This window comes from Microtus pennsylvanicus, chromosome 1, assembly GCF_037038515.1.
Source record: "Microtus pennsylvanicus isolate mMicPen1 chromosome 1, mMicPen1.hap1, whole genome shotgun sequence".
Lineage (NCBI taxonomy): Eukaryota > Metazoa > Chordata > Mammalia > Rodentia > Cricetidae > Microtus > Microtus pennsylvanicus.
The window spans coordinates 80,821,502-80,882,449 of record NC_134579.1 but is presented as its reverse complement, the minus strand read 5'-3'; the positions used below and the strand labels follow the sequence as shown (position 1 = coordinate 80,882,449).

The window sequence follows — 60,948 nt, the reverse complement described above, 5'->3', positions numbered from 1 at the left end:
GGCGCCAATGCAAGAATTCCTCCAACAACCTGAAAGGCAACATGACATCACCAGAATCCAGGGATCCCAAAACAAGAAGAATTGAACACCCTACTCCAGAAGAAATAGAAGAAATCGACTTTAAACGGAACTATATGAAAATAATAAGAGGACCTTAAAAAGGAGGTGAAAAACTGCCATAAAGAAATAGCGATGACAAAAAGGTAGAGAAAATGAATAAATCTCTCAAAGATACCCAAGAAAAACAAGAAAAAGCAATCAAACAGGTAAGGGAAACGGTTCAAGACTTGAAAAGTGAAATGGAGGTAATGAAGAAAACACAAACCGAGGGAAGGCTGGATATGGAAAATCTGGGTAAATGAACAGGAACTATAGAGACAAGTATTACCAACAGAATACAAGAGATAGAAGAAAGAATCTCAGACACAGAAGATACTATAGAGGAAATAAACTCACTGATTAAAGAGCAAAACAAATCCAACAAATTCTTAACACAAAACATCCAGGAAATCTGGGACACCGTGAAAAGACCAAACCTAAGAATAAAAGGGGTAGCAGAAGGAGAAGAATTACAGCTCAAAGGCCCAGAAAATATATTCAACAAAATTATAGAAGAAAACTTTCCCAACCTAAAGAAGGATATTCCTATGAAGGTACAAGAAACATACAGAACACCAAATAGACTGGATCAAAAGAAAGCATCCCCATGCCATATAATAATCAAAACACAAAACATACAGAATAAAGAACAGATATTTAGAGCTGTAAAGGAAAAAAGGTCAAATAACATATAAAGGGAAACCTATCAGAATTACACCTGACTTCTCCATGGAAACCATGAAAGCCAGAAAATCTTGGATCGATATGCTACAGACACTAAGAGAACATGGATGCAAGCCCAGACTACTATACTCAGCAAAGCTGGCATTCACCATCAATGGAGAAAACAAGATATTCCAGGATAAAAACAGATTTAAACAATATGTTGCCACGAACCCAGCATTACAGAAAATACTAGGAGGAAAATCACAAACCAAGGAAGCCAATAATACCCATAATAACACAAGCATCTGACAACCCTCTACCAGCACAACTCAAAGAAAGGAAACACACAAACTCTACCACCAAAAACAATAATCGGAGTTAACAACCACTGGTCATTAATATCACTTAATATAAATGGACTCAATTCACCTATAAAAAGGCACAGGTTAAGAGAATGGATACGAAATTAGGATCCGACATTCTGCTGTTTATAAGAAACACACCTCAAACTCAAAGACAGACACTACCTCAGAGTAAAGGGTTGGGAAAAGATTTTCTAATCAAATGGACCAAAGAAACAAGCGGGTGTGGCTATACTAATATCTAACAAGATTGATTTCAAACTAAAATCAATCAGAAGAGATGGAGATGGACACTTGATACTCATAACAGGAACAATTCATCAGGAGAAAGTCTCTATCCTGAATATCTATGCCCCTAATATAAAAGCACCCACATACGTAAAAGAAACATTACTAGAACTCAAAGCACACAGCAAACCCCACACTCTAATAGTAGGAGATTTCACAATGGACAGATCAACCAGACAGAAAATTAACAGAAAAATAAGAGAATTATTGGATGTAATGAACCAAATGGACTTAACAGACATTTATAGAACATTCCACCCAAACAGAAAAGAATATACCTTCTTCTCAGCATCACATGGAACCTTCTCAAATATTGATCACATAATTAGTAACAAAGCATACATCCATAGATACAAAGAAATTGTAGTAACCACCTGTGTTCTATCGGATCACCATGTAATAAAGTTAGAATTCAACAACAAGTCTAATCCCAGAAAGCCTACAAAATCATGGAAATTGAACAGTCAACTACTGAACCACCCCTGGGTCAAGGAAGAAATAAGGAAATTAAAGTCTTCCTTGAATTCAATGAAAATAAAGACACATCATACCAAACCTATGGGACACTATGAAAGCAGTGCTAAGAGGAAAGTTTATAGCACTAAGTGCCCACATAAAGAAAACAGAGAAATCACACATTAGAGACTTAACAGACCACCTGAAATCTCTAGGAAAAAAAGAAGCAGATCACCCAGAAGGATTAGAAGACTGGAAATAATCAAACTGAGGGCTGAAATTAACAAAAATAGAATATCTTGCATATCACCTTAGAACCTTCATCTGGCGATGGATTGAGATAGAGACAGAGACCCAAATAGGGGCACCGGACTGAGCTCTTAAGATCCAAATGAGGAGCAGAAGGAGGGAGAACATGAGCAAGGAAGTCAGGACCACGAGGGGTGCAACTACCCACTGTGACAGTGGAAATGATCTATTGGGAGCTCACCAAGGCCAGCGGGACTGGGACTGAATAAGCATGGGATGAAACCGAACTTTCTAAACATGGCTGACAATGAAGGCTGATGAGAAGCCAAGGACAATGGCACTAGGTTTCGATCCTAATACATGAACTGGCTTTGTGGGAGCCTAGCCTGTTTGGATGCTTACCCTCCTGGGCCTGGATAGAAGTGGGAGGACCTTAGACTTCCCGCAGGGCAGGGAATCTGGACTGCTCTTCATTCTTGAGAGGGAGGGGGAATGGAATGGGGGGGAAGTGGGAGAAGGAAATGGGAGTGGGGGAGGGGACAATGTGTGGGAGGAGGGGGAGGAAAATGGGAAATGGGGAGGAGGCAGAATTTTTTTTCAACAACTAAAAAAAATAAAGAAAAGAATAAAAAAATAAAAAATAAAAATAAAAAAGAAGAGAAACATTTTAATTATATCCCACCCCCCCAAAAAAAGAAAATGGAGAAAGCACACATTAGAGATTTAACAGCACAGCTGAAAGCTCTAGAAAAAAAGAAGCAGATTCACCCAGGAGGAGTAGAAGACTGGAAATAATTAAACTGAGTGCTGAAATCAACAAAATAGAAACACAGAAAACAATCCAAAGAATCAATGAAACCAAAAGCTGGTTCCTGGAGAAAATCAACAAGATTGACAAACCCCTATCCAAACTAATCAAATGGCAGAGAGAGAACATGCAAATAAATAAGATCAGAAATGAAAAGGGGGACATAACCACAAACACAGAAGAAATTCAGAGAATCATTAGATCTTACTACAAAAGCCTGTATGCCACAAAATTGGAAAATGTGAAAGAAATGAACACTTTTTTAGATAAGTACCATATACCAAAATTAAATCAAGACCAGGTGAACAGTTTAAATAGACGTGTGAGTCATGAGGAATTAGAAGCTGTCATCAGAAACCTCCCTACCAAAAAAAGCCCTGGACCAGATGGTTTCAATGTAGAACTTCCAAGAAGACCTAATACCTATACTCCTTAAGGTGTTTCACAAAATAGAAAGAGAAGAGTCATTGCCAAACTCCTTTTATGAAGCTACAGTCACCCTGATACCAAAACCACACAAAGACTTAACCAAGAAAGAGAATTACATACCAATCTCACTAATGAACACTGATGCAAAAATTCTCAATAAAATACTGGCAAACCGAATCCAAGAACACATAAGAAAAATTATTCATTACAATCAAGTAGGCTTCATACCAGACAGGCAGGGCTGGCTCAACATATGAAAGTCTATCAATGTAATCTATCATATAAATAAACTGAAGGAAAAAACCATATGATCATTTCATTAGATGCAGAAAAAGCATTTGACAAAATTCAACCCAGCTTTATGATAAAGGTCTTGGAGAGATTAGGGATACAAGGTTCATTCCTAAATATAATAAAAAGCTATATACAGCAAGCTGACAGCTAACATTAAATAAAATGGAGAGAAACTCAAAGCCATCCACTAAAATAAAAAACAAGATGAGGTTGTTCACTCTCTCCACACCTCTTCAATATAGTCTTGAAGTTCTAGCAATAGCGATAAGACAGCATAAGGAGATCAATGGGATTTGAATTGGAAAGGAAGAAGTCAAACTTTCGTTATTTGCAGATGATATGATAGTGTACATAAGTGACCCCAAAAACTCTACCAAAGACCTCCTACAGCTAATAAACACCTTTAGTAACGAGGCAGGATAAAAGATCAACTTCAAAAGATCAGTTGCCCTCCTATACACAAAGGATAAAGAAGCAGAGAGGGAAATCAGAGAAGCATCACCTTTCACAATAGCCACAAATAGCATTAAGTATCTTGGTGTAACTCTAACCAAGGAAGTGAAAGATCTATTTGAGAAGAACTTCAAGTCTTTGAAGAAAGAAATTGAAGAGGATACCAGAAATGGAAGGATCTCCCTTGCTCTTGGATTGGGAGGATCAACATAGTAAAAATGGCAATTCTACCAAAAGCAATCTATAGATTCAATGCAATCCCCATCAAAATCCCAACAAAATTCTTCACAGACCTTGAGAGAACAATAATCAACTTTATATGAAAAAAAGAAAGACCCAGGATAGCCAAAACAAATCTGTACAATAAAGGTACTTCCGGTGGCATTACCATCCCTGACTTCAGACTCTATTACAGAGCTACAGTAATGAAAACAGCTTGGTATTGGCACAAAAGAGAGATGTTGACCAATGGAATAGAGTAGAAGACCCAGATTTTAGCCCACAAACCTATGAATACCTGATTTTCGACAAAGGAGCTAAAAGTATACAGTGAAAGAAAGAAAGCATCTTCAACAAATGGTGCTGACATATCTGGATGTCAACTTGTAGAAGAATGAAAATAGATCCATATCTATCACCATGCACAAAACTCAAGTCCAAATGGATTAAAGACCTCAATATCAATCTAAACACACTGAATCTGATAGAGGAGAAGCAGGAAGTAGTCTACAACACATGGGCAGAGGAGATCACTTCCTACGTATAACCCCAGTAGCACAGACATTAAGGGCAACGTTGAATAAATGGGACCTCCTGAGAATGAGAAGCTTCTGTAAAGCAAAGGATACTGTCATTAAGACAAAAAGACAACCTACTGACTGGGAAAAGATCTTCACTAACCCTGCAACAGACAAAGGTCTGATTTCCAAAATGTATAAAGAACTCAAGAAACTACACTTTAAAATGCTAATTATAACCCAATTAAAAATAGGGCACTGATCTGAACAGAAAATTCTCAACAGAATAAGTTCAAATGGCCAAAAGACACTAAGGTCATGCTCAACCTCCTTAGCAATCAGGGAAATGCAAATCAAAACAACTTTGAGATATCATCTTACACCTGTCTGAATGGCTAGAATCAAAAACATCAATGATAGCCTTTGCTGGAGAGGATGTGGAGTAAGAGGAACACTCATCCATTGTTGGTGGGAATGCAACTTGTGCAACCACTTTGGAAATCAGTGTGGCAGTTTCTCAGGAAATTTGGGATCAACCTACCCCAGGATCCAGCAATACCACTCTTGGGAATATACCCAAGAGATGCTCTATCATACTACAAAAGCATTTGTTCAACTATGTTCATAGCAGAAGCATTTGTAATACCCAGAACCTGGAAACAACCTAGATGCCCCTCAATGGAAGAATGGATAAAAAAGTGTGAAATATGTATGCATCAGAGTACTACTCAGCGGTAAAAAACAATGACATTTTGATTTTTGCATGCAAATGGAAAGAAATAGAAAACACTATCCTGAGTGAGGTAACCCAGACCCAAAAAGATGAATATGGCATATACTCACTCATAAGTGGATTCTAGCCATAAATAAAGGACATTGAGCCTACTATTCATGATTCTTGGAAACTAAATAAAAAGATAAACCCAAAGAAAAACATATAGTTATCCCCCTGGATATTGGAAGTAGACAAGATTGCCAGGCAAGAATTGGGAGCTTGGGGTGGGATGGGGGTAAGGGGAGATGGGGGGAGAGAAGTGAGAAGGGGAGGATGGGGAGAGCTTGGGGGAATGAGATGGTTGGGATGGAGGAGGGGTGGATATGGGAGCAGGGAAGTATATATCTTAATTAAGGGAGCCATTTTAGGGTTGGCAAGAGACTTGACTCTAAAGGGGTTCCCAGTGTCCAAGGAGATGTCCTCAGCTTGTTCCTTGCGCAGCTGAGGAAAGGACACCTGAACTGGCCCTATCCTATAGCCACACTGATAAATATCTTGCATATCACCATAGAACCTTCATCTGGTGATGGATGGCTATAGAGACAGAGACCCACATTGGAGCACTGGACTGAGCTCCCAAGGTCCAAATGAGGAGCAGAAGGAGGGAGAACATGAACAAGGAAGTCAGGACTGTGAAGGGTGTGCCCACCCACTGAGATAGTGGGGCTGATCTATTGGGAGCTCACCAAGGCCAGCTGGACTGGTACTGATGGAGCATGTGACCAAACTGGACTCTCTGAATGTGGCTGACAATGAGGGCTGATGAGAAGCCAAGGACAATGGCACTGGGTTTTGATTCTACTGTTTACTTAGGCAATATTATATCCTTCTGGAGTTTTTGATGGAGTTCAAGAATAGTTATTATTATAGTTTTCATTAATTATGATTAAATATTAAGTAGATATAAATATTGTAACTGTAATTCTTGCTTGATAACTGTTTTGTTACAGGAAGTACATTGTAAGCAACTTCCAAAACTCTAGAATTTGCAGAGACATCTTGCTACTTTAATAGTCACCCAAAGTTCTTCTGTACCATTGGGACATCCATCTTCAGCCTACAGGTGCATAGTATCCAACAGATTATCATGAGGTCGTGGCCTTCCAGCAAAATTCTGTTATGGTTGACTCTGGTGGTAGCTCCATAGCATCTTGATATGGGAGTGTCATATATCAATCTGTTGATTTCATTGGCTTAGCAATAAAGAAACTGCTAGGCACATTGGATAGGCCCACCCTTAGGTGGGTGGAGTAAACAGAACAGAATGCCGGGAGGAAGAGGAAGTGAGCTCAGACTCCGCAGCTCTCCTCTCCGGAGCAGACACTTCAGAGAGACGCCATGCTACCTGCTCCAGGGAAGATGCACGCTATGAAGCTCCGACCCAGGATGGACATAGGCTAGAATCTTCCCGGTAAGCGCACCTAGGGGCGCTACACAGATGATTAGAAATGGGCTAAATTAATATGTGAGAATTAGCCTAGAACAGGCTAGATAGAAATGGGCCAAAGCAGTGTTTAAATGAATACAGTTTGTGTGTAATTATTTCGGGTAAAGCTAGCCGGGCAGGTGGCTTGGGTTGTTGGGAACGCAGCCCCGCCGTCACCCTTATTACTACAAATGACGCCCAGACATGTGGCTAACTGAGTCCACAGAAAGCCTGAGAAAGCTTGGAAAAGAGTAGAGTAAAGCATGTTTCTTATGGCAATTTCTCGGGTCTACTCTGCTTGCCAGAGGCAAGCAAGCGCCTCATCTAAGAGAGGCTTCCTGACTCAGCTTTAGCTGCAAAGCCTGCAGCTCATTAAGAGGTCCTGCCACGAAACACTTAAATGGTGTTGACGAAAAGCTGAATGCATGCTTTTCGGTTTTAAGCCGTAACAGGAAAAAAAGCTGTGCCGTTTAAAAATGCTGGCTTTCTGGGCTGTCCTGCCAGGGCAAACTCTGACTGTTTGAGGCAGGAGGGCCGGCTACCGAGAGAGGATTTGCGTGTTGTCTGTTGTAGCTTGCTGGCTGGCAGGGACCTTGAAATGCCATAGAGGTGTGGCTATAAACATGGCTGCCTGTATATCCACCATGAGGCTGGAAAGCTAAGGAATGGACTGGATCTAGCTGGCAAAGCCACGCCTTTAGTCCTACTGATATTGCTTGGTAAATTAAAGGCTCTTGTGGTCAGAAAAAGAGAGATATACAGTAAAGAGAGATTCAAAGACAGAGAAAATTTCTGAATGGTTTAAAGTGTGTTAAAAATATATGCAGGCTAAAAGTTAAAATTCTTAAAGTAAACCTCTGTGACTTCAAGGTGTGGTAGCACACGCCTTTAATCCCAGTGCCTAGAAGGCAGAGACGAACAGATCTCTGTGAGTTCAAGGTGTAGTAGTAAACACCTTTAATCCCAATGCCTGGGAGGCAGAGACAGGCGGATTTCTGAGAGTTCAAAGACAGCCTGGTCAAAGATGTATGCTCAAAAAGCAAAAAGTTAACCTAGGAATGTCACATCTTAGATTCTTAAGTGCCTAGTGATTTAAAGGTGCAAATCAAAAGTGCTCCTGGATAGTAAAAAATTGCAGATTCACAATAGGACAGATTCAGACCACTAAATGAGTCACACTGTTGGATGAATGTACGTAGGCTTGGGAGAGAAAAGAAAAAGAATATAGAGAATAAAGTTAATGGTTTAAAAAAAAGAGTAAAGTCTTTAAAGAGACAGAGTACAGATAGTTATAGATATAAATAAAAATAAGCCGCGTAAAGATGAAAAATTCACAGAGAGTCTGGATTATGTACATTGTGTTTTCTTTAAAATTTTTGACTGTAAAGGAGCTAAGTACAGACAGACATTTCATTATATGAGCTGCCAAGTGGAACCAGAACGGATATCATGAGGGTATGATTTCAGAATTTGGGTCTAAGGATATGATGCTTTGGAGAGAGTCTTCTTTTGTTTTCACAGAGGATGAGACTCTATGGATTTCTTCTATTCCGATTTGGAATGATGGACCACGTCCTCCTGAAGGTTTGCTGTGAACTTCTTCAGAAAATTGCTTTGCTCGACTGCCAACTGAGATGAAACTAGCACACAGGTTATACCATGAAAGACCTAATCAACAACGCCCCCATTCAGCAGGAAGCAGTTTGGAGAGAAAAAACTGCACCCATGTTCCCAAATTATTATTTATAAATGTTCTTTTACATTTAAAGGGGGAAATGTTATAGGTATGAATAATTTGCATTGATAGAGATTTAAGGTCAATTTTGTTATATGTATAAATGTTTCTGATGTAACTTTTACTTGATAACTGTTTTGTTATATGTAATTTTGCTATGTTAAGGTTTGTTACGGGAGGTCCTCCCACTCCTCCAGCCTATAGCCACTGAGATACCAGCCCCTTGGGGCGTGATCTCTCTCCCTTTAAAAAAGCGGCCACTTCCCTCTCCTCTCTCTCTTCACTTCCTGCTCTGCCGGTGACTTGACTTCCTTCCTGGTTACGCAGAGGGCTGACAGTGATCTGTAAGTTTTTTCCCCTTTAAATAAATACCACCCTATTAATCATAATTCCAAACTGGTGTGGCATTGTTTATGACTTACGTCTTCAAAGGTTAAAGCCTTCCTTTTTTTGTTTAAACAGAAAAAGGGGAAGTGATGTGGGAGTGTCATATATCAATCTGTTGATTTCATTGGCTAAGCAATAAAGAAACTGCTAGGCCCATTGGATAGGCCCACCCTTAGGTGGGTGGAGTAAACAGAACAGAATGCCGGGAGGAAGAGGAAGTGAGCTCAGACTCCGCAGCTCTCCTCTCTGGAGCAGACACTTCAGAGAGACGCCATGCTACCTGCTCCAGGGAAGATGCACACTATGAAGCTCCGACCCAGGATGGACATAGGCTAGAATCTTCCCGGTAAGCGCACCTAGGGGCGCTACACAGATGATTAGAAATGGGCTAAATTAATATGTGAGAATTAGCCTAGAAGAGGCTAGATAGAAATGGGCCAAAGCAGTGTTTAAATGAATACAGTTTGTGTGTAATTATTTCGGGTAAAGCTAGCCGGGCAGGCGGCTTGGGGTGTTGGGAACGCAGCCCCGCCGTCGCCCCTATTACTACAGCGTCTCTCTCTGCCTTCCTCCTCCCAGCATTCCATTTAGTTTTCCCTTCCTAGCTCTGTTCCCATACACCTCTGCTATAGGCCTAAAGCAGTTCCTTTATTAACTAATGAAAGCAAAACATAGACAGAAGGACCCCCTACACCATTATAGAGATCTATTCCAGTTTGATAGGTACTCTTCAAGTCTCTAAAAAACCTCCAGAATATGGCATTTAAAATGTTTTAACAACACAGGAGTTTTCATGACAATGAAACACATCTGCTCCTGCCAACACAAAATTACTTGAAAAGGAAGATGGGCATTGAAGAGACTTCTTATGGAGCTTTTTAGCCATTTGGGCAAGAAACTAATCTTGTCTGGACTGCTTAATGAACTGGACATGTAGGACCTACAGAAAAATGACTGCTGAACTTGCCTAAAAGTGAGGTGATCCTTTGTGGTTCCTGCTTCATGAAAGAGTCTGCTAGACATTCTACAGGACACAGAAAAATGTCACTGACAAACTGCCAATATTAGTGGAACTGTCTTTGAAAGTTCCTGCTTCATGGAAAAATGTGCTGGATACTATGGGCCTGTAGGCTGAAGATGGATGCTCCAACAATACAGAAGACCTTTAGGTGACTGTCCAGGCAGTGAGATGTTAATTCTAGAATTTTGGAAATTTCTGACAAAGTTTTTGTTGAAGAGAGTGTGAAGTAAAGGAAGTGCTCCCCCATTGCTCTTTGGATTGCAAACTGGTACAACCACTTTGGAAATCAGTATGGTGGTTTCTCAGGAATTTGAGAAACAACATACCTAGTATCCAGCAATACCACCCTAGGGCATATGCCCATAGGATGTTCAATCATACTACAAGCACATTTCTCACCTATTTTCATAACAGTGTAATTTGTGATAGCCAGAACATGGAAACAACCTAGGTGCCCCTCATAGAAGAATGGATGAAGAAAATGTAGTACATTTAGACAATGAAGTACTTACTGCTCAGCAGTAAAAAACAATGACATCTTGAAATTTGCATCCTAACAAATGGAAGTAGAAAAACAATCCTGAGTGAGCTAATCCAGACCCATAAACATGAAGGTGGTATATACTTACATATAAGTTGATATTAGACAAAAAAACCAAAGGATAACCAGCATATAGTCCATGACTCAATAGAACCTAGGTAAAAATAACCCTAAGAGATGCATACATGAATCACCCTGTTATTCGAAGGGTGCTTGTTTTTTCCTGGCTGCCAAGACCATAAAAAAATCACACAGCAACTATATTATTTGCAATACTGTTTGGCTAATAGATTAAGTATAGCGTATTTCTAACTAGCTATTATATCTTAAACTAAAACATCTCCATTAATGTGTGTATTGCCAAGTGGTTGTGGCTTACTGGCAAGGTTCCAGTGTGTCTGTCTTCAGTGGCAGCTACATGGCTTCTCAATGACTCTGCCTTTTTTCTCCCAGAATTCAGTTTAGGTTTCCTGCCTAGCTCTACTCTGCCCTATCACAGGTCAAAGCTGTCTTTATTCATTAACCAATAAAAGCAACACATATACACTAATACCTCCACACCATTTCCCTTTTTCTGTTCAAATAAAAAGGAAGGTTTTAACTTTAACACAGTAAAATTACATATAACAAAACAGTTATCAAGCAAGAATTATAGTTACAATATTTATATCTACTTTATCTTTTATCATAACTAAGGAAACTATAACTATATATTCTTCAACTTTATCAAAGACTCCAGAAGAATATCTTACCTAAGTAAACAGGAAGTGCATTGTATGCTCCTTCCAAAACTCTAGACTTGACAGAGACATCTCCCTGCTCAGACAGTCACCCGAATTTCTTCTGTATCATTGAAGCATCCATCTTTAGCCTACAAGCCCATAGTATCTGGTAGACATTTTCATGAAGCAGAAAATTTCAAAGAGTGTTAAACCCATATTGGCAGTTTGACAGCCATTTTCTTCTCTGTTTTGTAGAATGCCTGGTATACTCTTATCTGAAGAACTGTTTCATTATGTTTTAGGCAACTTGCAAGTCCAGTTCATACAGCATAACAACAAGCAGTTCAGGCAAGACCAGTATATTGCCCAAATGGCTAACAATCTCCATAAGAAGCCTCTTCGATGCCCATTATCCTCTTGACATTGATTGGTGCTGCCAAGAGCAGATGTGTCTCATTGTCATGAAAAGTCCTAAGTTCTTAAACATTTTAAATGTCATATACTGAAAGTCTTTGAAAGATTTAAGAATCTGTATCTATCTGAAATATATTTCTGTACATCTAGGAATCTTAACTAACATGACTACAAGTTTGACTATTATAGATGACTATCTATTAACCTGTATCTCTGAGTAAAATATCAGAAGATTTTATAAAGAACAATCATTGACCATTCAGGTACAAGAACACTGCACAAAAACTGCCAATCTTCCAAAGACACCAACAAATCTGCATGATTTGCTCAATGGCCTTTAACAATAGAGACGCGGATAAGGCAAGATGTTGCTGGGGTTCTAAGATGGCTGGGGAGCCCCTGCTTCCCGGCCAAAGAAAAGATGTGGAGTGGGCTGTTACCTCCTGGGCTAAATGAAAGCGATATTGAGTCAGATTCTGAAGATGAAGCCACACTAGAGAATCCAGAACTTAGAGAATTTAATTTACAGGAAGATGGAAAGACTGACAGCAGTAGCAAGCCAAGGATGTCAGATTTCCCAGCAGGCAAGCCAAAACCGGAAACAGAGGCTGATGCAAATGCATATGAGAAGTGTCCTTCTGGAACTCCCTTGAACATGTGGAACAGATTTCACGAAAGACATTCTGAACAGAAAAATTCAACATCGCGTTTCAGACAGAAAAAAAGAAAACGCTCCAAAAAAGGCAAATCAAAGAATGAAAAAGAATCTCACAGTGAACAGTCCTCGAGTGAAACACAGTGGAAGGAGCTTACTCAGTACTTTGGAGCCAATGATAGATTTGAACCGCCGGTTAAACAGAAAAAAATCTAGAAATCAGGCCTTGAAAAGAGGATAGACCAGGCTGTGGAGGAATGGGATGTTGAGAAGGCTGAAGAGCTCAGCAACCAGCTAGCTACTCGAGAGCTGGTTGTAAAAATTGCCAAAGCAATTGCCTGCCACAAGTTTGTTAAAGCCAAAAAGGAGGCTGAAAACTCACAGGCTGCTCGAAAGAAGAAGAAACTGGCGTGGGGGTTTGAAGCAAAGAAGAGATGGAAAACTAAAAGCAACGTGGGATATATGTAGCCTCGCAGAGTTCTTTAGGACATTCATTGAGAGACTAACTGGCCTGCTTCATTTACCAAAAAAGATTTTCCTCCTTAGGTTTAAAATGTCAGAAAATTGATAAGGGTAGAAAAAGATAAGCCTAAAACTTGGGAGCTGATAATAAATTCTTTTCATTCTTTTTTCTAGAAATTTTGTAAAGGAAATGAGCATTTTTATATTTGTGTAAGAAATTTTAAGCATATGTACAAGATGGGAAGAGTTTTATTTATTTGTATAAACCCACAGTTTAAAATCAATTTTGTGTTTCTTCTGTTAGGTCTAGCATAGCCTCTGAGGTCCTTGTACTTCCATATCTATTCTTAACATGACTGTACTTTTTCTAGAATTGTGTTTTTCAGATTGGCCTTTGTTTATGATAGATTAGTCATAAATATAAAAATTATCAATTGTTACTGACTTTACCAGTGACTTTAATTATTTCAAGAATAATTATTGATTCTTTATGGAGGCAGTAGAATTCATATTTTCTAGTCACATAGTAAAAGCAATTGATTAATTTTTGTGTAATGTCAGTGGACATAATTACAGTAAAATGGTAAAAGTAACACATAGACAGAAGGACATCCTACTCCAGTAAAAAGTGGACATAACATCTCTGGAGAATGATTTCAGCTTTGCCTAGAAAATATCTTTCTAACTATTTCTCAACCATGTCATTCTTTAAATTGTGATTGTTGTTTGAAAAGGAAATGGTCCGATTGTGCTAGACAGATAGTTGTAACTCAGGATATCATAACTCTTGATATCTAACAGCTCATGTGTTGTTACCTCTTCCTCTGCCAATTGAAAGATGAAATGAGTTAATGAGGCTAAAGAGAGAACTAATACCTGGGAGTCATTGTCCTTAGGTATGTGTTTTACAGTCCTAATGGAAATCAGTCGTTTGATAACTGGCAACACTAAATGTGGACACTGTGAAAAATTAGTCATGATTTTAGTTATATTTTTAGATTTAAAGCAGTAACAGTTTCATTAACTTATGGTGATATGTAAGTTTTCTTTATGTAAAGAATTAGTGAATAATTTTTTTGCTCATTAAGAGGCCAGATGTTGCACACACTTAATCCCAGTAATCAGGAGGCAGAGGCAGGTGGATCTCTGTGAGTTTGAGGCCAGCCTGGTCTACAGAGTGAGTTCCAGGACTGCCAACGCTACACAAAGAAACCCTGTCTAAACAACAACAATAATAATAAAAAAACAAATGTCAAAAAAAAAAACCAATAGAGATGCTTCAGGCTTTAGAACAGCTCATAGAAGAGCAGCTAAATGCTCAGCATATTCAAGAATCAACCAGCCCTTGGAATTCTCCTGTGTTTGTTATTAAAAAAATCTGGAAAATGGTGAATGTTAGCAGATCTAAGAGCTGTTAATAAGCTAATGGTCTCTCTACAGTCTGGCATTCCTTTGCCTTCTCTATTGCCTAAAGGATTGTCTCTTATTATTGATTTAAAAGATTGTTTTATAAGACAAAGACAGAAAAATTTGCTTTCATGTTGTCTGCTTATAATAATTCTCAGCCTGTTAACAGATATCAATGGAAGATTCTCACACAGTTAATGTTAAATAGCCCTAACCTGTGCCTATGTTTTGTACATCATCCATTGGAAATGATACACAAACAATTTTGGCAATCTATAGTTTACCGCTATATGAATAACATTTTATTAACTCATTTAAATGTCAATATTTGAAGAATGTCAATGTTTGAAGAAATAAAGAAAGTTTTGCCTTGTTGGGGATTATAGTTTCTCCTAAAAAATACAAAGAGGAAATTATATGGATTATTTGGGCTATAAAATAGATGTACAAAAAAATTAGACCCCAGAAGGTGCAAATTATGAGAAATCAATTGCAGACTCTTAATGACTTTCAACTATTGTTAAAAGCCATTTCCTATGGCCCACTTTTGGGATAAAACCTGATTAATTGATTAATTTAAACAAAACCTTAGATGGTGGCAAGGACTTAAATAGTCCCAGGAAACTCTCAGCTAAAACTGATAGAGAATTGGCTTTGATAGAAGAGAAATTACAGAATGCACATGTGAATCATGTGAATCCAAATCTTAAGTGCCTTCTGGTCACATTCCCCTCCTAACATTTCCCTACAGAAATTTTAATGCAGAGGGAAGATATTATAATAGAAAGGATCCTTTTCACTTCATAAATTATGTAAAAAATTAAAACTTGTGTGGAAAAGTTTTTGAGTTTATTCTAAAAAGAAAATTGAAGCTTTACCAATTAATGGTAATAGAACAAAGAGAAAATGTAGTACCAATCACTAATATTGAAATTGACAAACTATGGGAAGAAAGTGAAGCCTGGCAAAAAACTTGTAGTAATTTTTTGAGAGAGATTAACAGCAGTTATCTGTCAATGTCTAGTGCGTTTGGGTCCCTGAGTAAGGGTCTCGTGCAAATCAGGACACAGGGGATACAGATTGTGAACAACTGCATTACATGCTTTATTTTGTATGGCTTTTTATACAGAATAAAAAACATTACTTCAACTCTTAAACCCCCCTTTACTCATGTACATGATCATGAGAAACTCTTGTCTCACCTTGTAAGAAAATTACCTCAATTAATAACAGTAATAAAAATGAAAAAAGTACATAGAAACAAGGCAAAAAGTATACAGAAGCAAAGCACTCCTTAGTAACTGGTAGAGCATAAAGAACTGAGCTCAAAGGCCACTTCCTCATCCAGGGTACAGATTTTGACAAAACATTTGAGAAGTGGGCAGAGAAAGTTTGCTTTCATCTATGCTTGGTTTGCCAAGCAACCATTTCCCAACTTCATCTCATCTGTCCCAGGAGGAGCCTGCACTCTAAGCCAGTTCTGTGTCTCCACCACTATTCTGAAAACAAGAGAATTCAACTTATAAAGAGAACTAGCTGGATTCATCTCAAGGTTGTGAAGGAAACACCAATAAATGGAGCCCCTGCATTCTATACTTATGGAAATAAATCAGTAAAGGCAGCTTGCAAATCATAAAATTTAAATAAAGTGGATCAAAGCTTTTATGATTCTGTCCAAAAGTCAGAATTATATGCTAGTCTCATGCTACTAGGGGATTTTAAAGAACCTCTCACCAAGGTTACCAGTTCACAGTATGCAGAAAGAGTTGTTTTGCACATTGAAATCACTGAATTTATTTCAGATGATACAGAATTGACTTTATTAATCATTCAGTTACATAATATAATCAGGAATAGGAATCATCCTATACAAAACACACATCCAATCTCATACAGGTTTGCCAAATCTTCTAGCACAAGGTAATGGGAAAATAGATCAATTATTGATTACAAATGTGCTGAAAGACTCAGAATTTCATAAAAACATCATGCCAATAGCAAAGGTTTTAAAAATAAAGACTTTTCTATCACGTGGTACCTAGTCAAGGAAACTATAAGGAAAAATGCTACTTGTTCTTTACACAAGCAAACACCACTAACTGCAGAAAGTAACCCAAAGAATATTCAAAGGAATAAAATCAGACAAATGGATGTGTTACATTTTGTAGAATTTGAAAAACTAAAATCTGTACAACACACCATTGATAGCTATTCAGGTTTTCAATGGACAAAAACTGCTTTGAGTTTGGAAAAGACTGATTCAGTAAACACACATTTACCAGAAGTTATGGGCTTCATGGGTATACCTGTACAATAATGACAGACAAAGCTCCAGCATATGTCTATAAAAAATGAAACGGGTTTTTTGCTTATTATAATAGAAAGCATATCACAGTTATATCACACAATCCTACATGGAAGGCAGTTATAGAAAGATCAAATTGAACCCTGAAGGATATGTTAAATAAATAGAAAGAGATAATAAAGGCCCAAAGAAATATATTGTATAATGCTTTATTAACTTTGAATTTTCTAAATGCAAAAGAGAAAGGAACAACAGCTCTGTAGAACCATTTGATAGTAGAAAAAACTATGGAATTAAATCAACCAATATACTTTTTATTTATTTATTTACTGTGTAATTTTATTTTATTTATTTTTTATTTATTTTTTAAATTTATTTATTATGTACACTGTGTTCAGTCTCTATGCCTGCAGGCCAGAAGAGGGCACCAGATCTCATTACAGATGGATGTGAGCCACCATGTGGTTGCTGGGAATTGAACTCAGGACCCCTGGAAGAGCAGTCAGTGCTCTTAACCTCTGAGCCATCTCTCCAGCCCCTATTTTTTATTTTTTTAAATTTATTTATTTATTAAAGATTTCTGTCTCTTCCCCCCCCACCGCCTCCCATTTCCCTCCTCTTCCCCCAATTAGGTCCCCCCCATCAGCCCGAAGAGCAATCAGGGTTCCCTGCCCTGTGGGAAGTCCAAGGAACCCCCACCTCCATCCAGGTCTAGTAAGTTGAGCATCCAAACTGCCTAGGCTCCCACAAACGCAGTACGTGCAGTAGGATCAGAAACCCATTGCCATTGTTCTTGAGTTCTCAGTAGTCCTCCTTGTCCGCTATATTCAGAGAGTCCAGTTTTTTCCCAGGCTTTTTCAGCCCCAGGCCAGCTGGCCTTGGTGAGTTCCCAATAGAACATCCCCATTGCCTCAGTGTGTGGGTGCACCACTTGCGGTCCTGAGTTCCTTGTTCATGCTCTCTCTCCTTCTGCTCCTGATTTGGACATTGAGATTTATGTCCGGTACTCCAATGTGGGTCTCTGTCTCCTTTCATCGCCTGATGAAGGTTAATATTCAGGAGGATGCCTATATGTTTGTCTTTGGATTCACCTTCTTATTTAGCTTCTCTAGGATAGCAAATTATAAGCTCAATGTCCTTTATTTATGGCTAAAAACCAAATATGAGTGAGTACATCCCATGTTCCTCTTTTTGGGTCTGGCTTACCTGACTCAGGATAGTGTTTTCTATTTCCATCCATTTGTATGCAAAATTCAAGAATTCCTTGTTTTTTACTGCTGAGTAATACTCTAATATGTATATATTCCATACTTTCTTCATCCATTCTTCCATTGAAGGGCATCTAGGTTGTTTCCAGGTTCTGGCTATTACAAACAATGCTGCTATGAACATAGTTGAGCATATACTTTTGTTGTATGATAAGGCCTCTCTTGGGTATATTCCCAAGTGTGGTATTGCTGGGTCCAGGGGTAAGTTGATCCCGAATTTCCTGAGAAACCGCCACACTGCTTTCCAAAGTGGTTGCACAAGTTTGCATTCCCACCAGCAATGGATGAGTGTACCCCTTTCTCCCCAACCTCTCCAGCAAAGGCTATCATTGGTGTTTTTTATTTTAGCCATTCTGACAGGTGTAAGATGGTATCTTAAAGTTGTCTTGATTTGCATTTCCCTGATCGCTAAGGAAGTTGAGCATGACCTTAAGTGTCTTTTGGCCATTTGAACTTCTTCTGTTGAGAAATCTCTGTTCAGCTCAGTGCCCCATTTTATAATTGGGTTGATTAGCCTTTTACGGTCTAGTTTCTTGAGATCTTTATATATTTTGGAGATCAGACCTTTGTCAGTTGCGGGGTTGGTGAAGATCTTCTCCCAGTCAGTGGGTTGCCTTTGTGTCTTAGTGACAGTGTCCTTTGCTTTACAGAAGCTTCTCATTCTCAGGAGGTCCCATTTATTCAATGAGGTCCTTAATGTCTGTGCTGCTGGGGTCATACGTAGGAAATGGTCTCCTGTGCCCATGTGTTGTAGAGTACTTCCCACTTTCTCTTCTATCAGGTTCAGTGTGTTCGGACTGATATTGAGTTCTTTAATCCATTTGGACTTGAGTTTTGTGCATGGTGATAGATATGGATCTATTTTCATTCTTCTACAGGTTGACATCCAGTTTTGCCAGCACATTTGTTGAAGATGCCCTCTTTTTTCCATTGTATACTTTTAGCTCCTTTATCGAAAATCAGGTGTTCATAGGTTTGTGGGTTAATGTCAGGGTTTTCTATTCGATTCTATTGTTCAACTTCTCTGTTTTTATGCCAATATCAAGCTGTTTTCAATACAGTAGCTCTGTAGTAGAGTTTGAAGTCAGGGATGGTAATGCATCCAGACAATCCTTTGTTGTATAAGATTGTTTTGGCTATCCTGGGTTTTTTGTTTTTCCATATAAAGTTGATTATTGTCTTCTCCAGATCTGTCAAGAATTTTGAAGGGATTTTGATGGAGATTGCATTGAATCTATAGATTGCTTTTGGTAAAATTGCCATTTTTACTATGTTGATCCTCCCAATCCAAGAGCAAGGGAGATCCTTCCATTTTCTGGTGTCCTCTTCAATTTCTCTCTTCAAAGACTTAAAGTTCTTGTCAAATAGATCTTTCACATCCTTGGTCAGAGTTACCCCAAGATATTTTATGTTATTTGTGGCTATCGTGAAAGGTGATGCTTCTCTGATTTCCCTCTCTGTTTCCTTATCCTTAGTGTATAGGAAGGCCATTGATTTTTTGGAGTTGATCTTGTATCCTGCCACATTACTAAAGGTGTTTATCAGTTGTAGGAGTTCTTTGGTAGAATTTTTGGGGTCACTTATGTATACTATCATATCATCTGCAAATAACGAAAGCTTAACTTCTTCCTTTCAAATACGAATCCCCTTGATCTCCTTATGTTGTCTTATTGCTATTGCTAGAACTTCAAGCACTATATTGAAGAGGTATGGAGAGAGTGGACATCCTTGTCGTGTTTCTGATTTTAGTGGGATGGCTTTGAGTTTTTCTCCGTTTAATCTAATGTTAGCTGTTGGCTTGCTGTAAATAGCTTTTATTATATTTAGGTAGGACCCTTGTATCCCTATTCTCTCCAGGACCTTTATCATAAAGGGGTGTTGAATTTTGTCGAATGCTTTTTCAGCATCTAATGAAATGATCATATGGTTTTTTTCTTTCAGTTTATTTATACGGTGGATTACATTGATAGATTTGCGTATGTTGAACCAGCCCTGCATCTCTGGGATGAAGCCTACTTGTTCATGATGGATAATTTTTCTAATGTGTTCTTGGATTCAGTTTGCCAGTATTTTGTTGAGGATTTTTTGGTTGATATTCATGAGTGAGATAGGTCTGTAATTCTCTTTCTTGGTTAAGTCTTTGTGTGGTTTTGGTATCAGGGTAACTGTAGCTTCATAAAAGGAATTTGGCAATGACTCTTCTGTTTCTATATTGTGAAATACATTAAGGAGTATAGGTATTAGTTCTTCTTGGAAGTTCTGTTAGAATTCTGCATTGAAACCATCTGGTCCTGGGCTTTTTTTGGTAGGGAGGTTTTTGATAACAGCTTCTAATTCTTCGCGACTAACAGGTATATTTAGATTGTCACCTGGTCCTGGTTTAACTTTGGTATATGGTATTTATCTAAAAAAGTGTCCATTTCTTTTACATTCTCCAATGTTGTGGCATACAGGCTTTTGTAGTAAGATCTAATGATTCTCTGAATTTCCTCTGTGTCTGTGGTATGTCCCCCTTTTCATTTCTGATCTTATTTATTTGTGTGTTCTCTCTCTGTCGTTTGATTAGTTTGGATAGGGGTTTATCAATCTTGTTGATTTTCTCCAGGAACCAGCTTTTGGTTTCATTGATTCTTTGTATTGTTTTCTGTGTTTCTATTTTGTTGATTTCAGCCCTCAGTTTGATTATTTCCAGTCTTCTACTCCTCCTAGGTGAGTCTGCTTCTTTTTTTTTCTAGAGCTTTCAGGTGGGCTGTTAAGTCTCCAATGTGTGCTTTCTCTGTTTTCTTTAGGTGGGCACTTAGTGCTATGAACTTTCCTCTTAGGACTGCTTCCATAGTGTCCCATAAGTTTGAGTATGTTGTTTCTTTATTTTCATTGAATTCAAGGAAGACTTTAATTTCTTTCTTTATTTCTACCTTGATCCAGGTGTGGTTCAGTAGTTGGCTGTTCAGTTTCCATGAGTTTGTAGGCTTTCTGGGGGTAGCATTGTTGTTGAATTCTAACTTTAATCCATGGTTATCTGATAAGACACAGGAGGTTACGAATATTTTTTTTGTAATTGTGGAAGTTTGCTTTGTTACCGAGTATGTGGTCAATTTTCGAGAAGGTTCCATGAGCTGCAGAAAGAAGGTATATTCTTTCCTATTTGGGTGGAATATTCTATAGATGTCTGTTCAGTCCAATTGATTCATTGCCTCCATTAATTCTCTCATTTCTCTATCAGACAGAAATCATGTTTCTGTCTGATTTACCTGTCTATTGGTGAGAGAGGAGTGTTGAAGTCTCTTACTATTAGTGTGTGCGGTTTGATAGCAGCCTTGAGTTTTAGTAATGTTTCTTTTATGTACGTGGGTGCTTTTATATTAGGGGCATAGATATTCAGGGTTGAGACTTCACCCTGATTAATTGTTTCTGTTATGAGTATAAAATGTCCCTCTCCATCTCTTCTGATTAATTTAAGTTTGAAGTCAACTTTGTTAGAAATTAGTATGGCCACACCTGCTTGTTTCTTAGGTCCATTTGCTTGATAAACCTTTTCCCATCCCTTTACTCTGAGTAGGTGCCCGTCTTTGTGGTTGAGGTGTGTTTCCTGTAAACAGCAGAATGTTGGATCCTGTTTTCGTATCCAATCTCTTAGCCTGTGCCTTTTTATAGGTGAGTTGAGTCCATTGACATTAAGTGATATTAATGACCAGTGGTTGTTAACTCCAGTCACTTTTTTAGTAGTAGAGTTTGTGTGTTTCCCTTCTTTGAGTTGTGTTGGTGAGGAGTCTCTATATGTATGAGTTATTGTGGTCATTGTTGGACTCCTTGGTTTGTGATTTTCTTTCTATTACTTTCTGTAAGGCTGGATTTGTGACTATGTATTGTTTCAATTTGTTTTTATCCTGGAAAATTTTATTTTCTCCATTTATAGTGAACGAAAGCTTGGCTGGGTATAGTAGTCTGGGCTTGCATTGATGGTGAGAGAGTGCTTTTTAGAGAGACTCCTACTTCATGGCTGCATTCAGGATCCTGTGCCGGGTTTCTGTGTTCTGTCTCTACACCGGCGCTTCTGCCACCTACTTGTTTTTTCAGAACTAGAGTTGGGAGTGGCCACTCACAAACACTGTTTTCAGCAGCTCTGTGCCTTGTAGACTTGTCTACAAGCTAATTCTATGGAGGCATTTTCTCGATTAAGATTTCTTTTTCCTGGATGATATTGACATAAAACCTTGCTGGTACAGATGGTTTCGCTAGTCTATTTAATAGGGATGCTTCCTGCTTTATCCTATGAATAATATGTATATTACATATACATACATATGCATCAGTGTGCACATATGCATATATATACATGTTAGGTTTAAATTAAATTTACACACATTTTATGGGAAATCCAGAATTAAGAAGGTTCAATTCATCTGCCTTACCCATCTCCTGAGAGTCGTGGTGTTTCATCCTGAGATCAGCAATCTTTGCTTGTTTCTTTCAACAGTAAATGCGAATTGGTGTGTCATATTTTGATTTACCTAGCATATTAAAAGATACTTAACTTTCTTTTCTTTATGACAAACCTATAGGTGACTTCTATGAAATTGCCTTTAACCCATTGCTCACAGGTCATGGCCATATTATTCTAAATTACAAGATGCTTCAGTGTTGAGAGCAGAACACAAAGTGAACTTTAAAATTCAGATACTCAGCACACAATGCCTTTAGATGAACGTGCATACTGTTTACAAGGATCAGTTATTAGACCCTGCAGGTGTAGATAAATTTCCAAGAGGAACCATAAGATGATTGCTTGGTAGCTGCTGCCTCTGCTCCATGGTAACCATCATCTTTTCTTGCCCAGTTTCAGCAACAACACAATGTGAACATTATAGACGATGTCATTTGAGGGTCCAGCGGTTCAAGCCTTTCCAACACCATTTACAGAAAGATGCATGGTTGAAAGAGGTGAGTGAAGATTTTGGAATGACAAAGAAACGTTATATTTGTTCTTTATGTAGTTATAATTATTTTATCTCAGCTTAGTGGAGGCTTGTAATGTGTTATCTGACTGTGCCTATGCATAATCATTTATAATTAGTTTTCCATTTTGTTTGCTCTAAAAATTAATCAGAATAATTTTAGAAAATAATTTGCCTTGAATCCTAGCAGCTGCCATTTTTTCAGCAACATTGTCCAAGGCACTTAGACATTTGAAAAATACTGCTAAAACATGAGGGGCATCATCTTTACTTACTGAGGCCTGAGGTGTTTCAAAGGCAATAGAAGGGATGGCTGTATTAAGTGGAACCTTAGGAAAGGCTTCTAGGAAATCATTTTGATATGTACTCATGACAGTCATAAATTGCACATATGACGATGAGTTTTGGATCTCAGCATAACACTTGATACACTTAATCTGACAGAAGAGAAAGTAGGTAATACAGTTGTTCTTTTGATGATGCAATTGTCTTTGAGTCATGACTACTCCTGCAAGCAACCCCTTACATGTATGCTTGTAAGTAAACACAATGAAATTTATTGGTTCACCATTTTGGATTTTGGAGTAATCAATCAGTTTATGGTTGGATTTAAAGCCCGATCTACAAAATAGAGTTGTTGTGTAACATTATTGCTAAGGAGACAGGAACAACTGTCTAATCACTCTAGATAATAAACCAATGACCCAAAGCATGGGTGACAACTCACAAAAGCTGGGAACCTCATGTGTAGAAAAGTGTTCTTTCCAGGCTGTTTGGGTAGCTCCACTTTCTTTCAGGAAGATCACCTTTTCTGAGTGTGTGTTTCAGCAGTCCTTACTGCTTCTACAGCCTGGGGGAGGGAGGGGCCTGGAGAGTTTGGCCAGTTTTAGAAAGTTCCTGAGGCTATTTTGAGATATTTACTTCCCGATCTTCAGTTTGCTAGCAAGAAGGAATGCTTCAGCTTCCCTTAGAATATTCTGGTGTTTCTCCTCTCTGTAAAAATCCTGACTTAACTGTCTCAGTGGGTGGGTGCACCCCTCGTGGTCCCGACTTCTTTGCTCATGTTCTCCCTCCTTCTGCTCCTCCTTGGGACCTTGGGAGCTCTATCCAGTGTTCCAGTGTGGGTCTCTGTCTCTATCTCCATCCATCGCCAGATGAAAGTTCTAGGATGATATGCATGATATTCGTCAGTATTGCTCTAGGATAGGGTCATTTCAGGTTCGCTATCCTCAGCTGCCCAAGGAACTAACTGGGGGCCTCAGCTTGGGCACCTGGGAGCCCCTCTAGGGTCAAGTCTCCTGCCCATCCTAAAGTGGGTCCTTTAACTAAGAAATGGGGTTCCGTGCTCCCCTATCCAACCTTCCTTTATCCCGATCCTCCTGTTTCCCCAAGTCCCCCCTCCTTTCCTTCTACCTTTTCTCTCCCCATCTCCCCTTACCCCCATCCCACCCCACCCCCAACATCCCACTTTTCTCCCCGGCAATTTTGTCTACTTCCCTTATCCAAGAGGATAACTATATGTTTTTCTTGGGTTCACCTTCTTACTTAGCTTCTTTAGATTCGCCTATTGTAGGCTCCGTGACCCCTATTTATGGCTAGAAACCAATTATGAGTGAGTACATCCCATGTTCATCTTTTTGGGTCTGGGATACCTCACTCAGGATAGTGGGAGCTCACCAAGGCCAGCTGGACTGTTACCAAAAAAAGCATGGGATAAAACTGGTCTCTCTGAACATGACGAACAATGAGGGCTGATGAGACGCCAAGGACAATGGCACGCGGTTTTGATCCAACGCAATGTACTGGCTTGGTGGGAGCCTAGCCAGTTTGGATGTTCACCTTCCTAGATATGGACGGAGGGGGGAGGACCTAGGACTTACTACAGGGCAGGGAACCCTGACTGCTCTTTGGACTGGAGAGGGAGGGGGAGAAAAGTGGGGGGAAAGGGAGAGGGGTGGGAGGAGGGGGAGAAGAATGGGAGGAGGGGGAGGGAAATGGGAGGCTGGGAGGAGGTGGAAATTTGTTTTTTTTCTTTCTTTTCTTTATTCTCCTTTTATCAATAAAAAAAAGAAAAGAAAAAAAAATCCTGACTTAAAATATCCAGTTGTTTCATCCAGTGTTTTAAGGAGCTTCCCTCAAAGATGGAAACTTTTAATCTCTGAGGAAACTGTGATTGGGCAGAAACTCACACCCGACACCATTTCAGGCTGGATAGTTCATGGGGCTCTACTGCTGTTATTCTGATAAATGCTATACTGCTAGTATTAAACAGATTTTCTGTTGACTTGTTATTATACCCGTGGGTTAATGCATCTCTCAACTGTTCTATATGCAGTATACGGTGATTAACACAGAGACTCGCACAAGAGGTCAGTCTTGAGAGTGAGGGAATAAGAAATTCTCATCCCTAAAAAGGTACATTTGTATCACACACTCCTCTCCATGCATGCAGGGGTCCCTATGGGAGAGGAGGCAGCTAGAGTGTAGTAGCCAGATGTAGTGGACGTTTAAATGGAAACAGTGTCGTCTGCACACAGTCAGGAGACAACACATTTTAAATTCAAAGTTATAAATTATGACAGCAGACACATCACCTGTTCAAATTTAAACCAAACAAATCCCAGAATGGAGAGGGGAGGTGGGCAGAAAGGACCATCCCCAGCACAGGGGTTTAGGGCAACTGATAGCTGTGGAGAAAGGAAGAGTCAGTTTTCTTAGGAGTGTAGTCACAAACGTTCAATAGTATATGGACAGTACAAATTGGACTTGATGTGGAAGCTGTAGAGATGGCTCAGCAGTTGAGAGCACTGACTGCTCTTTCTCAGGACCTGGGTTCAAATGCCAGCACACACATAGAGACTCACAGTCACCTGTAACTCCAGTTACAGAGGATCCAGTATCCTCTTCTAGATTCTGTGGGCACCAGGCACACAAGTGGTACACAGAAATAAATGCAGGCAAATTATTCATATCTATAAATTAAATAAAATTTAAATTGGACTTTATGTGCTTAAAAGATGACACAAAGTTGGGTGCGTAGGGAAGATGGGTGGATTAAGGAGGATTTGTAGGGGGAGAATATGATCAAAACACATTGTAGAAAATTGTATAAAACTGTAATTATCTCAAAAAAATCTTAATGTAAGCACAGATTGTGCTTTTGCTTCCTAGCCACCCTGACCTGAATAATCACACAAAAACTATATTAATTACAATACTGTTTGGCTAGTAGCATATTCCTAGTTAGGTCTTACATCTCAAATTAACCAATTTCTATTAATCTATGTATAATCATGAGGCTGTGACCTGCCAGGGAGATTCTAGCATCTTTCTTCTTCGGCCGCTACATGGTGTCTCTGCCTACTCTCTCTCTATATTCAGTTTAGTTTTCCTTCCTAGCTCTATTCTGTCCTGCCATAGGCCAAAGCAGCTTCTTTATTAACCAATGGTAATAAAAGACATTCACAGCATACAGAGGGGAAACCCACATCATCTCCCCATATTGTCTAAATAAAAAGGAAGGTTTCAACTTTAACATACTAAAATTACATATAACAAAACAGGTATCAAGCAAGGCTTGCAGTTTCAATACTTTTGGTGAGTCTAAAGATTTATATCTAATTTATCTTTTATTGTAGCTAAGGAAAACTATTTGTCTTCAACTCCATCAGAGACCCTAGAAAGATATTACCTAATTAAACAGTCACCCAAAGCTGTTCTGTAACTTTGGGGCATCCATCTTCAGCCTATAGGCCCATAGTACCTGACAGACTTTTTCATGAAGCAAGAAATTTGAAAGAATGTTTTGCATATATTGGCAGTTTGTCAGTCACTTTCTTCTGTGTTCTACAGAATGTCTGGCAGATTGTTTCATGAAGCAGGGACCCTAAAGTACTGTCTCACCTTCTTTAGGCAAGTTCAGCAGTCATTTTTCTGTGGGCCCTGCATGTCCAGTTTATACATCATACCATCAAGCAGTTCAGGCAAGAGCAGGTTCTTGCCCAAAAGTCTAGCAAACTCCATAAGGAGCTTCTTCAATGCCTATCATTCTCTCGAAGTAATTTGTGCTGCCAGAAGCAGGCATGTCTAGTTGTCAAGTAAAGTTCCTAAAACCTTTTAAATGCCATATTCTGTAGGTCTTTAAGCTATTGAAGTTTATCTAACCAAAATGTACCTCTGTATATCTAGAAAACCTAACTAATATGGCTACAGGTTTGACTATTATAATTATCTATTAATCTTTAATTTTAAATTATACAGTTTAAAATGACCTGCACAAACACAATACCTTAAACTAGAGCAGAAATTCCTATACACAGTGTAACAAAATTGACCCTAAATTTGTATCAACAGACCAAGATCCATACCAACGCAAAGTATTCATCTCTATATCATTTATAATCATTTATAATCAAACTTTTGTAATAAAACAGTTATTTATTCTAGAGACTAGCTCAATTCAGGAAATATCCAGGCCAGCTTAATGATAAACAATTATATTTTTAATTGTTATAAGGGGAAACTCACGCCACAAGAATGGAAAGTCCGAGTTCAGCTGTGTCCAGTGGGAATCACCCAGAAAGAGCACACACCTGGTCCAATCCAATTTTTCTTCCTGGGTTCCAGGTAGGCATGCCTTAATTAGGCTCCACTTCTTAAAGGTGATTGGTTAAGAGAGCTTTCCCCATCATTTTATAAACATCATTTTGGGAATTTGGGCATAGTTTTCTCTAAAGTGTTTCCTGCTATTTGTTGGGCAAAGTATTTTTAGGGTTCCAGACACCTTTCAGGGGCTCTTGTTCCATTAAACCACATTATCCTGGAAGGAATTCACAGGTTCCCATCTTCTGTGGAAACAAAAGCAAACCCTCTTTTCCAAAGTAGCATGTCCTTGGACTCACATTTTGCAGTCAAGACACCTTTATGTCGGCTTAACTCAGCAGCCCTCACAATCACATGTCTCTCTGCAGTTAGCCCATTAACAGTAAAAAGTTAAAAGAAAACACAATTATATACATAATCCAGACTCTTTATGTATTTTCCTTCTTTCTGGGACTTTTTTATTCTATCACTCCTTAATATATATTTCATTATCTTTACTCTTTTAATTTATGACTTTTCTTCTCACTCTCCTAAATCCATGTACATTTATCTAACACTGTGACCCATTCAGAGATCTTATTCATCTAAATCATATTGTATATCTGCAGTCATTTTCTGATCACTGTTGTAAACTGTTGAGCAGGCATGGCTAGGAGCAGAGCGGCCTCTTCGGCTGCTGTTTTACCCTTCTCAGCTTTTCAACATGACAGATGTTCACTGCCAGCTCTGGGAGGCATGCTTACCACCCCAACTCTGGGAAGCAGTTGGCCCATGCCACCACCAAATAACTTTCATCATGCTGCCCACAAACCCCATTCAATCAGACCTCCCAAAAGAACCAGAACATTTGTGCTATGAGCATGGACCATGAAGTAGTTTCTTAAAGAAGCCATGCAATTTTTGCTCCTAAGGCTGAGTCTGGAAGCCTTCTCTTAAAGGAGTCATGCCTCTGTTCACTGCCAGCAGACAGAGCCAATCTGAAAAACAATGCAACTACCAACAAGCTCCAATTGACTTCTGTTTTTGTAGGTCTAGATGCCCTTTTGAAAAAGCTTTCTTTAATGTTGATGTACATTCCTGAACTGGGTGCCATTTTGTAAGTGGAGTTTTCACTTTTGTTTCTCGGCCACCCTGACCGACTCACACAATAACTATATTAATTACAACATTGTTTGGCCAATGACTTAGATATATTCCTAGCTAGCTCTTACATCTGAAATGAACCTATTTCTTTTGATCTATGTATACTACAAGGCTGTAGCCTACCAGTAAGATTCTGGAGTCTTTCTCCTTTGGCAGCTACATGCCATCTCTTTGACACCTCCTACTCTCTCTATGTATTCAGTTTAGTTTTCCAACCTGTCTCTGTTCTGCCTGACATAGGCTAAGCAGCTTCTTTATCAACCAATGGAAACAAAACATATCGTAGCATATGTAGGGGATTCCCACATCATCTTAATTGTAGCATTGTGTCTTTTTTTTAACCTTTCTTTCTCTCCCCACATTTCTTTCTAGATACAGAATGAAGATGAATAAGATATACACTCATGTCATCATTAAGAACATTTATTATTTTCAAATTTGCATCGGAATTTCAGCCAGCACCTTCCTTCTTTTGCTGCATGTCTTCATGGTCCTTCAAGACTGCAGACTTAAGCCCACGGAGCTGATCACATGTCACTTGGCCCTTGTTCATATTGTGATGCTGCTCACTGCACTAGACTTTTGGCCTCCAAACATGTTTGAGTCACTGAATTTACAGAATGACTTCAAATACAAGGCATTGTTTTACCTGAGCAGGGTGATGAGGGGCCTCTCCATCTGTATCACCTGCTTCCTGAGTGTGCTACCATCATCAGCCCAAGCACTGACTGGGTGGTTAAAACCAAACACACACTTACAAATTACATCATGTATATTTTCTTGTTTTTCTGGTTCCTCAACTTGTCTTTTAGTAGAAATGTCATCTTGGTCACTGTAGCTTATTCCAACACAAGCCAGACAAATCTACTTGTGGTCAATGAATACTGCTCGATGTCTCCAAGTACCCACATCAGGAGGGGACTGTTTTTCATTTTGACATTTTCCAGGGATGTCTTTTTTGTGGGTCTCATGATGTTCTCTAGTGCATACATGGTGTTTCTGTTGTTCTGGCATCGTAGGCGATCACTGCATCTCCACAGAAGCAGCCTCTCTGTAAGACACTCCCCAGAGAAAAGAGCCACCTGGACTATCCTGGCTCTGGTGAGTGTCTTTGTGGTCACATACTGGATGAACCTCATCATTTCATCTTATTCAACATTGCACTGGAGGTATGACACTGTCCTTCTGAGTCTTCAGAAACTTGTACTCAATGCCTATGCTACTGTGTGTCCAGTGATACAAATGACTTTCCAGAAGAGAATACATGATATTGTACAATTTAAGTACTGTAAATACAGTTACTTTATAACACGGTAATACTGGTTTTTTTTTCCTTGAAAATAGATTACCAAACAGTCAGTTAACTAATTAAGAAACACAAAATTCACTTCTCTGGTTTAAATAAGTGTATGGAAGTCATTTTAATAGACATAAATTTTAAGATGATACCATCAACTACTACATAATTATTTTAGTTTAATGCTCAGCATAATCGATTTTTTCTTTTTTCTTTTAAATTTTGATTTATATCAATACCAGTCACAGTTCTAGCTTCCTTCTTCCCTCCCTCCCAATACCCTTACCTTTCTCTGACCCACCCCTATTCACTCCTCAGAAAGAGTAAGGCCTCCTATAGGGAGTCAGCAATGCCTAGCACATCAAGTTGAGTCAGGACAAAAACCCTCACTCTTGTATCAAGGCTGAGCAAGGCATCCTACCATAGAGAATTAGCTCCAAAGAGCTAGCTCATATACCAGGGTTAGATTCATGTTCTACTGCCAGAGACCCCTCAAACAGACAAAGACAGACAACTGTTGCCCATATGCACAGGGCCTAGTTTCATCCCATGCAGGCTCCCCATGTCTGTCTAGTCTGTGAGCTCTCATGAGCTCAGGTCAGCTGTCTCTATGGAGTTCCCCATCGTGAACTTGACCTCACCTTGTTCATATAATCCCTCCTCTCTTTCTTTGACTGGACTGCCAGTGCTTGGCTGTGGATCTCTGCATTTGCTTCCATCAGTTACTCCATGAGGGTTCTATGATGACAGTTGGGTATTCGCCAATCTGATTACAGGGAAAGGCCAGTTCCCCCTCTCCTCTATTGCGAGGAGTCTCAGCTGGGGTCATCCTGTGGGTTCCTCGGAATTTCCCTAGCAGCAGGTTTCTCCCTGACTCCATAGTGGCTCCTCCATCAAGGCATCTTCCCTGTTCTCCCTCTTCATCCCTTCCCCACTCAACTACCCCTTTACCTCATGTTCTCATGCCCATCACCTCCCTTCTACCGCCTCCACCTCCAGTTTACCCAGGAGATGTCATCTATTCCCCTTCCCAGGGTGATCCATGCATCTCTCTTAGGGCCCTGCTTGTTACCTAGCTTCTCTTGAGCTGTAAATTGTTCTTTTTATTGGCTGCTTTACATGTAGCAGGATCCACTTATGAGTGAGCTCATATTGTTTTTTTTTTGGATTTTTTTTCATTCATTCATTCATTTATTTATTTATTTATTTATTTATTTATGATTTCTGCCTCCTCCCTGCCACTGCCTCCCATTTCCCTCCCCCTTCCCCCAGTCAAGACCCCCTCCCTCGTCAGCCCGAAGAGCAATCAGGGTTCCCTGCCCTGTGGGAAGTCCAAGGACCACTCACCTCCATCCAGGCCTAGTAAGGTGAGCATCCAAACTGCCTAGGCTCCCACAAAGCCATTACGTGTGAGCTCATATTGTATTTGCCTTTCTGGGTCTAGGTTACCTTACACAAGATGATTTTTTCTAGTTTTTTCCATTTGCCTGCAAATTTCAAGATGCCATTGCTTTTACATCTGAATAATACTCCATTGTTAAATGTACCATGTTTTCTTTATATATTGTTTGGTTGAGGGGCATCTAGATTGTTTCCAGGTTCTGGCTATTATGAATAATATTGCTGTGAACACAGTTGAGCAAGTGTCTATGTAGTATAATTGATCATCCTTTGGGTATATGTCCAAGAGTGGTAATGCTGGGTCTTGAGGTAGGCTGATTCCCAATTTTCTGAGAGACTTCCATAATGATAAATCCTGGACCCACTACCAGGGGCCCCAAACGGGTCAAGCCATATAAGTGTCACACACTTTCAGAGGGCCTACTTTCATCCCATGAAGGCTCCCCATCTGTCAATCTAGTGCCCATGATCTCCCACTAGCTTGAGTCAACTGTCTCTGTGGTTTTTCCAATCATGATCTTGATCCCCCCTTGCTCACATGATCCCTCCTCCCTCTCTTCAGCTAAGCTCCAGGAGCTCAGCACAGTGCTTGGCTCTGGATCACTACATCGGCTTCGATCAGTTACTGGATATAGGTTCTATGGTGACAATTAGGGTAGTCACTAATCTGATTATAGGGAAATGTCAGTTCAGGCACCCTCTCCACTATTGCTAGGAGTCTTAGCTGGGGTCCTTGTAGATTCTTGGGAATTTCCCTAGCACCTGGTTTCTCCCTAACCCCGTCATGTCTCCTTCTATCAATATATCTCTTTAATTGCTCTCCCTCTCTGTCTCTTCCCCAACTTGGCCATCTGGAGCCCTCGTGTTCCTATCCCCCATCACTTCTCTTCTACTCCCTTCCTCAGTTTACCCTGGAGATCTTAACTGTTTCCCTTCATGTATGTTCCTATTAAGGTCCCCCTCTTTACCTACCTTTGCTGGGGTTGTGGATTGTAACCTGACTATTCTGTGCTTTACATCTATATCCACTTATAAATAAGGTCATGCTGAGTTTGTCTTTCTGGATCTGGGTTACCTCACTCAGGATTGTTTCTTCTAGTTTCATCCATTTGGCACAAATTTTAAGATGTCATTGTTTTCCTTTTTACTTCTGAGAAATACTCCATTGTGTAAAGGTATTACATTTTCTTTATCCATTCTTTGAGGGGCATCTGGGTTGTTTCCATGTTTTGGTTATTATGAATAATGCTGATTCTGGTTCCATCAGTTACTTCATGATGGGTCTTGTTGACAGTTGTGGTATTCACCAATCTGATTACAAGGGAAGGCCAGTTGAGGTGCCCTCTCCACTATTGCTAGGAGTCTTGGCTGGGATCATCCTATGGATTCCTGGGAATTTCCCTATCAGCATGTTTCTCCCTAAACCCACAATGTCTCTTTATACCAAGATATCTCTTTTGTTTCTCTCCCACTCTGTCCGTTCCCCAACTTGACCATCCCATTCCCTCATGTTCTCATGCCCCATCCTTTCTCCTTTACCACTCCCCTTGCCTCCAGGAGATCTCATCTTCCCAGGGTGATCCCTCGTAGGGTCCTCCTTGTCACCTAGCTTCTCTGGAGCTTTGGATTGTAGTCTGGTTCTCCTTTACTTTTTATCTAGTATCCTATTATGAGTGAGTAATACTGTGTTCGTCGTTCTGAGCCTGGGTTACCTCAGTCAGGTTTTTTTCCTAGTTCCATTCATTTGCCATCCTGTGATTGACAGCATCAGATGCAGAGATTCACGACCAAACACCAGGCTGAGCTCTGGGAATCCAGTCCAGAGAGGGAGGAAGGAATATATGAGAAAGGATGTCAGGATCATAGAGAGAAAATCTACAGAGACAGCTGAACTGAGATTTTTGGAACATGTGAGCTCTAGACTGACAGCAGTGGAGCCTCCAAGGTACCAAACTAGGTCCCTGCATGTGGGAGACAGTTATGTAGTGTGGGATACCTGAGGAGCCCCTGAAAGTAAGACCAGGATCTATACCTGGTGCATGAGGTAGCTTGTCGGTGCCCGTTCTTTATGGTGGGATGCCTTGCTCAGCCTTAATGCAGGGGGAGGGTCTTGGTCCTCCCTCAACTTAAAGGTCCATGCTTTGTTGACTCCCCCCAGGATCCCTTACACTTTGGGAAGAGTGCATATATATGGACTGGGCTTGGGGAGTCAAGGGGGACAGGAGAAGGTGTGGGAAGGGGAAATGTGGTTGGAATATAAAAATTAAAAGAATAAAAAATTATAAAACCACAAATATTGCTGCTATGAACATAGTTGAGCAAATGTCTTTGTGGTATGATTGTGTTTCCTTTGGCTATATGCCCAGGAGTGGTCATGCTGGGTCTTGATGTAGATTGATTCTCCGTCTTCTGAGAAAGCACTACAATGGTTTCCAAAGTGGTTGTATAAACTTGCACTCCCACCGGAAATGAAGGAGTGTCCCCCTTACACCACATATTCTCCAATGTAGGCTGCCATCAGTGTTTTGAATCTTAGCCATTCTGACAGGTATAAGATGGTATTTCAGAGTCATTTAGGTTTGCATTTCCATGATGACTAAGGAGATTGAGCATTTCCTTAAATATCTTTTTACCATTTGAGATTTTTCTGTTGAGAATTCTCTGTTTAGATCTGTACCCCATTTTTTAATTGGATTATTTGGTATTTTGATGTCTCATTTCTTGAGTTCTTTATGGGGTTGGTGAAGACCTTTTCCAATTCTGTAGTCTGCATTTTATCTTACTTACCATGTCCTTTGCCTTACAGAAGCTTCTCAGTTCCAGGAGGTCCTGTTTATTGATTCTTGCTCTCGGTGTCTGTGCTACTGGTGTTTTATCTAGGAAGTGATCTCCTGTGACCATGTGTTCAAGGCTACTTCCCACTTTCTCTTCATTTAAGTTCCATGTAACTAGATTTATGCTGAGGTCTTTGATTCATGTGGACTTGAGTACTGTGCGTGACAATAGATATGGTTCTATCTGCATTCTTCTACATGTTGACATCCAGTTATGCCAGCACCATTTCTTGAAGATGCTTTCTTTTTTCCATTGTACAATTTTGTCTTCTTTGTCACAAATCAGATTTTCATAGGTATGTGCATTAATATCAGGGTCTTCACATGATCTATCCCTGACACATGAGTTAGCTTGTTGGAGCCCATTCCCTATGGTGCGTGCCATTGTGAGCCTTAATGTAGGATGAAGCGGCATGGTACTGCCCCATCTGAATGTACCAGACTTTGTTGGCTCCTCATGGGATCCCTTACTCATTGGTAGGAGTGGATGGGGAGTGGGCTGGAGGAGGGGGGGGCAGGAGGAAGGGTGGGAGTTCGGACTGTGATTGGAATGTAAAATAAAGAGAAAAAGAAGAAAACGTGAAAGAATAAAAATAATATCAGGGACTTTAATTCTATTTTTTAAATTGATTTTTGTTGGTTGAGCTCTATATTTTTTCTCTCCTTCCCTCCCTGCCTCTCACCTCTCCTTCATCCTTCTCCAAGGTCCCCATGCTCCCAATTTACTCAGGAGATCTTGTATTTTTCTATTTCTCATGTAGATTAGATCTATGTATGTCTCTCTTAGGGTCCTCATTGATGTCTAGCTTCTCTGGGATTGTGATTTGTGGGATGGTTTTCTTTGCTTTATGTTTAAAAAGCAATTATGAGTGAGTACATATGATAATTGTCTTTCTGGGTCTTGGTTACCTCATTCAAAATGATTTTTTCTAACTCCATCCATTTTCCTGCAAAATTCAAGATGTCATTTTTTTTTCTGTTGAGTAAATGTAACACATTTTACTTATCCATTCTTTGATCAAGGGGCATTTAGGTTGTTTCCTGGTTCTGGCTATGACAATGCTGCTATGAATGTAGTTGAGCACATGTCCTTGTGGCACAACTGGGCATCCTTTGGATATATACCTAAAAGTGGTATTACTGTTATCTTGAGGAACATTGTTTCCTAATTATGTGAGAAATCACCATACTGATATCCAAAGGGCTGTACCAGCTTGCATTCCCACCAGCAATGCTGGAGTGTTCTCTTTACCCCACAACCTCTCCAGCATAAGTTGTCATCAAATTTTTTGATCTTAGCCATTCTTACAATATAAGATGGAATCTCAGAGTTGTTTTCATTTTCATTTCTCTGATGACTAAGGATGTTGAACATTTCCTGAAGTGTCTTTCAGCCATTTTAGATTCCTCTGTTGAGAGTTCTCTGTTTAGGTCTGTACTCCATTTTTTAGTTGGATTCTGTGTTCCTTTAATGACCAATTTCCTGAATTCTTTGTATATTTTGGAGATCAGACCTCTGTCTGATGTGGGGTTAGTGAAGATCTTTTCCTAGTCTGTAGGCTGTCGTTTTGTCTTGTTGATCATGTCCTTTGCTTTACAGAAGCTTTTCAGTTTCAGGAGGTCCCATTTATTAATCGTTTCTCTCAGTGTCTGTGCTACTGGGGTTATATTTAGGAAGTGGTCTCCTCTGCCAATGCGTTCAAGTGTACTTCCCACTTTCTCTTCTCTAAGGTTCAGTGTGGCTGGCTTTTTGTTGAGGTTTTTGATCCATTTGTACTTGAGTTTTGTACATGGTGATAGATATGGGTGTATTTTTATTCTTCTACACGTTGATATCCAGTTATACCAGCAGCACTTGTTAATTATGCTTTCTTTTTTCCATTTGATATTTTTTGCTTCTTTGTCAAAAATCAGGTGTTTGATTTAGTATGTAATTCTCTTTCTTTGTTGTACCTTTCTGTGGTTTGGGTATCCAAATAACTGTAGCTTCATAAAAGAAGTTTGACAATGTTCCTTCTGTTTCTATTGTGTGGAATATTGTGAGGAGTATTGGTACTAGCTTTTCTTTGCAATTCTGCGAGAATTCTACACTGAATCCGTTTGGTCCTGAGCTCTTTTGGCTGGGAGACTTTAATGACTGCCTCTACTTCATTAAGGGTAATCAGTCTGCTTAAATTGTTTATTTGATCTAGATTTAATTTTGGTATATGGCACCTATCCACAAAAATGTCAATTTCTTTTAAATTTTCCAATTTTGTGGTGTACATGTTTTTGAAGTATGACCTGATGATTCTCGGATATCCTCAGTGTCTCTTGTCATGTTCCCTTTTCATTTCTGAGTTTGTTCATTTGGATATTCTCCCTCTGCCTTTCAGCTGGTTTGGATGAGGATTTGCCCATTCTTTTTATTTTCTTGAAGAACCAACTTTTTGTTTCTTTGATTCTTTATATTGTTCACTTTCTGTTTTATTGATTTCAGTCCTCAGTTTGATTATTTCCTGTCATTTACTCATCCTGGGTGCACTTATTTCTTTTTGTTCTAGATGTTTCAGGTGTGATGTTATGTCACTAGTGTGAGATTTCTCCAAATTCTTTATGTATGTATTTAGTGCTATGAGCTTTCCTCTTAGCACTGTTTCCATACTGTGCCATAAATTTGGGTATGTTGTTCATTAATTTTCATTGTATTCTGGGAAGTCTTTAGTTTCTTTCTTTATTCTTCCTTGACCTAGTGATATTTTAGATGAGCATTATTCAGTTTCCAAGTGTTTACAGACTTTTTGTAATTTGTTTTATTGAATTTTAACTTTACATTATGGTGATCTGATAAGATACAGGTGGTTATTCCAATTTTTATATATCTGTTCAGATTTGTTTTGTGACCAAGTAAGTGGTCTATTTTAGAGACATTTCCATAAGGTGCCGAGAAAAGGGTATATTCTTTTGTGTTTGGTTGGAAGGTTCTATAGATGTCTCTTAAGTACATTTGAGTCATGACATCTGTTAGTTCCCTTATTTCTCTGTTAGTTTTCTGTCTACAGACCTGTCCATTGTTGAGAGTGGGTGTTGAAGTCTCCCACTATTAGTATGTGGGGTTTGATGTGAGATTTAAGCTTTAGTGATGTTTCTTTTACAAATGTGGCTGCCCTTGTATGTGGGGCAAATATGTTCATAATTGAGACTTCACCTTAATGTTTTCCTGTGATGAATACGAAATATTTTTTCTATCTATTTTGATAAATTTTAGTTTGAAGTCTATTTTGTTAGATATTAGGATATCTACGTCCACTTGTTTCCTAGGTCCATTTGCCTAGAAAATCTTTTCCTAACCCTTTATTCTGAGGTAATATCTGTATTTGAAGTTGAAGTGTGTTTCTTGTATGCCACAGGTCAACTCCTGTTTTCGTACCCATTCCGTTAGCCTGTGTCTTTTTATAAGTGAATCGAGTCCACTGATATTAAGAGATATTAATGACCAGTGATTGTTAATTCCTCTTATTTTGGTGGTAGTGTGTGTTCCCCTTCTTTGGGATTTGCTGGAGTGGGATTATCTATTGCCTGTGTTTTTATGGTCCCAGCTAACTTCCTTGGGTTGGAGTTTTCCTTCATGAGCTTTTCATAGGACTTGATGTGTGGATGCATATTGTTTAAACCTGGTTATGTTATGAAATATTTGTTTTCTCCATCTATGGTGATTGAAAGTTTCACTAGGTAGAGTAGTCTTACTGGCATCTGTGGTCTCTTAGTGTCTGCATAATATCTGTCCAGGACCTTCTGGTTTTCAGAGTTAGGTATTATTCTGATGGGTTTGCCTTTATATGTTACTTGGCCTTTTCTTTTATAGCTCTTAATATTCTTTCTTCATTCTGTATGTTTTGTGTTTTGACTATTATGTTGTGAAAGATTTTTGGTTCAGTCTATTTGGTTTTCTGTAAATTTCTTGTATCTTTATAGGCATGCTTTTCTTTAGATTGGAAAAGTTTTCTAGTATGATTTTGTTGAATATATTTTATGTGCTTTTTGAGTTGAACTTCTCCTTCTATACCCATTGTTCTTAGGTTTGGTCTTTTCATGGTGTCCCACATTTCCTGGATATTTTGGGCTAAGCTTTTGTTAGATTTAGTGCTTTCTTTGACTGATGAGTCTAATTTCTCTATTGTATCTTCAGCACTTGAGATTCTTCCATCTCTTGTATTCTGCTGTTTATGCTTGCATTTGCGGTTCTGGATCGTTTTCTCACGATTTCTGCTTCTATAAGTTATTTATTTTAGTTTGAAGTCTATTTTTTCATTCTTTTTTCATTTTATTATCTCTATTTCAGTTTTCAAGTCTTGAGTAGCTCCTTTCAGATGTTTTGCTTGGTTTTCTTTAAGGGATTTGTTGATGCCTTCCAATTTTTTGTTTGTCTTTTCCTCCATTTCTTTGAGGGAATTTCTCATTTCCTCTTTACGCATTTGAAACATTCTCCTGAAGTTATTTTTTTTTAGGTCATTTTCTTCTGCTTCATTGATACTTGGTTGTTCAAGTCTTGTTGTAGGGTCACTAGATTTTACTGGTGTCGTGTTGTTCTTTGTTGTGTTGCCTGTGTTCTTACCTTGTCTACTCATCTTTTCCTCTAATTGGTGTTGTTGGGGCTGTCTGTGACTCTGGTGATTAATCTTCCTGGTTCCAGTGGATCCAAGGCTCAGATGGTTGTTCATCATGGTGCAGCCAGTGCTATGGTTCCAATTACTCATTGGTCACTCTGTGTTCCTGGAGGTTGCTAAGCACTCCCGGGGTTTGCACTGTTCCTGTGGAGTTTGCTCTTGTGGAATTCTTTGCTGTCCCAGGCCTGCTCTTGGCTAGGTCTCTGCCTCAGTCCTGTTCCTGTAGAATTCACTGCCTCAGGCCTGCTCTGGTCAAGGTCTCTGGCTTAGTCCTGCTCCTGTGGAGTTCAGCCTTTCCAGGTTCACTCCAGTACAGGTCAGTGTCTCAGTCCTGCCCCTGTGGGGTTCACTCACTCAGGACTGCTCTGGCCTAGGTTGTTGGCTCAAACCTGTTTCTGTTAATTGTCCTTGGTCTGGATCTACTCCTGCAGAAGTCCCTGGCTTGGGGTTGGTCCTGCAAAGGTCTCTGGCTCTGATCTATTCCCATAGAGGTCCAGACCCGTGTGCATCTGAACTTACAGAGGACCTGGCTCAGGCCTACTACCTTGGAGGTCCCAGACCAATGCCCAGATCTGCAGAGATCCCGGATCAGGCCCACTGCCTCAGAGGTCCCAGACTTATGCCTGGACCTGAAGAGGTCTCTGGTTTCTGCCTCCTGCCTTGAAGGTCCCAGACCCAGTCTCATGGCCAGACCCAGAGAGGTCCTGGCTCAGGCCTAGTTCCTTGGAGGTCCCAGTCTCACATTTGGATCAGCAGGGGTCTTGGCTCAGGTATACTCCCTTGAAGGTCCCAAATTCATGCCCAGACTTGCAGAGGTCTCTGGCCCTGCTCCACTCATTCAGTGGTTGCTCCCCTATACCTGCTCTTGTGGAGTTTGCTGCCTCAGGCCTGCTCTCTACAAATTGTTTCTGAATTAGCTGTATCACCAGGGCAGGCTTGGCTTTTCCAACAGCTCCAACCCCTAAGAGTTTCTATTCAGTGATTTGGAGCCGGCCTCTCTCTGCTCCTCCATGCCTCGGCTCCCATCATCACCTTCAGGCCCATGTGGCCCCCTCAGGTCCTGAAATGCTGAGGGAGCAGGCCCAGGCCTAGCCACCAAGGCTTTCCTCAGTCACCTCAGCTGCCACCAATTCTTTCTTCTATGAGTTACCTTGGTCTTATCACAGCAATAGAAAAATAACTGATACTGAAGTTGGTACCAGAGAGTGGGGTATTAATAGTTGCTGACAGACCTAAGCTGGTAATAATTTTAGTTTGGTCTGGTTGGTTGGTTGTTGTTTTACTTTTTTGATGTGGAAGACTTTGGGACTTTTGAAAAGTGGTCAAATGCTGTATGTAGTGCTTAATGGGCCCAACTAAGATAGAGAACAAAGATGGTAGTGCCAAGAACTAAATACACATCCACTGCTGTTGGAGTTCTAAATGGGTATGGTCACTTGGAAATTACTGAGGAGAATCCTCAAAAAATAAAAAAAAAAATATCTACCAGATGACCCAGCTATACCAGTCCATGGCATGTGCCCAAAGAACTTATCATATGCTCTACAGATGTTTTCTCAGGCATGCTCATTGCTGCCCTATTCATAATAGCTAGAAAATGACAACCACCAAGGGTCCTACAATGGACAAATGGATATGAAAATGTGATCCATGGGCTCTATGGAATACTACTCAGCTATAATGAAAACTGACATCATACACTTTGCAGGTAAATGGATGGAACTTACTGAGTGTGGTAACCCAGACACAGAAAAAAATATATTACATGTTTTCTCTTATTGGAGGCTCCTAGGTCCAAACTTTCACATGTGAGTACATGTTCTGTTAAATAAAACAGAGCTAATTACCAGGATAGGGTGGATGTCTCCTTCACAAGAAGGTTGTTGGGGAGCCAAAGAGAGGGTAATGTCAGGGTAAGAGTGACCATAAAGGAGAAATGGAAAGGACTGCTGATTAGAGGGGAAGAGGGAGATAAATACAGAGAGGAGGGCAAAGGAAAATAGTATACTAGATATCTGGTAGCAGAAATGTGAAACATGGAGTTCTTAGAGAAGGGGAGAAGAGGAGAAGGAGGGAGGTTGGTTAATCAACCATAAGAATGTTTCAAAAATCCACAAAGAATCATACTATTAACTCTTTACCTAAACATACACACACACACAAACACACACACACACACACACACACAAATATACGTGTTAGTCAGTATGTATAGAGATAGTGTTAGTGAGATTTTATCATATGCAAAGGCAGTCCTCCCCTGAGAACCAAAGGCCACCTAACTAAGGCACCAGTGCCAGATATGAGAAGCTGTATTTGAGTTGTTGGTCAGAGCTCTCAAGAGACTCTTAAAACATACAGCCTAGTGATGTTGCCCTTTGTTCCCGCCCAGAGTGTAATTCCCTATTGATGAAGACACCAAACTGTTTAGAAAAAGATCCCTGAGACCTGTTAACTGAACTGACTTGAACATTCCCTTTCTGCAGTCTAACTTCCATGGTCATGCAAGCTTCACAAGGAGGAGACAACCTACACAATCTTTTTTTTTTTTTAAAAAAAATGTTTCTAAAAATAATGTTTATTTGCGAATTAAAAATTAAGACATAACATAGTTTCTCTGTATATGTTGAAAAATTTCTTTCTTTTTTTAATTTAATTTTATTTTATTTTTAAATTGAGAAAAGGAGAAAAAAAATGTTTCCACCTCCTCCCAGCCTCCCATTTCCCTCCCCTTCCTCCCACCTTTCTCCCCCTCCTCCCCCCCTTCTCCCCCTCCCCCCACTCCTTTCCCCCTCCCTCTCCAGTCCAAAGATCAGTGAGGGTTTTCTGCCCTGTGGTAAGTCCTAGGTCCTCCCCCTCCGTCCATATCTAGGAAGGTGAACATCCAAACTGGCTAGGCTCCCACAAAGCCAGCACGTTACGTAGGATCAAAACCCCGTGCCATTGTTGTTGGCGTCTCATCAGCCCTCATTGTTCGCCATGTTCAGAGAGTCCAGTTTTATCCCATGCTTTTTCAGTCACAGTCCAGCTGGCCTTGGTGAGCTCCCAATAGATCAGCTCCACTGTCTCAGTGGGTGGGTGCACCCCTCGTGGTCCCGACTTCTTTGCTCATGTTCTCCCTCCTTCTGCTCCTTATTGGGACCTTGGGAGCTCAGTCCAGTGCTCCAGTGTGGGTCTCTGTCTCTATCTCCATCCATCACCAGATGAAGGTTCTATGGTGATATGCAAGATATTCGTCAGTATTGCTATAGGATAGGGTCATTTCAGGTTCCCTATCCTCGGCTGCCCAAGGAACTAACTGGGGACCTCGGCTTGGGCACCTGGGAGCCCTTCTAGGGTAAGGTCTCTTCTCAACCCTAAAGTGGCTCCCTTAACTAAGAATTGTGGTTCCGTGCTCCCCTGTACAGCCTTCCTTTATCCCAATCCTCCTGTTTCCCCAAGCCCCCCCTCCTTCCCTTCTAACTTTTCTCTCCCCATCTCCCCTTACCCCCATCCCACCCCACCCCCAAGATCCCAATTTTCTCCCTGGCAATTTTTTCTACTTCCCTTAGCCAAGAGGATAACTATATGTTTTTCCTTGGGTTCACCTTCTTACTTAGCTTCTTTAGCTTCAACTATTGTAGACTCCATGACCCTTATTTATGGCTAGAAACCAATTATGAGTGAGTACATCCCATGTTCATCTTTTTTTGGGTCTGGGATACCTCACTCAGTATAGTGTTTTCTATTTCCATCCATTTGCATGCAAAATTCGAGAAGTCATTGTTTTTTACCGCAGCGTAGTACTCTAACGTGTATATATTCCATACTTTTTTCATCCTTTCTTCCATTGAAGGGCACCTAGGTTGTTTGCAGGTTCTGACTATTACAAATAATACTGCTATGAACATAGTTGAACAAATGCTTTTGTCATATGATAGGGCATCTCTTGGGTATATTCCCAGGAGTGGTATTGCTGGGTCCAGGGGTAGGTTGATCCCGAATTTCCTGAGAAACCGAAACACTGACTTCCACAGTGGTTGCACAAGATTGCATTCCCACCAGGAATGGGTGAGGGTACCCCTTCCTCCACAGCCTCTCCAGCAAAGGCTATCCTTGGTGTTTTTGACTTTAGCCAATCTGACAGGTGTAGATGATATCTCAAAGTTGTTTTGATTTGCATTTCCCTGATTGCTAAGGAAGTTGAGCATGACCTTAAGTGTCTTTTGGCCATTTGAACTTCTTCTGTTGAGAATTCTCTGTTCAGTTAAGTGCCCCATTTTTTTAATTGGGTTAATTAGCATTTTAAAGTCTAGTTTCTTGAGTTCTCTATATATTTTGGAGATCAGACCTTTGTCTGTGGCGGGGTTGGAGAACATCTTCTCCCAGTCAGTAGGTTGCCTTTGTGTCTTAGTGACAGTGTCCTTTGCTTTACAGAAGCTTCTCAGTTTTAGTAGGCCCCATTTATTCAATGTTGACCTTAATGTCTGTGTTTCTGGGGTTATACATAGGAAGCAATCTCCTGTGCCCAACTGTTGTAGGGTATTTCCCACTTTCTCTTCTATCATTTTCAGTGTGTTCGGGCTAATATTGAGGTCTTTAATCCAATTGGACTTGAGTTTTGTGCACGGTGATAGATATGGGTCTATTTTCATTCTTCTACAGGTTGTACAGCAAGCCGACAGCTAACATCAAATTAAACGGAGAGAAACTCAAAGCCATCCCGCTTAACTCAGGAACACGACAAGGCTGTCCACTCTCACCATACCTCTTCAATATAGTGCTTGAAGTTGTAGCAATAGCAATAGGACAACATAATGGGATCAAGGGGATTCGAATTGGAAAGGAAGAAGTTAAACTTTCGTTATTCGCAGATGATATGATAGTGTACATAAGCGACCCCAAAAACTCCACCAAAGAACTTTTACAGATGATAAACAGCTTTAGTAATGTGGCAGGATACAAGATCAACTCCAAAAAATCAGTCGCCCTCTTATACACAAAGGATATGGAAGCAGAGAGGGAAATCAGAGAAGCTTCACCTTTCACGATAGCCACAAACAGCATAAAATATCTTGGGGTAAATCTAACCAAGGAAGTGAAAGATCTATTTGACAAGAACTTAAAGGCATTGAAGAAAGAATTTGAAGAGGATACCAAAAAATGGATGGACCTCCCTTGCTCTTGGATTGGGATGATCAACATAGTAAAAATGGCAATTCTACCTAAGGCAATTTATAGATTCAATGCAATCCCCATCAAGATCCCATCAAAATTCTTCACAGAAATGGAGAGGACAATAATCAACTTTATATGGAAAAACAAAAAACCCAGGATAGCCAAAACAATCCTATACAATAAAGGATCTTCTGGAGGCATTACCATCCCTGACTTCAAACTCTATTACAGAGTTACAGTAATGAAAACAGTGTGGTACTGGCATAAAAACAGAGAAGTCGACCAATGGAATCGTATAGAAGACCCATATTTTAACCCACAAACCTATGAACACCTCATTTTTGATAAAGGAGTTAAAAGTATACAATGGAAGAAAGCATCTTCAACCTACATAATCTTTACCCAGCTTGATACCTATGAACCCTCAACAATAACCAGCAGGGTATGATAACCCTACAAACTCACTATTGACAAACATACCTTAGTGCTAACCACAAGCCCTCCAATTGATTTTAAGACCCATACATCAAAAGGAATACCATACCTTGTAGGGGAAAACTACCTAACTACTCAATCCTAGAGAAATTATGGTTATTATAGGAAACTGTACAGCCACTAAACCAGAATAATCTGTAACAACTATAAACATGAATTTATACTCACTGATAAGTATAGTCATCATCCTTCATCAATGAACTTCCCTTTGCAACAGATGGAGACGACTACACAAAACCACAATCAATCAAACCACAGGGCTGTGTAGTCCACACTCCCACACCCCAGTGAAAGTTGAGTAAGAGGAGGTGGAAATATTGTAAGGGACAGAGAGTCAGGGAGTACAGAGAATCAGGGAGTTTGCTGTGAGACTGTGCCTCCAAGTAATAACAGAAGCATTTCCCATAATGTCTCAACAACATGTATGGGTAGCAAAAACCCAAAGACTCAACCCTAAATGAAAACACCTCAACCAAAGAATGATGAGGGTAGGAGAAATAGTCTTCCTCATGAGGAGCACACACTTATTATTGGCGACCCAAAACCAATGGTCAAACCTAAAAACATGCATACAAAAAAGATTATATAGTCTGAGCAGTTTGTGTTTATGTATGTAGAAATATTTATGTACATAAATGAATGTGTGCAGGAGTGAGAAAAGAGGCCATGGTTTGAAAGAGAACAAGGCAGGGTACATGGGAGGATGAATTAAGGGTAAGGGAAAGTGATGTAAGTATAATCTCAAGAAATAATTTTTTTTTAAAAAAATCACAAGGCTAGGCCGTGGCCGCGCTTCGCTGGCTTCTAGGCTTAACTGGAGTGGCAGCAGCTGACTGCCTAGGCCTGGGCGCTGCTCCCCAGCTCCCCAAGCTCCGGCCCTGGTGGCCGGGGCATGGGCCAGGGGCGCGGCGGGAGGCAGCTTTCTGCAGGGCCGTGACGTGCACCGACTTCGGCATGAAGACCCTCATCACCGCCTACTCTGGAGTCCTGCGGGGTGAGCGTCCAGCCGAAGCTGCCCATAGCGAGAACAAGAATGGAGGATCTGCCCTGTCATGCAAGGGGTCTGGGCGATGGGGCACTGGCTCCAGCATCCTCGCGGCCCTCCAAGGCATCTTTTCTGTCTCCTGGCTCAACAGGTCCAAGGTGGAAAAGCAGCTCCAGGTCATCTCAGTCCTATAGTGGGTCCTGTCCTTCCTGGTGCTAGGAGTGGCTTGCAGTGTTATTCTCATGTGCACCTTCTGCACCGACTGCTGGCCGTTAGCTGTGCTCTATTTCACCTGGCTGGCACGCCCAAGAATGGTGGCAGGAGACCGCAGTGGGTGCGGAACTGGGCCGTGTGGCGCTATTTCCGAGACTACTTTCCCATCCAGCTGGTGAAGACGCAAAACCTGCTGACCACCAGGAACTATATCTTTGGGTACCATCCCCATGGCATCATGGGCCTGGGTGCCTTCTGCAACTTCAGCATGGAGGCGACCGAAGTTAGCAAACAGTTTCCCGGCATAAGGCCCTACTTGGCCAAGTTGGCTGGCAACTTCCGGATGCCTGTCCTTCGGGAGTACTTGATGTCTGGAGGCATCTGCCCTGTCAACCGAGACACCATAGACTACTTGCTTTCAAAGAACGGGAGTGGCAATGCTATCATCATCGTGGTGGGAGGTGCAGCCGAGTCCCTGAGTTCCATGCCTGGTAAGAACGCAGTCACTCTGTGGAACTGCAAGGGCTTTGTAAAGCTGGCCCTGCGCCATGGAGCTGATCTGGTTCCCACCTATTCCTTTGGAGAGAATGAGGTGTACAAGCAGGTGATCTTTGAGGAAGGCTTCTGGGGCCGCTGGGTCCAGAAGAAGTTCCAGAAGTATATTGGTTTTGCCCCGTGCATCTTCCATGGCCGAGGCCTCTTCTCCTCTGACACCTGGGGGCTGGTGCCCTACTCCAAGCCTATCACTACTGTTGTGGGTGAGCCCATCACCATCCCCAAGCTGGAGTACCCGACCCAGAAGGACATCGACATGTACCACGCCATGTACATGGAGGCCCTGGTGAAGCTCTTTGACAATCACAAGACCAAATTCTGCCTTCCGGAGACGGAGGTGCTGGAGGTGAACTGACCCAGCCTGTGGGGTCCAGCTCCTGGAAGGAGCGACTGCGAATCCTTTTCTACCAAGTTCTCAAGTGCATCTTGCTCTGTAAATTTGGAAGCGTCATGGGTGTCTTGGGTTATTTAAAAGAAATTATAATTTGTTAAACCATTGCCATGTTAGATCTTTTGTAAGAAGGGGCGAGTCAGTATTTTAAGTTCTCACATCTAGTATGTCCTGCACAAGGTGGTGGCTGACATTTCTGGGCCTTGATGGTTTCTTATCCAGCCCCCGCTAGGGTTCCCCAAACAACAGACAGCTGGCCCTGCTGAACTAGGGAAGGACAATCCTTATGACTTGGCCACTTAGATAATCCTCTTTTCTCCAGGGATTCTCAAGAGGCAGAGGCCGTGTTTAGCAAACATCTCCATTCCCACCACCCTACATGTGACTGAAGGTCTGGTTCTTCTTGCCAAGGGGAGGATGCAGGGAACAGAGTTGGCCCCTTTGGGGAAGGTGGCAGATAGCATCTGGAGTCTCCTCTCTGCTCTTCACCCTACCCCTTTTCTCCAATCTGAGCCTATGCTGGCCTATATACTGTGCTAGGGACAAGGATGTCCCACAGGTACTGTCTTGGGTTATCTCGCTGCTGTTGGCTGGTTTTACTCTGAAGGCTGGCACCGTAGATTCAGCACAGCTCAGCAGTGGCTTGGAGCATGTTATTTCAGCCGCCTGAGCTCTCCTGAGCCACACCCCAAGTCTGGTGTGAGGAAAGGTCTCTCTTCTGTTCAAAAAAGGGCCTGGTTTTCGGTGTAGCACACTGGGTCCAGGACAGGAGGCCCTGTACCCACGCCTCACATGTGTGCCTTCCTGAGGCATTGGGCCAGGGAAGAGAGCTGCCCCCTCCTGTGTATTCTGTTTTCTTTCCATGAGATTGTTGTGCCATGTCACACTTTTGTATATTCCTAGACTAATAAATGGAAACAAGAACAAAAAAAATCACAAGGCTAGACAGTTCTGAAATCTATGAGCCAGGAAACCCTAATAAAAGGGTTAAAATTCTAGATATATCTGGGTCAGAGAAATTAAACCAATAGATCCAAAACGTAAACAAACCTTTAGAAAAAAATTGAGAACTAATCAACTGACGACATAAGCCGTCCTTAAATCCCAGTTTATAGAGAATAGGGCACATCTGCTTCCTTCCCTAGCAGCTGAGAGTGTTGTAATCCAGAAATTTTATTTATTTTAATTGTGAAAAATATGGAGTCTCCCTTTATAATCTGACTGGTAGCATGGGCATTATCTGTGGTAATAGAGTTGGTTGCTCACTCCTGGATTCTTAAAATGGTTAAGTCCTAAACATTAGATTGCAAAATCACTCACCCAGAAAAAAAATAAATACGACAACATGAAGGATATGAGAACCTACTACACCCTTTAAAACATCTGCAGAGCAGTAGCGTGGGGCTCATGGGGACCAGCGGGGCTGTAGCTTGAATGACTGATCTCTACCTCCTAGGAGAACATATTCTGTCCCTGAGAAGCTCATCATGATTAGAAAACAACTCTGTGTCCAAACAGAAATCAAACAAAAAAGCGCTCTCATCTGCAGGATTCAGGATCCTGCATGGCCCCCAGTAGTGAGGACCACTCCTCTGGTGTGCCATGGCAACAGTGAACACGCAAGAAGGGATACAGGTTACTGATACCAGCTGCCTGTCCCACTAGAGCCCTCCACAAGGAACCAGAGACAAGGACGGCACAGGATGCTGCAGCAGGACTTGTGCTTTATTGTGGGAGATATGAGGAACATCGGTGGGCAGCAGAAGCTGGGCTTTGTTCCTGGTCCTTACCACACAGCCCTTGACCTCTATACATAAATAGGGACAGACTCTGCACAGGAGGCCCCTCCAGCCCCTGAACAGGAGCCTACTGTGTAAGGGGCCTCATGCCATCCTGGCACTGAATCCGTCCCAGTGGTGGTGGTCATGGGCATCTCCATGCTGGCCAGGCAGCTTCCGTGCAGGCTGATGAGGCTTCTGCCATCCTAGCACTTGTCCCCATCCTCCTGCTCTGAGGAGTCCACGAGGCTGCTCAGCTTGTTCCCAGGTTGCCCTCTCTGGAGGAGGTCTGCTTTGGCAGCTCCCCTGTCCAGGTACACTTTGTACATGGGGTCCCCATGTAGGGAAGCAGGTGGTGCTCACTGTGAACACAGTCAGCTTGTCCACAGCCAGCAGCAGAAACCAGATGAAGTTGAGCAAGGATTGAAAGAAGGTCCCCTTGATGGACAGGACCTTCTGTGCGCACCTTGTAAAGACCCCCTGGGTACCTTTCTTTCTTTTTTTTTTATAAAAGAAAATATTTAATTTGGATTATGGTTTCAGAGGGGGTGGAGTCCTAGTGGCAGCAATAGCTAAAACTTCACATCTTGATCTGTAAACAGGAGACAGAGAGGGGCACACACCAGGAATGGCATGAGTCTTTTAAAACCTCAAAGCCCACTGCCCAGTGGCACACTTTCTCCAAAAAGAAGACATCCTCAACCTTCCCAAGCATTTCCACAAATGGAGGACAAAATATTCAAACATGTGAGCCTGAGGGACTCATTCTCCTTCAAACCACCACAGTTCCTAAGTGAGTGGGGTCATACTCAGAAATACCTTACTAATCCTACATGTTGGAGTAGGCTTTCTGCCTTTCTTCTAGGAATTTCAGTTTTTGATTTTGTATTGAGGTATCTGATTCATGTGGAGTTGAACTTTGTACACAGTGAGAGATAGGACATCCATTCTTCTACACATATCTATTAAGTTTTGGTAACACCATTTGTTGATAATGCTATATTTTCCTCTATTGTGTATTTTTAGATTTTTTTTGTGAAAAATAGGTTTCTGTGATTCTGAAGATCCTCTTGGATAAGGGAAGTAGACAAAATTGCCGGGGAGAAAAGTGGGATCTTGGGGGTGGGGTGGGAAGGGGGTAAGGGGAGATGGGGAGAGAAAAGGTAGAAGGGAAGGAGGGGGGACTTGGGGAAATAGGAGGATCGGGATAAAGGAAGGTTGGATAGGGGAGCACGGAACCACAATCCTTAGTTAAGGGACCCACTTTAGGGTGGGCAGGAGAATTGACCCTAGAGGGGCTCCCAGGTGCCCAAGCTGAGGTCCCCAGTTAGTTCCTTGGGCAGCTGAGGATAGCGAACCTGAAATGACCCCATCCTAGCGCAATACTGACGAATATCTTGCATATCATCTTAGAACTTTCATCTGGCGAGGGATGGAGATAGAGACAGAGACCCACACTGGAGCACTGGACTGAGCTCCCAAGGTCCCAATGAGGAGCAGGAGGAGGGAGAACATGAGCAAAGAAGTCGGGACCACGAGGGGTGCACCCACCCACTGAGACAGTGGAGCTGATCTACTGGGAGCTCACCAAGGCCAGATGGACTATTACCAAAAAAAGCATGGGATAAAACTGAACTCTCTGATCATGACGAACAATGAGGGCTGATGAGACGCCAAGGACAATGGCACGCAGTTTTGATCCTATGCAATCTGCTGGCTTGGTGGGAGCCTAGCCAGTTTGGATGTTCACCTTCCTAGATATGGACGGAGGGGGGAGGACCTAGGACTTACCACAGGGCAGGGAACCCTGACTGCTCTTTGGTCTGGAGAGAGAGGGGGAGAGGAGTTGGGGGAAGGGGTGAGGGGGGGGAGGAGGGGGAGAAGAGTGGGAGGAGAGGGAGAAGAGTGGGAGGAGGGGGAGGGAAAGGGGAGGCTGGGAGGAGGTGGAAATTTTTTTTTCTTTATTCTTCTTTTATCAATAAAAAAATGTTAAAAAAAAAAGAGAAGGCTCACGGTTAAGAGTACTTGTGGCTCTTGAACAAGACTTGGGTTTACTTGCCAGAAGTCTAATGGAAGCTATTAGCTATCTATAACTCTAGTTCCAAGGGATACAACATCCTCTTCTGTTTTCCACAGGCACTGCATGCATACTGTGCAGACAAACATGTTTGTGAAACACCCATACACATTAAATGATAGAAATAAATCTTTATTAAAAAGAGCATTCTAATAAACGTTTTATGATGAAATAAATAATAAGAATAAATAAAATAAGAAGAAAAGAGAAACAGAATACAAAACTTCAGAATCACAGAAACCTGGGTACCTTTCTTGTTTTTCAAACAGAGAAACAGTTGTACACAGCCTGGGCCACGAACTCACCCACCTGCTTCAGAAGCCTTGTGTAGTGGAGTACCTGTCCGTCATGTTGGTACAGCCCTTGCCCTCAGTGGGGGGCAGGAAGTAATACTGAGACTTACAGTAGTATTGCAGACCCACAGCATGAGGGGCTGGTGGAAGCTGAGATGGCCCAGTTTCCCAGATCCTCCACTGGACCACTTCAGTTCTGGCCACCAACACTACTTGCTCTTGCGAATTTAGATCCGTCAAACTGAACACTGTAGCTGGCTCTACAGTTCTCTTATAGTTCATCAGCTATATATACCGTTACCTTCCCCAGGGATTCGAGTATCGGCAGGGTCAGGTCAGCCTGGACTGCTCTGCTGGCCATGACCGAAGAAGAGAAATACTCTTGAGTACCTGAGATCTCAGGATTCTGAATGTTTGTTTCTAGACATGTATCTGAAGAAGAGCATTCAGTACATCTCGTGTGCCTTGTGGTAGTTGCCCTTCAAATACTTGTACACAGTTTGCCCTCCATGTGGTGGGGGCATCTTTCTGGGTGATCAAAACCAATACCATGGGCCTCTGCAATGTTCAGAACTGGTGCTGTGGCAGGCGATGTTGGCGGAGCCTCCTTGCTCCCTTCCCTGTGGCCACTACATGCACTCTAACAGAACTGATTTGTTTTCTTAGCAGAAGCTACTATTGATGGCTACTTCCCCATCTGCCTGTATCACTGTGGGAAACACTACTTTCCCAGATAACACAGCAGTGCTGAGTTTCATCCTACATCTATATAGTTCAGAGATGTGCAAATTTGCAACATTTTTTGAGGCTTCTCTGGATCCAGAGAATGTAATGGGGATTCTAGGCCCCAGTGACTTGTTTGAGTCTTTGCAGTAGCACAGGAAAACCCTGGGAGGGCTCCCCTTCATCTGCTGGTACCAGTAAATGTTGTTATCGCCAATGCCGATGTCACTCCTCAGGGCGCAGGTGAGTCTGGCTGTTGATCCAAGAGGCATAGAGGAGGACGGTGTTTCTGTCAATATAGCCCGAGAAAAGGAACCTGCGAAAGCAGAAACCACAGTGAACAGCAGAGTTGAGGTACAGCATTTTGGGGATCTGAACCAGAAGGGCTGACTAAGTTTAGAAGTTCTCCCCAGGACTCTTGGGCCTGTCCGTACCTGTACATTGAGATGGAAAAATGAAGATGAGGGGAGTCCAAGCCATGGCAGGCACAACACACCTTCTTCTCAGACCAGGGTCTTCTGTCTGGGCTGTCTCATTATCTCATCATCTGGACCCCATAGAAGAAGAGGTGCTAGTCAAGCAAATGAGTTCTCACTAACTCCTCCTAGTGGTTGGTTCAGTGTGGGCTCCTGAAAGAGCAAGCAAGGTGAAGTGAATTACTTTCTCCCGTGGAATATAAAGTATATGGTAAAACACTCAAGCCTGTGTGCAAAGACCTTTTCCAGATCCACAGGAGAGCGAGCAGCTGCTGATTCCTCACAAATTGGAGGACTCAGTCAGCCATAGCCCCCATGTACGTTAGGGTTACCGCACATGGGCACCTGTCCTGCAGAAACTCCAGAGAGACTCAGCACACTCCTGTAAGTCCCAGAGCAGCCATCACTTCCACAGTTGTTCACTGTATCAGTGCTGCTGTGGGTTTCAGACTTACATTTCAGACGCATGAAAGGAAAACTACAGGGAGCATGGTGATGTGTCCTAGTGGAGCCATAGCTGATGCATTTCCTGATGAATGTGGCCAGGGACAGCACACGGGCAGTCAACACAGGAGAGCTTGGGACCCACCCAGGAGCTGAGGATGACAAACCCTGAACAGAGACAATGAGTCTGACAATATGAACAATCTGTTGCCTTTAATGGATCAAGGATGATTAGATCTGTCTTTGTTTTAGAAGAGGAGGCACTTGTTCAGGATGCTGTGTGTGAAAGGGGGTTCACACAGTGAAGCAGCCCTTGATAAACATCACAGGAGATGACACAGCATGGCCTAGAATGCAGATCAAATACCAACACAGCGTCTGCAGCTGGCAGGCAGAGGGCAGAACCAGGCAATATGCCAAGATGTCATGTGTGGCTTTCAGGCAAACGTGTTAATGTGTTCAAGAGATACTTTACCCAAATGCTGCCTGTTGTTTCTTCTGACATTAGACACCCTACTCTGATAGATGTTATGGGCTGAACTTGAGCAGAAGGGGCCTTGAAGAATGCATTTGCCCAAGGCTGATACAGTCCAACAGCTGAGAGCCAGGGAAAGGCTGAAATGGGACAATCTTGGCGCTGCAGCAGTGATGCAGTAAGCAGGAATTGCAAAAAGAGGAGATGGTGCAGGGTACAAGATGGGTCATAGACCGTGACTTAGGAAATGAAGCAGGTTCGAGGGCCCGCTTAGGGGTTAGTTATATATTAACTACATGAGACATGATAATGTGGAAACAGGAGTGTATTCAGGCATAGAGCTTTCCAGAATCATTTTCTGTTAGTAAAATGCACCAAGCACAGGCGGATATTTCTATATTTAAGAGAACAATGCCAACTCCATGGGATTCCCTTTAAACAATAGGTTCAATGGGAAGTACTTGGATTAGTAAACCATTCATAACCTTGATGTCTGTTTTATTTGCATTTTATGATCATTTAGAATCATTGAATGTGAACGAATAAAAGATACTGTAAGCAGAAGCTGTGTACAAAGGCAGCAGTGTAGACAAATACTGTTGCAGATGTGGAGAGGGATCGAGGCCCAGGAGGTTGAGTATCCTGCACTGCTTCTCCTGTCTCTGTCATCTTGAGAAACTCACCTGTGCCAGACTTGAATGTAATATCCAGGTCCGCCATCAGGCCACAGCTCAAAGGTATGCGTGGTGCCTATATTACCTGATGCATAGTTAGATTCATAGAAAGAGCTGGAGTCTGTTAGAAGTGGTCTTAAGAGCACAAAGAAAGAGACCACCACTCCCACTAAAGCATCTTAACAATGCAACTTCTAATCAGGAGAGTAGATGCTCACGGAAGTGGCAGAGCAAGCATACCTGGAGAGTTAGCTGTACTTTTTATCCCTGTCAACACTATTATCCATGACCAAAGGAAAGAAAGTGGTCTTTTGGATGATCTGAGGTCCAGCTTCACAGTGTGTGCACAGTTAGCTAGTTTGGAAAAGAATTATGAACAGTGAAGAAGACAGAGAGAAGAGGAGGTCACTGGATGTAAAAAAAGGAAAGGAAATTGGTTCCATCTGTCTGGAAGAACGTGTCTAACACTTGCAGAGAAGTGGGCATTTAGAATGGGACATTGGGAATGGAGGAAGAAAGTCTAAAAGGCTCAGGAGTGTTCAGGGTTGAAGGAAAAACAGCATTTGTTTTATAGTATTTGACAAGAAAAAATGATCATTTAATATTTCTTACAGGATTGGTTATTATTGACTCATAAGGGTATCCAAGGAGATATGAGGAATAGATATCTGACTTTTTTGCCTCATTGTACCCTAGGGACAATGGAACTGATTTCCATGATCAAGGTATAGGCAATGTTAGCCTAGAAGCAGAGGGCAGAATAGACTGGGAAAGAATCCTTGCAGTAATAGAGACGAACAGATGGTAGATGGGATGCTGCGGTAAAGTGTAGTAGTGATCTGTGCTTAAGACGCAGATACGGCCGGGGTGACAGCAGAGCTCCTAGGCCTGTCCCTGCCCTGCAGTGAGAAAGAAGCAGTTCAAGACCAAAGATCTCCTCGGAGAGTCTAGGTTGTCCCAGGCCTCCTTTCCCAGCCCTGCAGAGAAGTGGTCTTCCTTTGTGTATGTTTCCACTGAGGCTGCCAAGACCCTTGTGAGCCCTGCTGCTGAAGCTCGGCTTCCATGGTAGCCTGAGGAGTAGCTAGGTAGGCTTTCAGTTTTGGGGAGTCCTAGCAGTAATCACTAGCTCTGGCTGACTCCTTTCACCCTGGGCTCTGACAGGACAGGAGGACAGCACTGCTGAGTCTCCTCAGTGAGCACAGGGTGAGCTCTGACAGGATCATCAGTCACCACAGCACACAGCCCTCAGAATCCAGCTGGATTCTACTAGATCATATCCTTTGATCTTCCGAAAAGATTGCCACATCCAGAAGAAATCTTTAACACTCTTACAAAAATAAAGGAAATAATACATTCTTAACTCTCCCACAGAGAATACCATCAGATTATTTCATTGGTGTGTGATTTACTATGAAGATATATATTTGGGGTTCCTCACAGCATTCATTATTAAGGGAACATATTCCAGTAACTATCAAATGAATTTACTGCACTACAGTCTCCACTTTTTGCCTATACAATAGTCTGCCCCATACATGATCAGACACTCATTTATGAGATTCCTGCACTCATTTCACTGTCTGTATGTTTCGCTAGTCAATGTACAAATTTCAAATCCATCATTCTTCTCCTACATCACTGCACCCAATTCCCACCACTTTGTCTCAGCCAGCAACAGCAGAGACACTATGTCCCTGGACACACTTGCTGTGCTGAGCAGGAAATCAGGTAGGTGAACTTCAATCTCCTTCCCATCCTCCAAGCCCAGTTCCCAGTCTTATTCTCAGCCTTAGAGCAGGCCACCTGTTCTGGACTTTCCTTTTTTCTGTCCCCATTCCTGGGAGAGTAAAGAAACCCTCACTCTCAGCCTTCTCTTCTTCCCATCCTTTGTCTTGGTCACCTTCACTGGAGACAGTCTGTCACTGCAGCCCTTCCGGCCATGCTGACCATGGAAGCAAATAGGCAATCTTCCCTCTCCTTCTGTCCTCCATTTTCAAACACTCGGTCTCATCCCTAACCCTGTACCAGACCACGTGCTGGATAGGGACTTGATTTCACCCTCTTTCTCCAACTCCCTGAGGACTTTAGAGATCCAGATGGCTGACCAAACTTTTCTCCCTCCTTGTGTATCTGCTGAGACACTTGCCAGTCTAGCTCATCCTACTCTTTCCTGCAATCTCCCAGTACTAGAAACACTGCCCACCTGAAACCACCAGTGGCCATACCTGGGAGAGACTTAGAGCACTCTCTATAAGCTACCACAGCCACTGCACCCCTCCAAAAATTCTGAGAGAGCAACACAAACTAAGAAGGAAAAACCTACCCAACAGACAGGCAAGACCAGATATCAACTACTGGAATTGAAATCCTTCTAAGCCCAGATGTCTGGATGTCAGCATGAGGACAGAATCAAAACATCCCCAACAGTGTGTCTCCACTAGAGTTCATCAGTAGGACTTCAGTAGTTCCCGAGCAAGGCAAACAGCTGACACACAGAACAAGGACTTCAAAATAGCTATTATGAAAATGGTCAAGGACCTTAGGAGGACATGAATGAATGTGTTAATGGAAATCTTTGGAACACAAACAATGGATTTGAATGAAGAAGACAGGTCAAGGCTACACGTGAAAAAAAGAATCAATGAAGACAAGCGGAACCAAGGGAGAATTGGAAACAGACTGGAGCAAGAATCCTAGACATAACATTTACTGACAGAATATAAGAGATGGAAGCAAAACTCTCAGATATTGAAGACAAGATAGAAGAAAATGGATTTCCCAGTCAATAACAATGTTAACTTTAATAAAATTTCAAGCACAAAGCACCAGAAAAATTGGGATATTATGTAAAGGCCAAATCCATGATTAAGGGGAATAGGAGAAGAAAGCAAGGTCAAAGAAACAGGAACTGTTTCCAATAAAATCATAGAAGAAAACTTCCCTAACCTAAAGATTGAGCTTTCTAATAAGGTAAAAGAAGCATACAGAACTCCAAATAGACTAGATCATTGAACAAATCATACTTGGCACAATATAATCACAACAATAAAACAAAGAATGTTCAAGGGTATAATAAAAACATCAAGTAACATATAATGGCAGGAATTATTAGAATAAAATGATGACTGACATACCAATGCTGACTATCATTATGACTAGGGTGAGCAAGGCACCATATAGGACTTGGTCAAGATTTCATCTACATGATGTAGCCAATGAAGTGTATTCCAGACAATTGATAAGCTGTCACAAAGAACCATACTCCTATTGACCAGGACAGGACCATCAGCCTCTGCAGAGGAGAGCGCTCAGTTGGGATGGTTGGTGTAGATCAAGGCCACGATACAGAAACTCATCATCTACCACAAGGAGATGCACATTGGACACAAATTCACTACACCTGACTGATCTCAAGATTAGACCCCTGAAAAGCATGTCAGCTGGCTTGCCCCTGGTGACCCAGGAAGATGCTCCTTATATGTATGGTGGACAGAAGACGGCAGGCAGCTCACTCAACAAGGCTGCACACAATATTACTGGCCGTCATCTGCAGCTCCTTGGCAATCAGGTTTCCTTCTAAACTAAAGCCTGATGATGGCCCTGGGCTCAAAGATGTTCCAAGTTTGTTGACTTTTTCTGGGCAGTGATGTTTCCCAGTCCTTTTAAGCACTGTTTACCCATTTCCAGTACAAACACCTATCTTGCTGTTTACTCAAAGTCAAGGAATTCCCCATGGGGACATCTGTCTGAATAATCATTGGATGGGACAACAGCACCTTGGGGCATGAAAGATGAAGGCTTGAACATAAGCAGATGTTACCAGATCAATCCAAGCCTCGGTCAAGCAGAAAGAAGAAGAGGCTCCTGAAAACATGTGGCTTCTCTTCTCTGCAGCCACACCCTGTCTGAGCACCTTAGGACGAGAGCAGATTCCTTAGGCAGCACTCTCCTGCTGCAGCTTGGAGCAAGCTGGAACCCATGAGGAAGATAGGGTCGTCTTCTCGGGGTACCCATGCACCATTTGCTCCTAACCTCCTCTTCAGGGGAATTTTGCTCCTCTCCTTCTTGGTTGTGGACCCTGTCACCACCCACACATTCATCCCTTACTTTTCTGCTCTCGTAATGGAATTTCCTCTGGATAAATCACCTCCTCTCCATCCACACGCAAGCCCTTTCTTCTACCCTCTCCCACTGTTTTATCCCTTGACATGTCCCACTTGCCCCACTCCTCCTTCCCCCTCCTCTTCCTGTGCCTCCTTACCACCTAAGAGGAAAGCGTGAAAGCACTTCTTTACATGTGCTCATTGATTCTGTTGATGGAAGTGAGGGGAGAAGGAGATGGGGACTCAGAGTCATCTGGGACACTTAACTTTTCTCATGTGGACTCGGAGCGAGATGGATGCCTTGTCGTCGCCCAGGATGATGTGACAGGATTCTTTGTCCAGCTACTTCTTCTGTGGACAAATGAAGTTCACCCTTGCACCCAATACAAGAGGAGAAGTACAGAGCTCATGCCCTGGTGGCGGGAGCTGTCTATCAGGTAGAGGTTTGGGGCACACCTCCTTTCATGTTCTGGCCTGGCTTGCTCCAGAAGCTGTTATGCCCCAACCAGGCCGAACACAGATCCGGGGTTTAGGAACCCCGGGTCAGGGCCGCATCATCAGCCCTTGAAAAGAGAGAAACAAAGGACTGTTTTAGTGACATTGACATAGAAAGACTTAGCAAAAAGCTGATCTGAGGAACCAGAGTTCTCTACAGACTTCTTCTTCCCTTCCTAAACTGTTATCCCTTTGAAAGTCTTTTTTTCCCTCCAGTTTCCCTGCATCCGCAAGCCCTGCCAGCAACCTCTGCTGACTGCTTCTGTCACAACTATGCTAGACTCTTCATGAATAGGATTCAGTGTGAAAGCTCCTTTTGGGGTTCCAGACACCTTAATGTTTGGGTCCTGTAAATGGCTGAAGCCTGCCCATGGCAAAGTGCCTTCAAAAAAATCAGCTCAAATCATACGTGATTAACTGGCCTCACCGACTCCATTTCCTTAAAACTGAATTTACCTCCTTTGTTGTTACTCACCTGGATGTTGGATCTTTTGTCCTTGGCATGCAGAGGCAGCAGAAAAACCTTTGAAAAAGGTTTCTGTTGGCCTTCACCTTAGCCTTCTCAGAAGTCCCCTCAGATGTTAAGTTTGCAGCATTTTCTGCTGTCTTGGGTGTCTCTAATGCCTTCATATCAGCACCCTGAGGGGCAGAATTCGCAGGTGAGTTAAGATCTGATGTATAAATCAGGGGAGCTGGACTTAGAGAAGCCCTTGCTAGTTTTTTCATTTATCTCCTGGCCTATCTTTACCTCGGGTTCTGTCAGGAAAGTTGGCAGGGCCAGCTCACTCCATCTTCGCCTCAGGGGAAATCGAGGGAGGGTGAGACGATGGGAAAGCCTCCTGGAGTAGCAGACCTGTGGATGATATTTGCTTTTCCACCTGTAGATATGATGTTTCTGAAACAATAAGTCGTTTTTGGCTAAGGTCTCATAAAATCTATTTGGCACAATTGTGTCGAAATTCTCTTCGGCAATGATGTGAGTCAGTGAGCAGGTTGCGTTTACAAGACTTGAAAGGGAGTACTCCGAAGCTGATTTTCGCGATGCTTGCAAACTGTCATCAGTGAAATTGACAGAAAATACTTTATCTGCTATGTCCTCCATCTTTTCTGGTGGGGAATGGCTCTGCAACAAGATGCTAGAAATAAAAAAAAAAAAAAAGCAAAATCAGCACTAGGAGACAAAGTTATAACTATCAGTTTGTACGTCAAGAAATCAAAAGTCTCACAATGATGCATCTTAGTGGTCAAAGATACAAAAAACAAACAAACAAAGCACAACATTCCAACCTCAAAACTGTTATGAGAAAGTGTAACAAAGAACAGAGCTAGAGATAACTTGGCAGTTGAAACAAAGAGCTGGTCCTTTGAAAGGATGAACAAATCTGAAAACCCTTGACATGAACCCCCAAAGGAAGACACATATTGTTGAAATGTGAGACAGGAAAGAGATGAGTAAGATCCATGGGAACTCTAGGAGCTACGACAAAACCTTGTACTCCAAAGTGTTGACAATCCTCAAAGAAAGAGATTGCTAAATTCATGGACCAGACACAAACAGAGATATAAGACGTTACCGAATATGCACCACCAGCTGCCTTCCCACTGCTGCACCTGGGTATGATGATGAATTGAGGAGCTCATGAAATGTGCTAAGATCGATATGAGCACAAGATTGAAAGAGAATAAGTCTCTTAGTATAAGGACAGCCCAGGACCAAAGATTGCATAAAGGAACATACCTGCTGTCTTTAAAAACAATGGAGATCAATGATCCTCAAGCTGCATCACCAGAGACAAAAAAGATCGTTCAAAACATTCTAAGATGGCAGAAGTACCCTGATGCCAAAACAATGAATGCACACATACACACACATGCACATTTGAGGGTGCAAACACACAAACACCGATACACAGACACACATACACACACACTACTACACACACTCACAAAATGTATAATGTAATGTTCTTAATGTCCATCATCTGAAATAAGATTCCCTGTTCAACACTGTTTAAGAACACATAAGCGATACCTCATGTTCTCATGGCTTCAGCAAGGAACACTAGGGGTTAGTCCACACAAAACCGGATCATCAGTTAACAGATAAGTATACTGGGAAGAACCCAAGCTCTTCCATAAGAATGAAATGTTGTAGTTTTCTGAAATACACATGGACACAGCATTGGATGTACTGTGCAAGCTCCAGAGATATCCTGAGCCTAACTAGAGCCGTGGATGTGTTTGTGGATTCTTAAAAGGGGAGTGCAGTAAACACATGCCAGGGGCTTTTGTAATATAACACAGCAGATGAAAATGATTTTTGCTCACTATTTGTATGGATATATGTCTCAAGGCATATTTTCTACTTTTCATAGATAAGGTTTGAAATAAAACAATAAGCCCCCAAAGAAATTATAGTACCCCATGGCCAAATAAAATTATAGTGAAGGGACCAAATTTAGAAAAAAAGTCAAATGGGCACAAGCAGAAATCAATGTCTCAGACACCAGCAGTGACTCGGTGACTTCAGAGATTGCACAGAACATAAAACTCATGGCAACAGAGAGGAAAACTCCCAATGTCAAGGTCTGTGAGTCTGGGATATCCCAAGTGTATCAGGACCAATGCTAGATACAAATGCTCTCTATCCAACATGACTTTCTCTGCAGCTTCAGGATGAAGCCCAGGCCACTGAATATCCTTTAGGAACAAATTCTATCATTTCTCACAAAGGACAAGTTATGTAACTGCCGAGGTTGGACCAGTAACAGCAAGGA

General features: G+C 41.5%; 3 pseudogenes; 2 read left to right on the top strand and 1 right to left on the bottom strand.

Moving 5' to 3' along the window:
- Nucleotides 1–12,251: 12,251 nt before the first annotated feature.
- LOC142839948 (protein FAM204A pseudogene) lies at nucleotides 12,252–13,041 on the top strand (annotated as a pseudogene).
- Nucleotides 13,042–45,443: 32,402 nt separating this feature from the next.
- On the top strand, nucleotides 45,444–47,300 carry LOC142848707 (diacylglycerol O-acyltransferase 2 pseudogene; annotated as a pseudogene).
- Nucleotides 47,301–48,983: 1,683 nt separating this feature from the next.
- Nucleotides 48,984–51,209, bottom strand: LOC142846154 (Golgi to ER traffic protein 4 homolog pseudogene; annotated as a pseudogene).
- Nucleotides 51,210–60,948: the final 9,739 nt, after the last annotated feature.